Genomic DNA, 72,089 nt, shown 5'->3' with positions numbered 1-72,089 from the left:
CCTAATTCAGGCAGCACCCGGATGTTGAATCCGTCTCCTAAAGGGTACTTGAGCTTAAAATTGTCTAAACCCTTCTCCATGGCAGCTCTGTCTTTGGCTAACACATAGATCTCAGCCAAGTTATTCTTATCTCTCTAGTCTTTGCGTCCCTTTTCCTCTCTGTTCTCAAGCGGAGGAAGATCACCATAGTCACTACTGTCCTCAGAGCTAGACCTTAAGGAGGTGCTTCCCCCGTGTCTCTCCTAGGAAACCTCTTCACCGTGGCCCTGAGGCAGATGCGGTTCCCTCACCGTTTCCATCTTCGGGGCCAACTTCTTCACACCCAACATTAGAGGCCGCCTCCTCACCGTATCTATCCTCATTCTCATACAAGATCCAATCACTAGGGGTCCTAGGGATCTTAGACGGGGAGTATTCCCCTGAGTCAACTTGCATTTCTTCCCCTTGAACCGAGGTCACTTCATCAGACGGTACTTCTAATGTACCGTCTCCTCTTCACCGTCTAGTGGCTGTTTGTTTGGTTCTAGCCATTTTGTCCTGCACAGACATAGAGACGGTCGGTTTGGGAGATGTACAAAATTGCTCCATGCACCCAGAGCCGGCACCCCCAGTCCTAGACTCAGCCATACCAGGAGACCGGCTGAGTACTGACCTAAGCTGTGCCGTGCGTGTTGGTGATGAATCCATTTATTGAATGAAAGTATACAAATAGAAAAAGCAAGAATGAGCTGAAGGGGGTAGAGACGGTACCTTTAAATTTGACTTTAGAATGGGTCAAGCGTTGACCGGCTATAGCAGACGGGTTAAAGGTGATCTTGCTTGTAAATAGCACAAGCAGTTGCTAAACCGGCTGGGCAAGCGAGTGAAAAAGGAGTTGTTTGTGTTTAACACAGACGGTGGTCAAAGCTTCTCCCTCTAGAACTCTTTAACTTTCTCTCTCTAAAAACTTTTTGGAAACGTCCAAAATGAGAGGGGTAAAACCTGTATTTATAGAGGGGTAAATACAGGGGCATTCTTGTAATTACCCCTGAAAGTGAAAAGTTAAAACTCAACCAGTGGCAGAGTGACACGTGTCACATATGCCACATGGCGTGCCATGTCACATCTGTGATGGGCAAATGTTTTGGGTAAATTTTACCCAAGCCACGTGGGCCAATCAGATGGCAACACGTGTCAACCCCGAATTTGTCAAAACTGGACAATTCCCTATTTGACATGTGGCATTCCCATAATTCAGGAAAAAGGACGGCCTTTAGGGCCCAAATCCCGAGGAAGCCGAAATTCAGCGTAGCCCATCAGAATTAGGTCAGAGTGACCTAATTAGGGACACATTTACCAAGGACCCTATAAATAGGGAGATTCCCCCCATTTTAGGGACATCCACAATTCATTTTATTACAGCATACCCTACATTCTCTCACATCAGAGAAAACACCTGATCTCGAAATCCGAAAAGATCTTACTTTTACCTTTCCCCACTTTTTACTTTCACCAACGCGTTCTAACTTGATCGTCGGAGGCGGAGCTCCAACCAACCGGAGTCTCCGCGTTTCATAGGTATAGACCGCGCCAGACTAGTCTTAGTGAAGTAATTCTCCCGAGGGACAAAAACACACAAAACATCACCCATCCTAGAAACTACTCTCGTCGAAGCACGCTTAACTGGTATGATCGCACCTATTTACTAAGAGTGCTAATTTGTATTTATACCCTTTCCAACCCCTGATTTCCTACGAATGTCGTAACTTTGAGCCCCATCATACAAATTAAATATTGTTTTATCCAAAATGGTTATCTTTTCGACATCTACGCGTCTCAAACCATTTCCCATCTCAAAAAAAACAAAAAAAAAATTCCCAATTCGACAAAAAAGGGGTGCAACACGAGGACGTCCGAAGAGGTCACCTATCTTAGTACTACTCTCACCCAAGCACGCTTAACTGCGGAGTTCTGATGGGATCCGATGTATTAGTGCTAGTATGATCGCACCCATTTACTTATAGCGCTAATTTGTATTTATACCCTTTCTAGCCCCTGATTTCCTACGAAATGCCGTAACTTTGTGCCCGGTCGTCCGAATTAAACTTTTTATTTTCAAATAGGTTATTTTTTCGAGATCTATGCGCCTCAAACTATTTCGCATCCGAAAATAACCAAAAACAAAAAAAAAATCCGAATTCGGCAAAAAAGAGGTGCAACATGAGGACTTCGCAAGAGGTTACCCATCCTAGTACTACTCTCGTTCAAACTTACTTAACTGCAGAGTTCTGATGGGATCTAGTGCTTTAGTGCTGGTATTTTTGCACCCATCTAATTTGTATTTATACCCTTTTCTAGCCCTTGATTTCCTTCGAAATGCCGTAACTTTTGCCCGATCGTCCGAATTAAACATTTTATTTTTCAAATTGGTTATTTTTTTGAGATCTACGCGTCTCAAACCATTTCTCATCTCAAAATAACAAAAAACGAAAAAAAATCTCGAATTCGGCAAAATAGGGAAGCAAGACGAGGACTTCTCATAAGGTCACCCATCCTAGTACTACTCTCGCCCAAGCATGCTTAACTGGGAGGTTCTGATGGGATCCGTTGGATTAGTGCTGGTATGATCACACCCATTTACTTATAGCGCTAATTTGTATTTATACCCTTTTCCATCCCCTAATTTCCTTCGAAACGCCGTAATTTTGTGCTCGATCGTCCGAATTAAACATTTTATTTTAAATTGGTTTTTTTTTCGAAATCTATGCGTCTCAAACCATTTCCCATCTCAAAATACACAAAAACGAAAAAAAATCCGAATACGGCAAAAAAGGGGTGCAACATGAGGACTTCCCAAGAGGTCTCCCATCCTAGTACTACTCTCGCCCAAGCACGCTTAACTGCTACGTTCTGATGGGATCCGGTGCATTAATGCTGGTATGATCACACCTATTTACTTATAGCGCTAATTTGTATTTATACCCTTTTCAGCCCCTAATTTCCTTCAAATGTCGTAACTTTGTGCCCGATCGTCCGAATTGAACATTTTTTTTCATATTTGTTATTTTTTTGCGATCTACCCATCTCCAACCATTTCCTATCTCAAAATAACAAATACGAAAAAAAAAATTCCGAACTCGGCAAAAAAGGGTGCAACATGAGGACTTACCAAGAGGTCACCCATCCTAGTTCTACTCTCGCCCAAGCACGCTTAACTACAGAGTTCTGATGGGATCTAGTACATTAGTGCTGGTAGGATTGCAGCCATACACTTATAGCGCTAATTTTTATTTATACCCATTCTAGCCCCAGATTTCCTTCGAAATGTCGTAACATTGTGCTCGATCGTCTGAATTAAACATTTTTTTTAAAATTGGTTATTTTTTCGTCATCTACGCATCTCAAAACATTTCCCATCTCAAAATAACCAAAAACGAAAAAAAATTTCAAATTCGGCAAAAAGGGGTGCAACACGTGGACTTCACAAGAGGTCAACCGCCCTAGTATTACTCTCGCCCAAGCATGCTTAATTGCGGGGTTCTGATGGGATCTGTTGCATTACTGCTGGTATGATTGCACCCATTTACTTATAGTGCTAATTTGTATTTATACCTTTTTTCAACCCCTGATTTCCTTCAAAATGTCGTAACTTTGTGCCCAATCATCCGAATGGAACATGTTTTTTTAAAATTTGTTATTTTTTTGTCTTAAACCATTTCACATCTCAAAATAACCAATAACTAAAAAAAATTCTAAATTCGACAAAAAAGGGGTGCAACACGAGGACTTCCCAAGAGGTCACCCATCCTAGTACTACTCTCGCCAAAGCATGCTTAACTGCGGATTTCTGATGGGATCTGGTGCATTAGTGCTGGTTTGATCTCACCCATTTACTAGTATCGTTAATTTGTATTTATACCCTTTTTAGGCCCTAATTTCCTTCGAAATGTCGTAACTTTGTGCCTGATCTTTTGAATTTAACAGTTTTTTATTCAAATTGGTTATTTTTTTGAGATCTACGCGTGTCAAACCATTTCCTATCTCAAAATAACCAAAAATGAAAAAAAATTCCAAATTTGGCAAAAAAGCGGTGCAACACGAAAACTTCTCAGAAGGTCACCCATCATAGTACTACTCTCGCCCAAGCACACTTAACTGCATAATTCTGATGGGATCCGGTGCATTAGTGCTCGTTTGATCGCACCCATTTACTTATAGCGCTAATTTGTATCTGTAGACACCTAATTGTGTCTCTACAAAAACCAAACTCAGTGATGAGTACCTTTCACGTCATTTGATTATCGAACGAATCAAAAGTGTGAAAAGTCTTGTGATGCGGTTGTTTTAATAAAATATCTCTTCTTTCTGTTTTCGAAAATGTACTTTATTTATGAAAATGTCCATTCTAATTTAGTTTGGTTCATGATAAGGGTCCAATAATAGTGTAGTTGGATTGGGCTCGAAAAAAGCTTTCCAACGATATGTTATAAGTCCAATTCTGATGTATAATGAGGAAGTTATGGCCAAAATACTCAATTGGGCCTGAAATGGTTTTGATGGACCAATGATCTAGTGGAGGGCCCAATAATTAATATTCTTAAATTTATTAGGATTGATTTTAATCTTCTAGAATAATCTAGAAGGTTGTTTTGAGATTAGGATTAACAATTATATCTTTTATGGAAAATAAAGAATTCTATTTGGATTAAAACAAGTGTTTCAAAAGAAATTGAATCTGATTTTTAAAGATAAGTACGGGCGTTATTAATCGAATTTAATTAGATTAAGTATTCCGTAAAGGTTTTTAGAAAACGTGTGAATTAGCGCGAAACGACAAAACCAGCGCACAACAACAAGCCTGTCGCGCTGGACCCTGTCGTTCTGCGACAGGGCAGTTTTATTCCTAATGGGATTCGGTCTTTTTCTGATCATTTCCGGGCTATTTTCTTTATAAATAGGGTCGTCTTTCCCCGTTTTTATGGATTCAACAATCATCATCTAATTTTATTCTCTTCTCTCTCTCAAGCAAAGCTTTTCTTTCTCTCTCTTTCTAAGCCTAGCCCTTTTTCAAATAAAAATACCGTATTCAGGAGTCTTAGACACACCTAGCAAAGCTCGAAGTTGTCTTCGCCCTAGACGTGAAAGGTTGATAATTTCTTAGGGTTTGGTCCCAAATTTTATTTCAATTCTTTAATTAGATTTATTATTTAATATTTCCTTGAAGTTACTAACGTGTGTATTGTTTTGATAGAAAGAGATACGAGGCATCGAAGTAAGTAATTTTAATTGCTTAATTATTCTTTTGATATAAAATCATGCTTAGATTATATTAATTCCTTTTATCATGTTAGGATGCTTTTATTGCTTTCGAGTATCATACTTAGGTTGCTTCCTATTTCTTATATCATGTTAGGGTTAAAGATTTGATTTGATTTTGCTACTATTCTTCTACTACTCTCTCTTCCATCTCTCTCCTCTTTCTCTTCCGTCTCCTACCACCACTCCACCAGCCTATCCTCAACCTTCCGCCGTCACCTATTGCCAAGGGTTATCATCAACTACTGCTACCATCTCCCTTCTACCGCTGTCATTTCTTTCCACCATCATCTTCACTCCATTTTTGTATGAGCAAGGAAAGCTAAATTTAATTCATTAAAGCTCAAACTTGACTAATAATTTCAGATCGACAACATTTACGCTCAAATTTTACCATAAAAGAGTTGAATTATACCTTCATTGAGTATTTTTGATGAATTATTTCTTTCTTTCGCCTCTCTTTTTTAGAACTGCTGTATTATTTTTTATAAGCAGGGCATTAATGGTTGTTTGCATAAGGGATTGGGTTTATAAGGTGGTTGATGTGGTGGTCCGTTTAATGGTGTAGCTCTATTTCAAGCTAGGCTTGCCATGGAGGATGAAGATGAAGCGAATGAAAGTTTCGCTTTTACCCAGTAAAGATGCCAAACTCTTGAAAAAGTAAATATCACCCCCTAACAGATCCCTCTGTAATTGTTGCTCCATTGTTTTTTACTCCCTTAATTACTTCTTTGAATCCAGGCGGGCCCTTAGGTTTTATTAGTCATTCAGGGTTTTCCTAAAGTAAAACATTGAACTATAGTGTATAATTACTGAACTTTTGAAAGATTATACCGAGCAATTTTATCAATTTCTATGAGCAAGAAGAATTTCATGTGATTTAATGGTAATTACTTCTATGGCTACTGAACAAATGGATGATTCATATTTTCTCAAAAAAAAAAAAATAAATAAATAAATAAAAAATAAAAAAATGGAAGATTCACATACAACCACAGTTTATGTGGAATTGATCTTATTTTGACAATTTTAAGGTGCAAAGTTATAGGCCATTGTTAATATCTTGTATTCTTTTCTGTTGATATGAGTTAATTTATTTATTTTGGAATTTTTTTTCTTTTCTTGCTGACATGATTTTGGGGTTGATTAGGCTTTCTTTTGTTGTTGTTGGATAGCAAATTGAATTACTGGAATCGGGCATTATTTGAAATGGGTATCCATGGTGGAAAGTGGGGTGATAATCGTAGTATGCGGGTTTTGAAACTTGATTTAGATATACCCATCTATGTAATTTATTATATTATTATAGTTTTGTATTTTACTACTTTGTTACTTGAGTTCTTCTTTTCACCTATATACCCATGTGTGTAATTTATTATAGTGGAAGTTGGAGTTGGGATAGTAACTTATCCATACTTGTTGTTACATACTTACATGAGTGTGATTATAGAATTTCCTTGTTTGTTCTATTTTACACACATACATTGCTTGATGAATTTTTTAGTTGATGTAGGTGATGATTCGATAATCTTAACTGATTATTTACAATATACTTGTATGAAAATTGCCACATTTATAGCATTACCCTTAAATTATTCTAGTCTTGGGAAATATATGGAAGGTCTAGGACTCTAGGTCTGGTTTCATAGTGAAAAATATGATATGTACTAGGCGCCACCTATGTTACTTCCCGTTGTATTTTGAGTATGATCCCTATTTAACTTTCAACAATAATATACAATTATTTACAATATACTTTTCATGCTTGATTAGTCGCCCCCTTACCCCTTAAATTTATTCATTTAACTGTTATGAATGAAAGTAACACCGTCAAGAATTTTAATTTCTGTTTACATGCTTTTAAATTCAGTACTGTCTAAAGTGATATCCCTTTTATGTTTGATTTTTTGAAAGAATGTGGCTAATCAGGTTATTGGTTGTGCAACAGAGAAGCTTGTGGTGTGAATTTTGTAAGTTAGTGATTTAGTGTTGTGTAACAGAGAAGCTCTAACTTTATTTTCAGGTTGAATTTATTTGAGGTTGATATTATAGTGGCAATTGAATACGTATGAGCTGTTGAATATTCAGAGGGCCATTCTTAATTTCATCAGGACCCAAACCACATTTAGTTTACTATTGTAATACCCTTTTACTAAGAATATGTTAGAAATCATCAAAAGTCAGGTGCTCAGATGCACTTTCCGTGCTTAGGTATTTGAATTTGCAATCACTTAGGTGCTCAGATGCTCTTTCCGTGCTCAAGTATTTGAATTTGCAGTCCTTCAGGTGCTCTTTCTTTGTTCCGAACTCTCTCTCATTTTTTTCTTTTTCTGCTTAAATTTGTGGAAAAAAAATTAATGCCTTGGAATCATATGGTGGTTAGTCTGTATGTCATAGTTTTGAATCCTATGATTACTAAACTTAATACCTGTAATACCCTTTCTACTAAGATTATGGAAGAAATTAATAATCAAGACTTTGTTTTATGTGAAGTTAGGTGCTCGGGTGCTCTTTCTTTACTCAAGTGCTCAAGTACTTGAATCTACAGTCAGGTGGGATCATATGTGTCTGCCTAACAAAGGTATTAAGCTCTTAAACCCGTATCCTAATCAGTGAAAGTGGCCAGTAGAGGTCCTATGGCATACATAATTCTACACAACAAAGGTCTATGCATTTGGCAGATTGTGATGATAATGATATACCCTAGAAGAATTTGGCAAAGACAGTAGCTAAAAAACTGGTTCTGCTATAGATTGTGTTAATGACATAGCCTGATTTTTCTCTGATTCAAAGCCTGTTTTTCCCAGTCTATATCATTTTATCATGTTACTTAGGCATCCGTTTAATATGTATCCACGAAAACATGTTACTTGGGCATCCATATAATAAGTATTCATTTCATGAAAAGCACTGAACAAAATTGAATTCATTGTGACGCATATAAGGTTTCAAACTTTGGTCACTTGATTAATTTGTTTACAATATTGTATGTTTAATTTTATTCAGCTATTTTTAATGTTGGACTTACTAAAGAACTTGATATTTGTCAAATTCAAACTATCACTGCCTTTTGTTTGTACACCCACATATCTTTCTATTAGCTATTTATACAAGTCCCTAGCACATTTTCAAATAAGATTTTTTTTTTCTCTATGTGGTATAAAAATGGATCACTAGTTTATTCTCATAAACAATATTTGGATCCACCATTATCTTCTCTCATCAATATTAAACAACCAAAATTTAATAAAGTATGCATACATCATGGCCTGGGGCAAAAGGGTAGGGGGGAGTATTATTATTGAGTAAATGTTGTGTGTGATTATAGATTTAACAACTCTAAACAAAACAGAAGATGAAAAGGAATAGAGAATAAAGAATAGCTAATAGGAATATTAGTATTGAGGATTAATTCTTATTTTTTCTTGGGCCTATGTGGCGTTGTTTGAATTAATATCTGATGTATGTCATACTTGAGCCCTGCCTGAGCTTTAGTGGATACTTATTAAACGGATTCCCACGTGTTACTTGGGCATCATGATTGTGATTGTGATATAGACTTTGGCAGAGATAGTAGCTGAAATACATAGAAGAATTTGGTTGAGGTAGTAGCTAAAAAACTAGTTTGTGATGATTATTTGTGTCTTTTCTGGAGTTTGTGTGACCTATAGGTACAATCTACTGGATGAGTGCCATCAAAGAAAGTACTTTTGATTGTGTGAGATTACAAAGGCTTCCTTCGGTTGGAGCCTACTGGATGTCTGCTGCTTTTAGTGTTGCGCGCTGCTTTCGTTGCTGTCTGTTGCTACTGTTAGTTGTTGGTCTGGTCTGTTGATGCGCGTTGCTTTTATTACTGTCGGCTGCAATCTTTTGTTACTGCTAGCTACTGTAATCTTTTGTTACCGCTAGCGGGCTAGTCTAGAGACCGAGTTCATGACTTTTTTTTTTGTTTTGTTTATTAAATTAGTTAGCAAACAAAAAATTGGTGTTAATTGGATTTTTTTGTAAGAAACTATGAAATTTTATCAATTCAAATTACAGGTGCTTCTTGAATTGTTTTTGTTGTAGTTGTAATAATAATAATAATAATAGTAGTAGTAGTAGTAGTAGTAGTAGTAGTAGTAGTAGTAGTAGTAGTAGTAGTAGTAGTAATAGTAATAGTAATACTAATAATAATGGTAATGGTAATGGTAATGGTAATGGTAATGGTAGTAGTAGCAGTAACAGTAGCAGTAGTAGTAGTAGTAGCAGTATTAACAATAATAGTAATAAACAATAATAGTAATAACAATAACAATAACAATAACAATAATAATAATAATAATAATAATAATAATAATAATAATGTTACCTATTAATTAATAAGGGGTTACATTAGTTTTCAAAAAGTGATACATAATGTCGAGTGAAGTGTTACTATATGTCAAAAGATGATTGAAAAATGCTACCTAAAATCAACAAGGTGTTACATTAGTTTACAAAATTGATACATAATGTCGGATAAAGTGTTACTATATGATTGAAAAATGTTACTAAAGATAAGTAAGTGATACATAAGATATAAATAGTAACACTTTAAAAATGATACTAATAATATAAAAAAGTGTTACATAAGAGGGTTTAAAGTAACACTTTAAAAGTGTTACCATACATTACCCAATGTGATACATAAAAGCTTAGGTAACATGGGCGGATGTATCACCCACTAAAGTGTTACCTATTACCTAAAATAACACTTTTACCACTTTATATAACACTTTTTGGGTGTTACTTAAGGTCAATTACGTACTAGTGTGAATATCAATATAGGAAGTTAACAAATGAATATCAATATATATATGTAGTATATATACGCCGGTATATATATATAGCAAACGAAATATCGAACTCCGGAATAAATATTTACATAGTAGTAGTTGGTAAAATGTACTGAATTGCTTGAACATCATTATAATAATCGTAAGCAAAGTAAATAGTACAACTCCATAGAATGATAAATTTTTCCTAATTTTCACTACACACATCTTCTAACTTATTTGCATGCAAGCATTAATACAATAACCACAAGCAAAGTAAATATTACAACAAAATGCTATGGCTTGCTTGTTCTACATATGTGATTCCTCTAGTGCTTCATATGATTTAATAAAGTTGATCATTTCATGTTTTATCTCCCACTCATGATCATCATCAAACCCATTCCCAGAAGTCACAACCATTTCGGAGCATGAAATTCTTGCAAGTAATGAACCTTCTAAAGGGATTTTTAGTAGTTCTTGAAACTCTCTTAACAACAAATCGATTGCAAAAACATACTAGCATTCTTAAACATCTTGTATTTTGACAGTTGCTAATATTTGGAAACCAAAAAGTAAAGTTTATGACCGAGTGCATGCTCTAAGGTCTTCACATGTTTACTTGAAGGAATTATGTTTTTGAATTGAAGGAATTCAATTTTAATCCTACATTTATGCAATGTGTCTATTTATTTAGAGTTTAAAACTTGATGACTTTGGGGGTTATAGTGTAATGATGCATGTATGTAGGGAGGCAACACTTCATGAAGAAGCTTTGTACTCTCGCATTACCTTTATTGTATAAAAGATTCTCTTGTATAACAACAAAATGGGGTGGGAGTAGGGTAGGTGATGATATAATAAATGTGAGAAACTATTTTAATTAATAGTCCAACATATTTAGTAACGTGTCAAGTATTGTGGGACGGACTCAAGTGGGAACTGTGTGGAATATTATGGTAGTGAAGGAGTATGAGTATCACTTTTTTATTATCATTATGTGTATATATAAACAAATATATAGACGTTTGAAATCGTTTCTTCAAGACCGTGAACGGTCAATTGGAGCAAACAAATAGGGAGTGAGGGAGTATCATGATATACGTTAATCTTTGATAGGGTTTGTTCCCATTGAAATGTTATAGCTGAATTGAAGTAAATTAAACTGATTGAAGCTGAACTGAACTAAACTCAACTCAATACTAAACTTTATGAGGGAAGAAATGAAATTATAGACTGGAAGGTGATGCGTCTAGACACACATTGAAGTGGTAAAACTTGATGGTGACGTTGGGATATGGGGAAGGGGCACATCGTCACATCTAGGGTCATCATCACCATAGGGGCTTATTCTTTGAGGTTTGCTTTTGGTGGATATTGCCAATCTCTAATTTGCCACTTTAATGGTCTACCCCATCATCATTGATAATTTATTGCTAGTAGGGTCTATATGACAATTGTACAAGATATATTTACTATTTGCATGACATCATTGCTCTCTTTACCAATGAGGTATAATAATAATAATCTTATACACATTGTTGATTGATATACTTAATTGTACTAAATAAATAGTGAGTATGTGCGTTACATTATAGGTGTAATGTATTTCGTATTAATTAATGTAGAGGATACGTTTGTGTATTGTTTGTGTAGAACGGTTGTAACTAGTGAAATAAATTAGTTCACAACGTATGACCCGTTGATTAGGTACTAATATTGAAGTTGAAATTAATCATTACGTTGTATAGTACTTGATGACACGTGACATAAGACCAGCTCCATCGCTGGGCATTAACTTCGAGTATTACTCCGTAAAATACAAAATAAGTTGTTTTATTCAAGTAAAGGTGATACCCAATGGTGTGACCTTCTAAAATATACGTACTCAATAGAGTAAGTTTTATAAAAATATAAAATTAGCAATTAAATAAATTACAATATATATTATAATATTGATAAAAAGCCTACAAATTTTATCGAATGAGACTTGTAGTTGAGTGTCTAAAATTAGCAACTTGTTTTTGAGTTGTTAAAATACCTGAACTATGCATACTTGTTAAAATAAAACAAGAATATCTGAGGTTACTCATGTAAAAATGCCCTAACTAGACAAACATATATTATTGAAATGGACATATGGAAATGATAGTGTCACATTGTAAACTAGGGGATGATTCATGTAAAATACATTTTTTGAATAATTTTTATTATCCAATGCCATCATTGCTAATTTGCTTTAACTAGTAGGGTCATCATGTTCTGTTATCTAGCATTTCCGGAAAGATTATATGATACTCCATCCATTTTTAAATACTAATCCATTTCTCCATGTGCGGTGTTTTATGAGAAATTGGAAAAAGTAATAAAATATAGTGATAGTGGAATTTGTAGAAGGTAAATTGGAGGAGAGAGAATCTAACATTAATAAATTGGGTCCCACTATTTGAAAGAAATGAATTAAATTTCATAAAAACCTTCTAAACAAGGAAATGGTGCAAGTATTTAAAAACGGCCGAACAAGAAAAGTGGAGCGAGTATTTTAAAATGGAGGGAGTACAAAACAACCCTTAGATAGTGGGGTCATTATGAGTCATTAGAAATAACTTCATCTTAAAACCTAATAATAATTGGATTATTAGGACTCTGTTTTTTTTTAAAAAAAAAAAAACATGATCATTAGGAGTCATATGTACTAAAAATACAATCTAAAGTTTTTTTCTCTTCGATTATCTTATAAATATACATTTAATTTCAATTAAAGTCCAATCAGTTTAGTTCAATTTATCTCTAGCAAACCATACATAAAAGTCCCAAGCATTATCGATTGACAATGCTCGAAATCTACCATTAAACATGCTTTCAACAATGTATCTAGTTTGCTCATTCAAATCATGATAACAAATCTCGCAAGCCTCCCAAAGATCACAACCATGGTAACTAATGAAGTTCTCTAGTCTATTAAAGTACACCCAAAATGGCTCATTCTCAAATTGAGAAAACGAGGTACTTCCCATTTTTTTCTTTTTTCAAAACAAGCAAAAATCAAATAAAAGCAAAGTATATACAAAGACCTAGACTCAAGCAATCAAAAACACTCAAACATAGACACCATTCCCTGGCAACAGCACCATTTTGACGAGGGGAAAAACTAGGTCGTTGACTAATCCTCCCTAAACAAACCTAAATACAAGTATAGAGGCAAGTCAAGGGTCGTACCCAAAGGAACGGTAATGTTCAAGCGCTTTTCATTTGGACGCTTAAACTAGGTCGAAGCCAAAGATAAAGAGAGAACACTAACTACTAACAAACCAAATAACCAAACAAATAAAACACTAGGAATGGGGATCAACAAGTAATCATGACAATTGTAGCAACTCGGGAACAACAGGCAAATCAAAGGTTGCTAAGACTAATGGTAAGAGCAATCACAAGATCTCAACAAGCCATCTCCTAGAGGTCTAACAAGCGCCAACTATGAGAGACTCTAACTAGGAACGTCACTAACCGAACTTAATCGACAATTGTGAGCTACAAATCAATGGTCCATATCAATGTAGACTCACAATGCAATCTAGCATAATTCTCAAGGCCTAATCAAATTACACACATGCACAATTTCCATTAATCACTTTAATCTCAACAATTAATCAACATAATCCCCAAATTAAACACAATCAATCAATCATACAAGTTTCACCAAATCCCTAGCCAAACAACAACTCTAACATCATCATCTAATCAACTAACAACTAAGGAAATCAAGAATCAACAAAATATCAGGAACAACTACACTAATCAAGCATCAAACATCAAAATCAACCCAAACAAACTTGAATATTAAACAAAGCAATAAAATGAGATAGAGTTAGAAATGCTCATTGATAGAGAAGATATTCAACACAATTGTCACCATTGAATCTTCAATCTCTCAATAACCATTGAAATTCCACACTTTCTCTCTCTAAATCTACTCCTAAACTAACCCTAAAACTTGAGAGAGAAGCTCTCAACTAAGCTAATATTATGATCAAAGATTGTGTCTAATTGTTTCTAATTACTCTCTAAAAATCGGGTTACAAGGTATAAATAGGAGGCGCGAAACGAAGCCGGTCAAAACAGGGACCCGGGGAGGCGCGCCCGCGCAGCAGGGATAGGTGGCCGCGTGGAGGGGTTGCGCGCCCACGCCCGTGGGTTGCGCGCCCGCGCTCCTCGAGGCTTCGTGCGTTCGCTAAGGGACTTCGAGTGAGCGCGCAATATGATGATGATGAACACTAAGAGAGGCACTTTCAAAAGCACTTGACAATGGGTTTTACAGCACATCTTCATGAGAGTACGGCTTGAGAGCGTAAGAGCTAGAACTTGGAGAATCCACTTCCTTGCACCTTCTACCTATAAGCTTTCCCAACGCTATAAGCTTTCTTCAAATGCATCTTCTACCTTAGTAATCCATCCATATCAAGACCCGAACCTCGTACAATACCTACAACCATGAAAAGAGAACAAATAAAGAAGAAAAGACTAGAAAAACCATAGAAATGCACAAAACCACAAAATAAGAGAGAAAAGGTAGAACAAAGAGGAAAAGCATGAAACTAAGCATTTATTAAGAAAGAAAGCTATGAAAAGAAGGTAAAAACAACCTAAATACTCATCAAATGCATGCCATTTATGACACCCATCAAGCATGCTGCGTCTATGCGCACATCCTACTGCCTTGGCGCGGGCTGTGCGTATGTGCATTGCTTGGTGCAGCAGCGGGCAGTGCGTGTGGGGTGTGCTGCGTGCTTGCGGCACGATGCGCACAAACCCCACAATTGGCACTTAAGCCCCGGTTTTACGGCTATGTTCATTTGCATTTTGGCCGTTTATTTATCTTAATTATGATTATTAATTTTAATTAAAATTTAGGAGGCTAGGCCTCGGTTTTGAGCGGCACTTGCAAAATTTTATTTTGGCAAAGATTTTGGGTTTACCGGCTTAATTAATTGGATTAATTAAGATGTATGCGGAATTTAGTGGGAGCTTTAATTTTAATTGCGCTAAATTACATAATCGGTTAAACAACTTTGACTAGTTTTAATTAGGCGTGTTAATCGGATTAACCACCTAAATTAGATACTAGTTTACGCGTGTTTGTGCATTACTACTTCTTTATCGTTATAAAATGCATAGGCCATTCACAAATAGTGAATGGATGAATGAAAGTATATTCTCGCACAGGTTTTATAAAAATGACAACTAGTGGGGTCCAATTACGATAGAAAATACGGACTGCGTTCCGTCATGTATTTTTGTAAATCTAAACACGGTCAGCGAACCATTGAGTATTTTTGTACCTTAATATTTAGATTAGTCCTAATCGTAGATACTATTATTTTCATTATTTTGGTTATGTCTTGAAGACGGAGGTTCATAGAAGATGAAGCCATGAAGTTGCAAATGACGACCCTTGAAGACTCAAGGGTTCATGCTAGTTGCCAAATGCATCATTTATTTATGTTTTCAATATATATTTATGATTATATATGAATTATATGTTAGATGCATGTTTAGGATTTCGAATGTTGCGATGATTAATTAAGTTCACTTAAATCAACCAACATGGAAACCCTAGGTTCCTAAAATATTGAGTAAAATTTGCCATTCCAAAACAACACTTACCGACCTATTAAGAGTAGTGATAGGCTACGCCAAAGAGAGGCATCACTATTTCTCCCTAGGATACGTAAGGCATACTAGGTATGCATGTTGGTTTTGGTTATACTCAACGATATGAGTGATAGAGTCCTAACATGTCGTGGCAAAGTGGATAAGTTGTTGAGAGAGCATTAGATGCGACGATTTATCCAACCAAGAGTGGCTTGGAGCCTTTAGCAAAGAGTTGCTTACCTTAGAAGATTGAGTGTTAAGACAAGCCAAAGCATGCTTAACCACTCTTTGTTTCTTTGGATCATGGAATCGACTTATTCTCACGAAATGGGGACAATTTTAATGTGTGAATAAGATGTTTAAATAAGTTTGATTAAAATGCATGATTTTAATCTTATTTAATTATTATGAATGATTTTTCATTTCAAATTCTTTCAATTGTAGAATCATGTCTTCAAATAACTCAAACAACCAATTCTCGTTGCGCTCAATTCTCGACAAGGAGAAGTTGAGTGGGCAAAATTTTCTTGATTGGCAAAGGAACTTGCGTATAGTTCTCATGCAAGAGAAAAAGGAATATGTCCTTGATAAGGAAATGCCCAAGACTCCCAATGAGGAGGTGACTCAGGCTGCCCTAAACCGATGACAAAGTGCCAATCGGGATGTCAAATGCATCATGTTGGCCACAATGTCTCCCGACCTTCAAAAGACTTTCTTTGAGAAGGAGACAACTTTTGAGATTATTTCTGAGCTGCAGAACATGTTCCAAGAGCAGGCCCGAACTAAAAGGTTTGAAACCCACAGGCAAATCCTTGAGAGCAAGCTCAAGAAAGGAGAGTTGGTCAACCTACATGTACTCAAAATGATAGGATTATTTGAGAACATGGGAAGGCTTGACGCGGGGTATTCAACCGAGATGGCAAATGACATCATTCTCCACTCGCTGCACAAAGGCTATGATCAGTTCAAGATGAACTATAACATGCACAACATGGAGAAAACCCTCACAGGCAAGAAGAAGAAAGGCTTTAAAGGGAAGGGTAAGAAGATCTTTCCGCCTAAGTCAAAAGCTACCAAGGACAACAAGGAGAAGAAGGTAGCATCTTCTAAATCTGATTCTAAATGCTTCTATTGCAAAAAGAATGTACATTGGAAGAGAGATTGCCTCAAATTCAAGGAAGAAAAGAAGAGCAGAACCGTTGCTTTTGGATCAAGCATATTCGTTATAGACTTAAACTTCACTTGCTTAGCATCATGGGTATTAGATACCGAATGTGGATCACACCTTTGTTCCAATTCTTAGGGACTAAGGAACACTAGGAAGCTAGCGAAGGGAAAGGTTGAACTTTGGGTCGACAATGGAGCAAGAATTGCAGCCGTATCCGTAGGAACTCTCAGTTTGTCTTTGCCTTCGGGGCTAGTTTTGGAACTTAAAAATTGTTATTATGTTTTGGAACCAAAAACATTATTTCAATTTCGGCGTTGGACGCCAAAGGTTTTGAATTTCGAGTAAAGGACAATGAATGTTCATTTTATCTCGATAATGTTTTATATGGTATTGCACATTCTGAAAATGGTCTTTATGTGCTTTCATTAGACAAACAAGTTTATAATGTTAATAATACCACCAAGAAAGCTAAGACCATTGAGTCAAATCAGACGTACTTGTGGCATTGTCGTCTTGGCAACATTAACATCAAACGCATCAAGAAACTTGTACAGGAAGATGTTCTTGACTCATTCGATTTACAATCATTTGAGAATTGTGAAGGATGTTTATTAGGCCAGATGATAAAGCAGCCATTCTCCAAATTGGGAGAAAGGGAGGGTTACTTGTTGGGCCTAATACAGACCGATGTATGTAGACCAATGAGCTCCACCACAAGAAATGGACATCAATATTTTATCACCTTCACAGACGACTACAGTAGATATGGCTATATCTACCTTATGTCGTACAAATCTAAATCATTTGAAAAGTTTAAAGAATTTCAGAGTGAAGTTGAAAATCAACTTTGCAAGAAAATCAAAAGCCCTTTAATCGGATCGAGGTGGTGAATACTTGAGCCAAGAATTCGATGACCATCTAAAAGAAAAGGGTATACTTTCAGAATTGACACCTCCAGGAACTCCACAATGGAACGGAGTATCCGAAAAGAGAAATCGAACCTTGCTGGACATGGTACGATCAACAATGGGTCTTAGTGATCTTCCTATCTCTTTCTGGGGACACGCACTTCTAAATGCGGCACTAACACTGAATTGTGTTGTATCAAAAGCTGTAGAAAAGACTTCATACAAGCTATGGACGAAGAAACCTCTTAGGTTGTCTTTTCTAAAGATATGGGGATGCGAAGCATATGTCAAGAAATTAATTTTTGACAAACTTCACCCCAAATCTGACAAGGCTTTCATTGTGGGCTACCCAAAATAAACCAAAGGGTATTACTTCTACAATAAATCCGAGAACAAAGTGTTTGTTGCTCGAGATGGTGTCTTTTTGGAGAAGGAACTCCTTTCCAAAATGCCAAGTGGGAGGAAAATCGAACTCGATGAAGTTCGAGAGAACGAGCAACAAAATCAGATTGACAGTTTAAGTGATCAAACAGCATCTGTTGACGCTGGTCAAAATGTGCAAAGTCAAACCGACAATCCAAATGCTCAGTCCGTTACCCTACGTAGGTCACAAAGGCCGAGGTCTCAACCTGATAGGTATCTTGGTATTGTATTAACCGAGAATTAGGACATCCTAATAATGGATGGAGACGAACCGGCAACCTACAAGCAAGCGATGGCAAGCACCGATTATGCTAAATAGCAAAAGGCCATGAGATCTGAAATGGATTCCATATTTGAAAATCAAGTCTGGGACTTGGTTGACTTACCTGAGGGTTACACACCTATCGGATGTAAGTGGAATTTATAATTGAAAACTGACAAAGATGGAAATTTATTCATTTACAAAGCTAGATTGGTAGCAAAAGGTTACAGGCAAATTCATGGTATTGATTATGATGAAATCTTTTCTCCAGTCACATTGCTTAAATCCGTTCGGATCCTCCTAGCGATTGCTACATATTACAACTATGAAATATGGCAGATGGACGTCAAAACCGCCTTCCTTAATGGATTTTTGGAAGAAACTGTGTACATGACATAGCCTGAAGGTTTTGTCGGCCAAAACAATGCTCGGAAAGTGTGTAAGCTTAAAAGGTCCATTTATGGGCTAAAGCAAGCTAGCAGAAGTTGGAATCTGCAATTCGATAAAGCCATCAGTAAATTTGGTTTTATCAAGAATCCAGATGAATCTTGTGTTTACAAGAAGGTTAGTGGGAGTGACATCGACTTCCTAGTCTTATATGTCGATGACATATTCATCGTATAGCATGACTCGTAGAGTCGGCTCATAATGTTTGATGGTCAAGACGGCTTCAGCACCGTATACCATGAGAAACGGGGTTTCACCGGCTACACCTTTTTCAGTTGTTCGGATAGCTCATAGGAGATGAATTAATTCTTCAACCCATAAACCACCGACTCTTTCTAATTTCTTTTTAATGTCGTCTAAGATGAGTTTGTTGAAGGCTTCAACTTGGTTGTTTGCTTGAGGTCGGCCGACTGATGCAAAACAATGAGAGATCCCTAGATCTCCCAACAAAGTTTTGAGCTAAGGCGTTTCAAACTAAGGGCCATTGTCGAAAACCATAGACATAGGTACCCCAAACCGAGTGATGATGTTCTTCCAAATTAAAGAGATGATATCCTTTGTCTTGATATTCTTGACCGCCTCTGCCTCAACCCACTTGGTGAAATAATCCACAGCCACCAAAATTTACCGCTTTCCTCCTTGTGCAGGCGCATACGGACCCAAGATGTCCATGCCCCATTTAGCAAATGGGACTAAGCTATGAATTGTTGTCAGGTCAGTGGCCGATTGATGGATGAGCTTGCCAAACCTTTGACACTTGTCACATTTTTTTACCATCTCCATGGCGTCTGACTCAAGAGTGGGCCAAAAATAACCCTACTGTCGGCCTTGACAGCCAAAGCTTTGCCGCCTACGTGAGAGGCGCATTATCCCGCGTGCAATTCTTCGAGAACTTCCTGCCCTTTTTCTTGGGTAACACACTTCAACAGAGGTTTTAAGAAACCTGCTTTGAAGAGTTCTCCGTTTCTCATCTCAAAGTTTGCAGCCCGCTTTCTCATGACAGCCGCTTCATGTAGTGAATCAGGTAGTGTGTCGTCTTGCAGGTATGCCCGGATGCCATCAACCCAGGTAGAGCTTCGGTCAAGTAATCCAATGGGTTCTTCTCTAGTAATACTTTATTTTTCCATAACTTCCCAAAAGACTGACTGAGGTGTATCATAGGAGGCAGAGGATGCCAATTTTGACAGCGCATCCGCCTATTTATTTTCTAATCTGGGCACTTGACTCAGATGGAATTCTTCAGTGTCCCAGCTTCAGCCTTGACCACCTGAAGGTATTTAATCATAGCCGGATGGGTGGCCTCGTAGTCACCATGGTATTGGCTTACGACCAACTGTGAATCAGAGCAGGCGTCAATTCTTGTTGCCCCTGCCGCCTTACACATGCGGATACCGGCTAGCAAGGCTTCATACTCTGCCTCATTGTTTGAGGCCTGGAACTTGAACTGCAGTGCATACTCATATTTGTCCCCCTTAGAAGACTGACAGATTATGCCTTCACCACAGCCATTCATGGTAGAGCTCCCGTCTACATACACTTTCTAAACCTGGTCAGCATTGTCTGGTGCAACCAGCCTTGTCATTTCGACAATGAAGTCGGCAAACGCCTGACACTGCCTTTCTCGGTTCGAAAGTGATTTCAAGACTTTGCATTTCAATAGCCCATTTGAGCATCCTACTAGATGACTCCAAGGTTGTTATTGGCCGCTTTAGAGGTTGGTCTGCGTAGACCACAACCGTATGTGCCAGGAAGTAAGGTTTTAACTTCTTGACAGGCATGTAAAGAGCAAGGCCAAATTTTTCAACCATGGGGTACCGTAGTTCAGCATTTCTGAGTATATGGCTAATGAATAGACCGGGAGCTGAATGTCGTCTCTCTCGGAAAGGAGAATGGCACTGAGGGCATGATCTGAGACGGCTAAGTACATGTAAAGCGTCTCTTAGGGCAGAGGTCTAAAAATCCTTAGTAAAGAGTGTAAATGTTCTTTCAATTTCTAAAAGGCCGCCTTAGCATCATCCCCCCATTTCTTTCTGATCGCCTGGAAGAAATAGAGGCACTTGTCACCTGACCGGCTGAGGAATCTCCCCAAAGCCGCCTTGTAAGTTTCTAAACTTCCCTTACAGTACGGGGTGACTTCATATCTATCACCACCTGTATCTTCTCCGGGTTGGCCTCTATCCCCTTTCGATCAATTAAAAATCCAAGAAACTTCCTACACCAAAGACACACTTCTTAGGATTGAGCATGACCTTGTGCTGCCTGAGTATAGCAAAGGTTTCTCGGAGGTCAGCAAGATGATTCGTCTGTTACTTGGATTCGACTATCATGTCATCAATGTACGCCTCTACATTCCTCCTAATTTGATTAATGAAGACAGTATTAATCATCCGTTAGAAAGTAGCAGGCGCACTATTCAAGCCAAACGGCATCACAGTATAACAGAATAACCTCTGATCAGTGACGAAAATCGTCTTCTCTTGATCTTTTTACACAAATGTATCTGGTGGAAATCTGAGTAGGCATCCATAAAACTCATCAAGGCATGCCCGGCTGTAGAGTCGACCAAGCTATCGATCTTTGAAAGCGGGTAACTATCCTTTGGACATGCCTTGTTCAAGTTAGTGTAATCTACACACATGTGCCAGGTACCATTCGGCTTCTTTACAAGCACAACGTTTGCAACCCAATGAGAGAAGTTACATGGCCGAATGAACCCAGGGTCAACATCTTTTTAACCTCAGCAGCTGCCGCCTGACTTCTCTCCTCGCCGTGATTTCTTTTCTTTTACCGGATGGGCTTCTTTTTAGGATCAACGGCGAGTTTGTGGACAGCGAGATCCAGGCTGATGCCTGGCATCTCTTCCACTTCAAAGGCAAAAATGTGTTTGAATTCCTTTAGTAGAAGGTGCAAGTCTGCACCCAACTTTTCAAAAGCAGTCGTCCCACCTTAACAATTCACTCTGGACGGCTGTCATCTAGAGTAATATCAATGTGATCGCCAGCCGGCTGGGGACGGAGTTCATCTGACCGTTCCCCGGTCAATGATTGCTATTTCTTCTCTTTCTTCACCTCCACCATCTGATCAGCTTTTCTTTTCTTTCCGGCTATTGCTGGGGTTGGGTCAGAGTCCTTGACATCGTCAAGGTCTATTAGCTCCTTCCCATGACCGGTTGCTGTAGCTGTGGGTTTGACGTCTTAGAGATAGCATTCCCTTGCCGTCTTCTGATCCCCGTTCAGGGAGCCAACAGATTCATCATCCCTTTCATATTTTTGCAACATGAGAGCTGGGATGATGACGGCCTTGCACTCATTCAGATTGGGATGGCTAAGAATAATATTGTAAATGTTCAGCTCCTCAACCACCAAAAATCGAACGATCATATGTCACTCTTTTCCCTTCTCCCCTAGCCGCATGGGTAAGTCTATTTGCCCAACTGGGTGCACGACCCCTCCCCCGAAACCAACAAGAGGGTGGGAGACATCACACAGGTTGTCCAGCTTGTACTTCAGCTTGGATAGACACTTGTAGCTGATGAGGTCACAGGAGCTACCCATGTTTATAAGGATCCGACCAACTAGCTGGTTGGCGACCTTACATTCAATGACAACCTGGTCGTCATGCGGCTGGCGGACTTAACCCCGATCCCGCTCAGTAATGACGACCTCTGGAAAGTTGCTGTCGGCTGACGCCTGCCCTCATCAACTGAATTAACCATCTTTTTCAGATGATCTTTGGTGCCCCGAATGGTCGGGCCACCTCCAGCAAACCCGCCTGCTATGGTGTAGACCGGCTCTTTGTTAATGTCTAAGCTACTAGCAGGCTAGACAGTCTTGAACGACTTTCCAGGATTCCTCTTGACAGTCGCTTTGGACTTCAAGATGTAAGATTTCAGCACCCCCTTTTCAACCAAACGGTCCAACGTCCTCTTGAGGCTATAGCAGTCGTTGGTGTAATGGCCGAATTCCTCATGGAAATGGCAATATTTATTTTTGTTCCGTGATTAGACGGAACTCATCATCGAATTCAGCTTCTCAATGGTCAACCGGTCCTTTATCTCCATGAGAATAGAGTAACAATCTTTATTAAACTCGTACCTTAGGACGTACGGTTTGAATTCTTTGTTTTTCTTCTAGGTCAGCTGATCAGATTCATCAACCGCCTAGACTTCTTTTCTCTATTTGCTCTCTTCAGCATTCTGAGCTGGCTGAGCAAACCGGCTCTCTTTTTGCTTGTCAGACTTTTTGGAGTCTGACTGATGGCTGGACGAGTAGAGGTCGGTGGCTTGAATAAAGCTCTCTGCCTCCATCAACGCCTCTTGGAGGGTGAAGACCCTCTTCCTGAAGAGGTCAAACTTAAAGGTTGACCCGTCCTTCAGACCCTTGAAAAAGTCTGTGTAACCTACCTCGTCAGACAACCCTTAAATCTAGATCCTCACCAGATTGAACCGCTTGATGTAGGAGCGAAGTCCTTCTCTCTCCCCTTGCCGAATGGTGCTCAAGTCAAGACTTGTTTTCTTGGCAGGGATGTTCATTGAGAAGTTTGAAGCAAACAAAAAGCCAAGCCTCTTGAAGCTATCAATACATCCGACTGGCAAGTTGCCGAAGCATTGTTGGGCTATGCCCTTCAATGTAGCCGGGAAGAATATGCACCAATGGCATCCTCCAATCCTGACATAGGGAAAATGTAGGTCATTGACTAATCCTCCCTCGGTCAAACTAAATTTATAAACACTCAAAAAATTTAAATACAAGTATTGAGGCAAGTTAAGGATCGAACCCAAAGGAACGGTTATGTTCAAGTGCTCTCGATTATGCGCCTAAGCTAGGTCGAAGTCTAAGGATAAAAGGTAAACACTAACAAACTACCAAAACGAAGAACCAAACAAATAAAGCACTAGGGAATGGGGATCAACAAGTAATCATGACAATTGTAGCAACTCGGGAACAACATGCAAATCAAAGGTTGCCAAGACTAATGGTAAGAGCAATCAAAAGAGCTCGACAAGCTATCTCCTAGAGGTCTAACTAGTGCCAACTACGAGAGACTCTAACTAGGAACGTCACTAACCGAACTCAATCGACAATTGTGAGCTACAAATCGATAGTCTGTATCAATGTAGACTCACAATGCAATCTAGCATAATTCTCAAGGCCTAATCGAATTACACACATGCACGATTTCCATTAATCACTTTAATCTCAACAATTATTCAACATAATCCCCAAATTAAGCACAATCAATCAATCATACAAGTTTCACCAAATCCCTAGCCAAACAACTACTCTAACATCATCATCTAATCAACTAACAACTAAGGAAATCAAGAATCAACAAAATACCAAGAACAACTACACTAATCAAGCATCAAACATCAAAATCAACCCAAACAAACTTGAATATTAAACAAAGCAATAAAGTGAGATAGAATTAGAAATGCTCATTGATAATAGAGAAGATCTTCAACACAATTGTCACCATTGAATCTTCAATCTCTCAATCACCATTGAAATTCCACACTTTCTCTCTCTAAATCTACTCTGAAACTAACCCTAAAACTAGAGAGAGAAGCTCTCAACTAAGCTAATATTATGATCAAAGATTATCTCTAATTAATGCTTATAATTCGGGTCACATGTAGATATTTATAGGAGGCGCGAAACGAAACTGAGCAAAAACAGGGACCCAGAGCAGCGCACCCGCGAGGGCTGGTGGCGCGCCTGCGCAGCAAGGATGCTCGCCCGCGTAAGGGGGTTGCGCGCCCGTGCCCGTGGATTGCGCGCCCGCGCTCCTCTGGGTTCCTTCGATTCTTCTCGAGGCTTCGTGCGTTCGCTACCGGCTTTGAATGAGCACACCGAATGATGATGATGGACACCAAGCAGGCAGATCCAAAAGCACTTGACAGTGGGTTCAACACCCCTCCTTTATGAGAGCGCGGCTTGAGAGTGCAAGAGCTAGAATTTGGAGAATCCGCTTTCTTGCATCTTGAGCTTTCCTATTGCCATGAGCTTACTCCAAAAGCATCTTCCACCTTAGTAATCAATCCATATCAAGACCCGAACCTCGTACAATACCTACAACCACGAAAAGAGAGCAAATAAAGGAGAAAAGACTAGAAAAACCATAGAAATGCACAAAACCGCAAAATAAGGGAGAAAAGGTAAAACAAAGAGCTAAAGCATAAAACTAAGCATTTATTAGGAAGAAAAGCTATGAAAAGACGGTAAAAAAAACCTAAATACTCATCAAATGGGTGCCATTTATGACACCCATCGAATCCCTGCATGTGCATGAGGTTGGTATAAGCCATGAGGTGATCTTCAGGGTTGGTGGTACCATCATAGGCACCAACCAAGACATTGTTAACCTTGGCCAGCTGTGCCACCTCGGTGATCTCCCTGGTGAACGTAGAAGATTGTGTAGGGTTTCGATGAGTCTAACTCACAGTAGAAGAAAACCCGAGCCAAGACCACACTCACAATTAATATAATCACAAAGCATAATTAACTTAAACAATAAGAATTAAGGAAAGATTAATACCTTTGACGAGTGCTTCGCTATCAACAAGAGCTCTTACTTCGGACAGCTTTTCGCTTCGCTCACATGAAGACCTCCAGCGGAAGTCCCCCCACAACATGACCCCGACAAGGTCCAATGCTTGGAGGTTAGCTAAGCCCGACCTAAACTCGAGTAATTATATGTGTTTAAAGGTTTTCTCAATGGAGATGCCTTTACTAACACCTTACTCATGTGAACAATCCCAAGGTATGCCAAGGCTATTTATAAGGAGTGCTTCCTTGTGAATTCCACTCGTCTTTAAATGTGGGACTTTTTCACAAAAAGATCCCTCATAGAAAGAATGTTGAATTCAATCCTTAGTTAAATAAACCAAGGAATAACAAAGTAACAACTGTCACATGCTTAAATGAGGACCACTTCCTCACTTGCTCCCCATGGCAACTCACATACATTATGATCTAACCATGTGGCACCCAACCTTGAGCCCCAAGTTGGGTTCGATTGGGCCGCCACCTTTTGGCCCGCATCCATGACCGGCCACCCGGATCTGCGGCCCGTTGCCACATAGCAATGCCAACGTAGCACGCTGCCACGTGGTGCATTGCCACTTGGTGGCTGCCAACGTGGCACGCCACCACCTTGGCGCGCCGCCACCATGGTGGCTGCCACATGGCGCGCTGCCACTTTATGGCTGCCACATGTGCTGCCACGTGGCGCACTTCTATTTGGCGCGCTTCCCTAGCCTTTTACTTGGCGCACTCCTATTTGGCTGCCACATGCGCTACTTTCTTTACTTGTTACTTGAAGCATTTTTCCGTCTCGCCAATGAAAAGTGAACTAGTACTCAAACAAGAGAACTCACAATACTCATGGTCGAGGAAATAGGTTCCACTAGCCATAATAAGAAGTATACTTATGAGGATTTTTAATTCTCTTTAAGTATTCTCATAGGTCGATCCAGTATGGTTCCAAACCAATACCTGTGCAAATGATTTACAACAATCATGTGCTTGTAGCACAAGAAACGGTGTTATAAATCATACTACACACTAATTTCAAGTGGTCATTAATCGTCCATTGTTTAAATGACCTCGATTAGGGATAATTTTCGATTATAATATTTAATGTTCACTTAATAGGTGTTTCCTTATCAAGACTGGTCTTGATACCCTATTTTGAATATTCTTAGAATCGAATGGACTCATTATTTAATCCCAAACAAAAATTAAATAGCAAACAGAGCAATAAAATTGCATGGAATTTAAATTACTCTAAAACTTGAATGGTTTTTCTTAGTGTCTTACATTAAAAAGTTTAAAATTAACTAAAACATTAAACAGTGAAATCAAAGCCAGTCTCCAACGTGCTTGATTCCTATTGCCTTAACGTGCTTATTGTGCTTCTCTTGAGGCAAAGGTTTAGTAAGTGGATCGGCTACATTATCGTCCGTTCCAACTTTACAAATTCTGATTTCATCTTCTGATTTCCATTCTCGAATCATGTGAAATCGCTGCTTGACATGTTTAACCTTCTGATGTTCCCTTGGCTCTTTGGCCTGAGAAATAGCTCCATTGTTGTCACAATAGAGGGCTATTGGACCCTTGATAGAGGGTACAACATCAAGTTCACCAACGAACTTACGAATCCAAACATCCTCCTTAGCCGCTTCAGCAGCTGCCAAGTATTCGGCTTCAGTTGTAGAACATGCAGTTGTGCTCTGCTTGGCACTCTTCCAACTGAACGCTCCTCCATTTAGATAGAACATGTATCCAGATTGTGATTTGAAATCGTCTCTGTCTGTTTGGAAGCTTGCGTCGGTATAACCTTCAACAACTAATTCCTCTAAACCACCATACACTAGGAATTTATCCTTGTTCCCTTTCAAGTACTTTAGGATATTCTTGGCCGCAGTCGAATGGGCCTCTCTTAGGTTTGATTGGTAACGGCTCGTAGCACTCAAGGCATATGATACATCTAGCCTAGTACATATCATGGCATACATGATCGATCCAATTAGCGAAGCATATGGAATCTGATTCATCCTTTCCCGCTCATCAGGTGGATGTGGACACTGCTTCTAGCTTAGGGTTATGCCATGTGACATGGGTAGGTGATCTCTCTTGGCCTCCTCCATGCCGAATCGTGCCAGTACCTTATCAATATAAGTACTTTGGCTCAATCCAATCATCCTTTTTGATCTATCCCTATAGATCTTGATGCCCAATATATACTGAGCCTCTCCCAAGTCTTTCATTGAAAAACACATTTCAAGCCAGGCCTTTACAGACTCTAACAACGGAATGGTGTTTCCAATGAGCAATATGTCATCGACATATAAGACTAGGAAGGCGATGTCACTCCCACTGACCTTCTTGTAAACACAAGTTTCATCAAGATTCTTGATAAAACCAAACTTACTGATGGCTTCATCGAATCGTAGATTCCAACTCCTGCTATCTTGCTTTAGTCCATAAATGGACTTTTTAAGCTTACAAACTTTCCCATCATTATTTTGGTCGACAAAACCTTCAGGCTGTGTCATATACACAGTTTCTTCCAAAATACCATTGAGGAAGGCGGTTTTGACGTCCATCTGCCATATTTCATAATTATAAAATGCAGCAATCGCTAGGAGGATCCGAATGGATTTAAGCATTGTGACTGGAAAAAAGGTTTCATTGTAATCAATACCATGAACTTGCATGTAACCTTTTGCTACCAAACTAGCTTTGTAAATGAATACATTTCCATCTTTTTCGGTTTTCAATTTGAAAATCCACTTACATCCAATAGGTGTGTAACCCTCAGGTAAGTCAACCAAGTCCCAGACTTAATTTTCAAACATGGAATCCATTTCAGATCTCATGGCCTTTTGCCATTTAGCAGAGTCGGTGCTTGCCATCGCTTGCTTGTAGGTTGTCGGTTCATCTCCATCCATAATCAGGATGTCCTGATTCTCGGTTAATACTATACCAAGATATCTATCTGGTTGAGATCTTGGCCTCTAAGACCTACGTAGGGTAACGGACTGAGCATTTGCATTGTCAGTTTGACTTTACACATTTTGACCAGCGCCAACAGATGTTGTTTGAGCACTTTATTATCAATCTGATTTTGTTGCTCATCCTCTCGAACTTCATTGAGTTCGATTTTTCTCCCACTTGTCATTTTGGAAAGGTGCTCCTTCTTCAAAAAGACACCATCGCGAGCAACAAACACTTTGTTCTTAAATTTATTGTAGAAGTAATACCCTTTGGTTTCTGTCAGATTTGGGATGAAGTTTGTCAGAAATCAATTTCTTAACATATGCTTCGCATCCCCATATCTTTAGAAAAGACAACCTAGGAGGTTTCTTCGTCCATAACTCGTATGGAGTCTTTTCTACAGCTTTTGATGGAACACGGTTCAGTGTTAGTGCCGCAGTTAGAAGTGTGTGTCCCCAGAAAGAGATAGGAAGATCACTAAGACCCATTGTAGATCGTACCATGTCTAACAAGGTTCGATTTCTCCTTTCGGATACTCCTTTCGATGTCCGTTCCTTGTGGCAGAGCTCATTGGTCCACATACATCAGTGTGTATTAGACCCAACAAGTCACCTCCCCTTTCTCCCAACTTGGAGAATGGCTGCTTAATCATCCTTCGCAATTCTCAAACGATTGCAAATCGAAAGAGTCAAGAACACCTTCTAGTAGACGTTTCTTGATGCGTTTGATGATAATATGGCCAAGACGACAATGCCACAAGTACGTTTGATTTGACTCCATTGTCTAAGCCCTTTTGGCGGTTTTTTTCACATTATAAACTTGTTTGTCTAAAGAAAGCACATAAAGACCATTTTCAGAATGTTAAATACCATATAAAACATTATCGAGATAAAACGAACATTCATTGTCCTTTACTCGAAATTCAAAACCCTTGGCGTCTAATGCCGAAATTGAAATAATGTTTTTGGTAATGTTGGGAACATAAAAACAGTTTTCAAGTTCCAAAACAAGCCCAGAGGGAAAAGACAAACTGAGAGTTCTTACGGATACGGCTGCAATTATGGCTCCATTGTCGACCCGGAGTTCAACCACTCCCTTCCCTAGCATCCTAATGTTCCTTAGTCCCTGAGAATTGGAACAAAGGTGTGACCCACATTAGGTATCTAATACCCATGATGTTGATCTAGTGAAGTTTAAGTCTATAACGAATATACCTGATCCAGAAGCAACGGTTCTGTTCTTCCTATCTTCCTTGAACTTGAGGCAATCTCTCTTCCAATGTCCCTTCTTCTTGCAATAGAAGCATTCGGAATTAGATTTAGAAGATGCTACCTTCTTTTCTTTGTTATCCTTGGTAGCTTTAGGCTTAGGAGGAAAGGTCTTTTTCTTACCCGTCCCCTTAAAGCCTTTCTTCTTTTTGCCTGAGAATTTGAACGGCTTACCCTTTTTTATCATGAGCATATCATGCTTTCCCTCATCCTTGAGCGTTTTCTCGGCTTGCTTCAACATACCATGAAGCTCTGTTAGGGTTTTCTCCATGCTGTGCATATTATAGTTCATCTTGAACTGATCATAGCCTTTGTGCAACGAGTGGAAAATGATGTCAATTGCCATCTAGGTTGAATACCTCGCATCAAGCCTTTCCATGTTCTCAAACAATCCTATCATTTTGAGTACATGTGGACTGACTGGCTTTCCTTTCTTGAGGTTGCTCTCGAGGATCTGCTTGTGGGTTTCAAACCTTTCAGTTCGGGCTAGCTCTTGGAACATGATCTACAGCTCAAAAATGATCTCAAAATCTGTCTCCTTTTCAAAGAAAGTCTTTTGAAGCTCGGGAGACATTGTGGCCAACATGATGCATTTGACATCCTGATTGGCACTTTGTCATCGGTTTAGGGCAGCCTGAGTCACCTTCTCATTGGGAGTCTCGGGCATTTCCTTATCAAGGACATATTCCTTTTGCTCTTGCATGAGAACTATGCGCAAGTTTCTTTGCCAATCAAGAAAATTTTGCCCACTCAACTTCTCCTTGTCGAGAATTGAGCGCAATGAGAATTGGTTGTTTGAGTTATTTGAAGACATGATTCTACAATTGAAAGAAATTTAAAATGAAAAACCATTCATAATACTTAAATAAGATTGAAATCATGCATTTTAATCAAACATATTTAAACGTCTTATTCACACATTAAAATTGTCCCGATTTGGTGAGAATAAGTCGATTCCAAGATCCAAAGAAACAAAGGGTGAATAAGCATGCTTTGGATTGTCTTAACACTCAATCTTCTAAGGTAAGAAACTCTTTGCTAATGGCTCCAAGCCACTCTTGATTGGATAAATCGTCGCATCTAATGCTCTCTCAACAACTTATCCACTTTGTCACGACATGTTAGGACTCCATCACTCATATCGTTGAGTATAACCAAAACCAACATGTATGCGATGTCTTGCTTTGGCAAGCCCATCATCATACCTTACGTATCCTAGGGAGTAATAGTGATGCCTCGCTTTGGCGTAGCCCATCACTACTCTCAATAGGTCGATAAGTGTTGTTTTGGAATGGCAATTACACTCAATATTTCAGGGACCTGGGGTTTCCATGTTGGTTGATTTAAGTGAACTTAATATATCATCACAACATTCGAAATCCTAAACATGCATCTAATATATAATTCATATATAAATAATCATGAATATATATCAAAAACATAAATAAATATGCATTTGGCAACTAGCATGACCCCTTGAGTCTTCAAGTCTTTAAGGGACAGCTTTTGCAACTTCATGGCTTCGTCTTCCAAGAAACTCCGTCTTCAAGACAAGACCATAATTATGCAAACACTAGTATTTACGATTAGGACTAATCTAAATATTAAGGTACAAAAATACTCAACGCTTCGCAGACCGTATTTAGATTTACAAAAATACATCACGGATCGCAGTCCGTATTTTCTATCCTAATCAGGCCCCACTAGTTGCCATTCCATAAAACCTGTGAGAGAATATACATTCCATTCATCCATTCACTATTTGTGAATGGCCCATGCATTTTACAGCGATAAACAAGTAACAATGCATAAAACACGCGTAAACTAGTAACTAATTTAGGTCATAAATCCAATTAACATGCCTAATTAAAACTAGTCAAAGTTTGTTAAATCGATTATGTAATTTAGCGCAATTAATATTGAAGCTCCCTCTAAATTCCGCAACCATCTTAACTAATCCAATTAATTAAGTCGGTAAACCCAAAATTTTGTCAAAATTAAATTTTGCCAATGCCGCTCAAAACCGAGGCCTAGCCTCAAAATTTTAATTAAAATATTTAAAACCAAAATAATTAAATAAAATAATTAAAACGGAAAAATTGCAAATAAACATAGCCTTAAAAGGAGGCACAAGTGCTAAGTGAGGGGTTGTGCACACACCTAGCCACACCAAGCAACGCATGCACCACAAGGCTCAACCACACACAAGCAACCACGGGAAGCGGTGCTTGCTGGCTGAGGCAGCAGCCACACATGGGCTGCACTTATGTTGAGGCTGCCCTTGGCAGCCACATGCGGGCTGCTATGTAGCCCGCTCGCCAAGGGGCATTTTGCCCTTGATTTTTGTGCAACACCCCGGGTTTTTAACCTTAATTTTGCGTGACTAATTAATTAACTCCAAATTAATTTTAGAATTAATAAAATGAGCCAAAATGAAAAATTAATACAAGTCCAACTTAAATTAAAAATTCATCAAGGTGCACATCACCAAAATTATTTCCAAGAACTATTCTTTAATAAAATTGGTTTAACTTGGTGTAATAAAACGTACAAGGGTAATAACTCATTATTAATTTAATCAATTTAAATTAATCATGAGATTTTGACAAAATAAAGGGGACTTGGAATTATGAACACAAATATTCAAATAAAGATTCCAACTTTAACTTGTGAATCCTTGAAAAATTATATCTTCCAACATGAAGATAAATCAAATTTCTATCACAAGATTCAAACTTTATGTTTACAATCAACTTAATACATGATTAAATCAAAAGTTCAACCAAAAAATCATGGAATTTAGTAACTCAAAGTTTCAATCACTTAAAACAATTAAGGATTGAATCTTTAGTACTTAGAAGCCTCAATGAACAAATTTTTCACATTTAATGCAATGGATTTGCAATTATGTGAAAATATGAAGCACCAATTACTACAAAGTAACCATGCTTAAAGAGCTTTAAAAATGCAGAAAATTAAGGAAAGAACCAAATACATAACCACCATAAATATGCCATTAAGATTCAAGGTTAGAAAGACTTAAAATTTTTCGTCAATACGAAAAATCCCTCGAAAAAGACATTTCTGGTCGAATTTTGGCCAAAAACACAATTCTAAAAGGGTAAAATCATTCCCATAACACGTTTTCCACCCAAAATTCACTATTTTTGGTGAAAATATGGATTTTGCGCTGAAGACAGCTCTAATACGGGATTAAAATAATAAAATTGAGCTACTAATCAAATTAGCAACATAAAACCAGAAAAATTAAGCCATAAAAACACCTTGAAAAGTATGATTATAAAAATAAATGAGCAAGGCTCTGATACCGTGGAAGAAAACCGGAGCAAAGACCACACTCACAATTAATATAATTATAAAGCATAATTAACTTAAACAATAAAAGTTAAGGAAAGATTAATACCTTTGACGCGTGCTTCGCTCTCAACAAGAGCTCTTACTTCGGAAAGCTTTTAGCTTCGCTCGCACGAAGACCTCCAACGGAAGTCCACCCACAACACGACCCTGACAAGGTCCATTGCTTAAAGGTTAGCTAAACCCGACCTAAACTCGAGTAATTATATGTGTTTAAAGGTTTTCTCAATGGAGATGCCTTTACTAACACCTTACTCAAGGGAACAATCCAAAGGTATGCCTAGGCTATTTATAAGGAGTGCTTCCTTGTGAATTCCACTCGTCTTTAAATGTGGAACTTTTTCACAAAAAGATCCCTCATAGAAAGAATGTTGAATTCAATCCTTAGTTAAATAAACCAAGAAATAACAAAGTAACAAGTGTCACGTGGTTAAGTGAGGACCACTTCCTCACTTGCTCCCCAAGGCAACTCACATGCATTGTGATCTAACCATGTGACACCCAACCTTGAGCCCCAAGTTGGGTTCGGTTGGGCTGCCACCTTTTTGCCTGCATCCATGACCCGCCACCCGGGTCCGCGGCCCGTTGCCACGTGGCATTTCCAACGTGGCGCGCCGCCACGTGGCGCATTGCCACTTGGTGGCTGCTAACGTGGCACGCTGCCACGTGGCGCATTGCCACTTGGTGGATGCTAACGTGGCACGCCACCACCTTGGAGCGCCGCCACAATGGTGGCTGCCACATGGCGCGCTGCCACTTGGTGGCTGCCACGTGTGCTGCCATATGGCGCTGCCACGTGGCGCACTTCTATTTGGCGCGCTTCCCTAGCCTTTCGCGCGGCTAAGGTTTTTACTTGTTACTTGAAGCATTTTCCCGTCTCGCGAATTCCTAAATTTTGGCTCGACTTTCGACACTCGGATTCGACGCTCCAAGCTCGAATTTCAGACGTCAAAATATTAATTACTCGATTGACTCATTAATTCCTTCCAAATTAATTCGTCGTGTCGGTCCGTTTGTTGATTGGGTGTGACCCGAAGGGTTCAGTCAAGATTAAGCTGTAATATTAATTATGCTGATCGGAAGCGGCCTCCACCTAGGCATTCCGATCACTTGATCTCACTGAATAATTAGCTTTCTAATAATTCCGAACCGGAATAATACACTTGTTCAAAGGACATCATTTCTATCAGTTTGTTCACCAAGTCTGAGCAGACGGAGCTGCCAGTCCAGGGGTTGGACATTGTATGCCGCCTGACCTCCGAAGAGGGCCGGCTACATGAATGGTGGTACATATTACCCGTGTAGCATCTGAGGCCCAGTGTGGACGAAATTGTCGCCTGTATGACTCTCATGCAAGGATTGAGAATTCCTTGCGGATGTATTTTTGAAGCTGTCTGGAAAGCTCAATGTAAAGGCTGCCTTAGACAGCTGCTAGCTCCTGTTATGCTCGATGATGTGTCGAGCATCAGAGAACATTTTCTTGCTGCCATCCGGCTGAACAGTTCAGATGACCTTCCTTTTGCCCGTCTGAGGCAGAAGGATCTTGGACCAGTCAATGGCAAGCGTAGCCTTCTCCTTTAGATGTGGAGTAGGCTTCCTTTCTCTAACTGACTTTCTCCACTCGGCTTGAGGAGTCTTTTTGGCCAACTGACCCTTGCTAGAGCCAGCCGTCCTTTTGTTGATCAGGTCCTTGATTTCACCCTTGAAACTTGTCATGAATTTCATGAGTTCGTCTCAGGTGATTGGAGCCTAACCCCTTGCCATCTAGGTATTCCCAGGCGGTGGTCTAGTAGAATTGATGGGACCAGCTTCATTGTTGCCTCGTTCCAGTATATCCTTGGGACGGATACGCTTAAAAATGAGTGACCCATCAGGGGCCACATAAGTTTCGAATTCACAGTCGTTATCTGTTTTATGGTCCGTATGGAACTCCCCATCGACCGCAGGCCGGTTGGGATCAGGTGGCGGTACAGATGCTTTAACCATCTTAGAGGTACTCTCCCCACAGACGGCGCCAAATGTTTTGGGTGTTTTTTTGTCCCTCGGGAGAGTTACGTCACCAAGACTGGTCCGGCGCTGTCTGTACCTGCAAAACACAGAGACTCAGCTTCCTCCTTTTGAAGCTGCTTGGTCTGCCCCCAACCGACTGCGTTTTCTCGAGAAGCCTAAACATATTCGTCCGTGGCACTCTCGGTGAACGTTTGTGTCAACAAAAGGGGGTATTCCCGGCATCTTCGACTTTGATTGCCTTGCTCTAAGCTTTCTTCTAAGTGTCTTCTCCTCCTCTCCTGGGCTGCTGCCTAGAAGAAGAAGGCATCTTGCTCTCAAGCTCTCTTCGGAGCTTGCTCAAGGCAAGCTGGAGAGAACCAGCACTCACCGAAGGATCCTCGGCTTCATGGAATACGGCAGTCTGAGGATCACTAGAATTGATCACTTCGATTAAAGTCTCTAGATATCCGTCTGACCAGGACCCGTGTTAGGTGTCTGACCATCTAATGCCATAACGGACGAGTAACCCCACACACGGCGCCAAATATTTCGGGAATTTTTTAGATTCCTTTGGGATACTGGTCACGCTCTTCGAACAGATGCGCTCGGACACCTGCAAAATAACGAATATTCCGTTTTTACCGGAATATTCAACTCCGACGGTCAAGTTAGTAACCGGAAATGGAAAGGCTAGAGAAAGAAAGTATAGAGAAATTGGAGTTTTAATGCTCTTTCTAATGTCATGTCACAATCCATCCCTCCCATCTTAAATGATTGGGGTATTTATAGGAGTGGGGAATTGTGCCCTTTAGGTTACTACCCTAATTTTCTATGCTCTGATTGGCGACGCAATCAGGAGAGGACGCGTGTCATGGGGGCACCGTTTTGCGGCTTTCTCAGGGTTTGGGACTCTTGATGTAAGGAGGCCCTTTACTCTCTTTTTCAGGTGCTTAGTTTAAGGTTTACACGTGTCATCTTCCTAAGAGACACGTGTTGTCTTTTAATTTGGGCCACATATCTCTATAGGATTGGACCATGTATTTGGGGTATTTTTACCCTAAACAGTTAGGGTCATTTTAGGTATAAGGTAATTTTAGTTCAGGGCACTTTGAGTTTCGGATCTGTATGGGTCAATTAATTCAAGTTAAATTCAAGTCGAATCACTTCGAGTATTGGGTCATCTCCGAATCGGGTCACTTCAGGTTTCAGGTCAATATCACTTCGGGTCAGGTTATTTTCGAGTTTCAGGTCAATTTCAGATCATTGTTTTCGAGTCGATTTCAGGTCATATGTCGGATCATTCGGGTCGAATCTTCAAATCTGGATCAAGATTACCAGGTCTAATTTCCTCCTTATTTCAGAGGATTTTTAAATCAATTCTTTTCACTCGCACTTGCGGCTCTAAGTAACAAAAAAAAAAAAAAAAAAAATAAAGGAAAAAAAAAACTATAAATAATCCAAATTTTATTATATTATTACGAAGATCACAAATATTTTGTCCCATCATAAAATATCAAATATTATCATTTTTTACAAATATACAAACATACAACACAGCAAAACTTCCATTTTGCCTTATTTGGATACGGAAAGAGCTTTTACAGGTGGGAAAAAATAATGAACTATCATGAATCGGTAATATAGACATCTTCCAAACCACACTGACGAACAATCTTCAGGCAATAAGTAACAGAAATTACTTCAAGTACTGAAGATCAAATTCACAAAATTCCAGCTATATATTAAGCCAATCAAAACATGGACACAGGCCCCAGCAAAATTTGGCTGGGTAGCGATCTTTCAGATAAACCTCTCTGCTGAAACCAATAATATAGAAACTGAAGGTACGACTAGAATGAGACATGGTGATGCGCGTCACTGGCACAACAGATATGGTATGCCGTTCAGAAATGACCCTAGCATTAGGCTGAACAGGAGCCCTATCAGCAATAACTTCAGACGAAAATTTGTTTAGAAAGTAGGAATCCGCAAAAGAGGCCGGTGTACATTGATAAGCTTGCATATTGCATAGTTGCTCTCCTTTAGCTCTATGGAAGACATCATCAGGTACTGAGGCAGCTCCTTTTGTAGCGCTTACTTTTCGAGTTGAAAGTGTTTTCCTGAATATATACAAACGAATTACATTTTTAGGTCAAATTTAAGGTAAATTTGTCAAAAATCACACTATTTTCAAATTTTGTGAGAAACTACCTTCATTTTATGTTGACTACCAAGTGTGGTCTATTTCATCCCATCTCTCAACGTAATTATAATTTTCAATTGAAATTAACTCAAAATTTTGATTAACTGATTGGTAATATCTCATAAGGGCCAGAACTTCAACTGTCAGACATTAGCCAACACACCAAATTCTGTCAAGTGGTACCTTATCACACCAAAAAAAAGACCTAAGGTATTCATCAAAAGATTTTTTTCATTCTTGATTAACAGGTTAGTATTATCCCAGAACTTGCTTCAAATATAAGGAAAATTAGCCAACACACCAGATCCCTTCTAGTGATATCTTATTGCAACAAAAAAGACACAAGGTATTTTGATAAGGAGTACAAGATTTTTTTCATTACGTAGTTTTTAGCAAAAGTATATTTTTATAAGGTAATATTTCGAACATGTTTTCCTAAATTTATTACTTCCTGCGTTTTTTATTAGTTGACATGCTTTGACTTTAACACCATTCACTTACTTACCTTTGACTGTATTCTGTGATGTATACGAAATGAAAAATATAGGAATGTGAGATCGTGTTAGATTCGTCAAGATATGTAATTTCAAACTATCAACTTTTTATAATTTTTATTTATTAGTAATTAAAGAAATTAATCGTTGAATTTGTACATTGGCAAAATTAACTAAAGAAACGTGTAAACTAAAAAGAAACGGAGGTAGTATTTGTTTTCATGAGATGTAGGGAGAAAAAAAAAATACAAGAAACGATCTTCAAAAAGTGGCATAACACATTGGAAAGCATCACCACATATCACAGAGTATTACTTCAACATAATTTTCAAGTTTTGGATGCTACTTGCTATAATCATACATGGAAAAAAGAATTAGAATAACCATCAGATAAACAGACTAAATATATTTTATCTTTACAACAATCACTAGCAAGCAGCAAATTAAGGGAAACATTTGTGTAAGCGTTACCACTTTTGTGAGTTACTGCAAACATGTGCTAGTTTTTCTCTCTCCTCGGCCCAACCCACTAAAAAGGTAATCTTAAAATGATGAGACAGCCTCATTTAAAAAGTTGTAGCTAATTATTATTCAAAAGTCAACTATTTTAAGTTATATTACAGGAAATGACCAATCATCAGCGAAATTTAACATAAGCGTGGATAGGTATTTATACTGCTTCTCCAATCCTATAAGACGGGGTTTCACACTCAAACAGATAGTAAAGTAGCAAACATTAGATTAGTATGGGGATATAAGAGAGGAATTTATAAGTATTAAGTATTACTAGAGAAAGTTATGCAAGGAAAATATCTAAAAAGAAATAAGATGCTACTTACCATTTGATGATTGCAATACTTCGAGCAAAAAGAGAGCCACTACCTTGACATACAGTGCATTTTATCAATCCACGAGAGCTGCAAGTAGCACAAGGAATTTTGCCTTTGCCATTACACTGCAAGCAACTGTAAAATCGCATGCAATGTGTGAATGAAATCAGTATATAGATAACAAAGTTAATGAGATCATATTTTATTATCAAAAGATATCATAAAGAAACTATAAAATGCTTACATTGTGTCAGACCCATCTTTATGAGCAATTAAACCCCTTCCATAACAAGAATCGCACGGATTCATCTGATTTTCTTTGTAATAACCAGATTCTTGATCTGCATTGCATTTCGGACACGGAGTATCCCCTCGACCATCACAACCTGTAAAATAATTTATGCTATGATCTCATGGTGTTATTGCATTTCTATTCCAGAATTGATCTCAAAAACACTGGACATATACCAGGGCACTTCTCAATGGCTTCTGAATGTGGAACTTTGATTCTTGTTTCTTTTTCTGGTGTGAATAGAACAGGGAACTGAGACCTAAGGTCCAATTCCCAAATGCTGGGTTCAAGGCCACTATTTTTTCCATCAATATTGCCACCATGATAAGGGAGGCGTTCATTAATGACTTCCCTCTCCTCTATAAAAGTATCCAAAGTCCCTACATATACATTGCAGTCTTCTACCATCCGTATCTTCCATGTTTGAGCAGGACGACTTCCCCAGCAACAACGATGACCAACATGATCAGTGAGCAACTCTCTTATCTCCACTTCATCCAATACTTGTCTGTGCAGAAAACTCAGCCATGTAAAACACAACCAATATCACAATATTCATTTGAAAATACAACTAAATAAAAATCCAATAACCTCTTCTAGGATTGAATATAATACGTTCAATACATATCAATAACTTACTAATGCAATTACAACTCTGAACTTATGGATACATATCAATAACTTACTAATGCAATTACAACTCTACCTTATGGATCAATTATACACTTATCACTAAATTGACATCCTGTATAGCTTTGGCTAGTAGTAAAGCTAAACTATGGTAAAAATGCTTCCGTACCAATATGCTGACTAACTTATCTAGTTTCTCGTGAAGGATTTATAATTATCAATATAATATAGAATAGACATCTCTTCATCCATGGGTGTTGCTCCATAAATAAAAGGTACCCTGCACCTAAAAATAACAGAATAAAACGCTGATATTTTGCACATTAGATTCCGACCAAGGGAATTTTACATGGCATTAGATATGCAATGCGCTCATGATTACTGTATTTATTGTGATAGAAAATAGCATTTTAAAAGCTTGGGATAGATTATTCAAGATAACTGTGAGATTCATGAAGATAATGTTTACCGGTTGGCTTAAAAACGGAGTTTTTAATAATTTTTCTTGAATGCTCTTTCATTTGCTCACTTTACTCACCTTTTGCAAACCCTTCCAAATGATCATTTTGTTATGTTCCTTTCTTTATATCGTATGATTTCTTATGACGATTCATGTTAGCCGACCCCAAATTATTTTGGGACTAAGGCTTTTGTTTTGGGTGTTTTTTGGTCCCTCGGGAGAGTTACGTCACCAAGACTAATTCCACGCGGTCTGTACCTGCAAAACATGGAGACTTCGGCTGGTAGGAGCTCCGCATCCGACGATCAATTTAGTATTGGTCGTAAAAGATGAAAAGGTGCGGAAAAGGTAAAAGTGAGATATTCTCGGATTCCGAGATCAGGTATTTTCTCTGATGTGAGAGAATGTAAATATGTTGTAATAATTTAAGGTGTCCCCAAAATGGGGGAAATCTTCCTATTTATAGGGTCATTGGAATATGTGCTCATTAGGTCATTCTGACCTAATGGGCTGCGCCGTTTTTGCGGCTTTTCTCGGGAATCGAGCCTCGAAGGCCACCATTCCATTTGTCATTTGAGGCTGACACGTGTCAGCTAAGGAGTGGTCCATGTAAGACCTATCCAATTCCCCCTGTGATTGAGCCACGTGTCTAGGATTTTTACCCAAAACATTTTCCCTCACAGGGGTGATGTGGCAGGCCACGGGGCGCCTGTGACATGCGTTCCCCCGTAAGTGGTGAACAGTAACAAATGGTTCACCTTCGGTTAAAGTGACGGGGATGCCCCCATTTTAACCCTTCTATAAATAGGGTTTTACCCCCCCCCCCCCCCCCCGCCCCTCTTTTCCTCATTCTTGACCCATTTTACAAGTCTAGAGAGAGAAAGAGAGAGAATTTTCTAAAGAGAGATACTCTATTACCGCCTGTACCTGTTTCCAGAAATTTTTCCGTCTGCAATTTGCGTGGACACAACCGGTTACCACTTAAGACATTTTCCAGAGTTCTACAGAGGTAACTGTCTCTCCCCTCCTTAGCCCTTTCAAGCTTTTACCGTTTGTATTTTTATTCTTTTTTCAATAAAATGGATTCTCCATCGACACGCACAGCACCACCTAGGACTGTGAGCCGGTAGAAATGGGGGTGCCGCCTATGGATGTTTGGACCTGCTTTGCTCATCTCCGAACCCCACCGTCTCTGTGTCTATGCAGCACACAATGGCAAGAGTAAAGCAAACGGCTAGAAAGCCCAGGAGAAGAAGGCACGATATGGAAGTGCCAGCTGATGAAGTTATCCCAAACGGGGAATACGGGGAATCAGATTGGAACCTGCCTGGGGTGCCCCTTCCACTCTGAGTGATGGGATATTGGAGGTGTCGGACGGTGAGGGATCCGTCTCCCGAAGGCGGAGGCCGGCTATGAAGTTGAGCGGCGACTAAGTCGTCGTCTATAACCAACCCCATTAAAACACACATGACCGTGAAACAAGTTTTAAAGGGTTTCAAGATAAATATCCCATTGGGATAAATTGGGAAAAAAGTAGTTAAATCGAACTATTTTTCCACCGTCTGAGGTGTTTGCAATCTAATTATACTCTATGCCCGTTTGCCCCATTAGAAGGACTTGCATAATTGCAGAAAATAATCTAAGTTAAAACTGCGCTCGGTCATCGGCTGATGTCTTTAGACATCCGGTTCTCGTAGACTTGGTTGTTCATTTTGGATTACTTGGGTCAAACGGCTATGAGTTGGCCAATTAGGCCGTTCAATTTCGGTCGTCTGCATGCGTTTATAGAGCAATGTGTCACCCAAATAGGAGATGCTCTCTACGACGATTTCACCCAAATGGGCGCGCCAGACGCCATAATCACGTTGGAGTAGACGGATTTATAAATTTGAATATCATCCGGCCTAATCGGCTTCATGTCGTTGCAAGACGTTTGTGTAGCCACTTAGTTTTTAAACTTAGCTTATATTTAGTACGTAAAAGCGGGCCGCCTGTACATTGCACAGACGACATTTTAGACATTCCGCATGTGTATAAAGCAATAAATGATAGAATGGGAAATAAAAAAGCAACTTTTCATTGATAGGATTTTCATTTACAAAAATTTACAACTCTTAAGACTTTTTTAAGTTGTCTACATTACAAATTCTGGAGAGCTACCTACCGTCTAGAGTTTCCAGGTGGTAAATGTCGTCTCTTACTTCTTTATAGATCCGCGAGTGAGTCCAATGCTAGCCGCATGGCCTCCTAGTTTGCCTCTTCGTCGTATAGCATGACTCGTAGAGTCGGCTCATAATGCTCGATGGGCAAAACGGCTCAACACCGTACACCATAAGAAATGGGGTTTCACCGCTTGCCCCTTTTTCGGTTGTCCGGATGACCCATAGGTTACTATTGGATTTGAACCAATGACTCCCACCGTATGAAAGCAACACTCTAACCGCTGAGTTAAGTAGGCCTTCTATCATTACAAAGAGGACTAAATATAACTATTCCATAGATTGATTATAAACCGAATACTGCTTATAAGCAATAGAAATCAAACGGATCAAAGAGCGAATTAATTCTTCTGCCCATAAACCACCGGCCCTTTCTATTTTCTTTTTGATACCGTCTAAGATGAGTTTGTTGAAGGCTTCAACTTAGTCGTTTGCTTAGGGTTGGCCGACTGATGCAAAACAATGTGAGATCCCTTGATCTCTAAACCAATTCTTGAGCTGAGGTGTCTCAAACTGAGGGCCATTGTCAAAAACCATAGACATAGGTACCCCGAACCGGGTGATGATGTTCGTTCATATGAAAGAGATGACATCCTTTGTCTTGATGTTTTTGACCGCCTACGCCTCCACCCACTTGGTGAAATAATCCACAGCCACGAGAATGTAACGTTTTCTTAATGGTACAGGCATTTACGGACCCAGGATGTCTATGCCCCATTTAGCAAACGAGACTGGGCTATGGATTGCCGTCAGTGGCCGGTCGATGGATGAGCTTGCCAAACCTTTGCCACTTATCACATTTTTTAACCATCTCCATGGCGTCTTACTCAAGAGTTTGCCAGAAAGAAATAACCCTACCGCCTGGCTTAACAGCCAGGGATCTGCCGCCTATATGGGAGGCGTAGTATCCCGCGTGCAACTCTACTAGGACTTCTTGCCCCTTTTCTAGGGTAACACCCTTCAATAGCGGCTTCAAAAAACCGATTTTGAAGAGTTCTCTGTTTCTCATCTCGAAGTTTGTAGCTGGTTTTTTCATGACAGCCGCTACCTGTGGTGAATCAGGCAGCGTGCCGTCTTGCAAGTATGCGCAGATGTCATCCATACAGGTAGAGCTTCGGTCTAGTACTCCAATGGGCTCTTCTTCAACAATAATTCGTTTTTCCATAACTTCCCAGACTGACCGAGGAGTATCACAAGAGACGGATGATGCCAGTTTTGACAATGCATCCGCCCGATTGTTTTCAGACCTGGGCACTTGACTCAGATGAAACTCTTCTAGTGTCCCAGCTTCAGCTTTCACCACCTGAAGGTATTTAATCATAGTCGGATGAGTAGCCTCATAGTCACCGTGGTATTGCCTAACGACAAACTGTGAATCAGAGCAGGCGTCAATTTTGGTTGCCCCTGCCGCCTTATACATACGGATGCCGGCTAGTAGGGCTTCATACTCTGCCTCATTATTCGTGCATACTCTTACTTGTCCCCCTCATGACAGATAACGCCTACACCACATCCGTTCATGGTAGAGCTCCCGTCTACATATACTTTCCATCCATTGCAACCGACCTTATTATTTCGACAATGAAGTCGACAAACGCCTTGATCCTTCACTGCCTTTCTTGGTTCGAAAGTGATTTCAAGACTTTGCATTTCAATAGCCCATTTGAGCATCCTACCGGATGACTCCAAGGTTGTCATTGGCCGCTTGAGAGGTTGGTCTGTGTAGACCACAACCAGATGAACCAAGAAGTAAGTTTTCTTCTTGACGGCCATGTAAAGAGCAAGGCCAAATTTTTCAACCATGAGTTACCGTAGCTAGTACATGGCTAATGAAATAGACCGGGAGCAAGGAGAACGGCACTGAAGGCAAGATCTGAGACGGCTAAGTACATGTAAGGCGTCTCTTTGGCAGAGGGCTAACAAGCATTGGCAAACATTGTAGATGTTCTTTCAATTTCTGAAAGGTCGCCTCAGCATCATCCCCCCATTCAAACCTTGTCTTCAATCTGATCGCTTGGAAAAAATCAAGGCACTTATCGCCTGACCGGCTCCCCAATGCCACTAGACAACCGGTAAGCTTTCAAACTTCCTTTACAGTGCGGGGTGATTTCATGTCAATCATCGCCTGTATCTTTTCTCGGTTAGCCTCTATCCCCCTTTGATCAATTAAAAATCCGAGAAACTTCCAGACTCAACACCAAATACACACTTCTTGGGATTGAGCATAACCTTGTGCCGCCTGAGTGTGGTGAAGGTTTCTCGGAGGTCAGCAAGATGATCCGTCTGTTGCTTGGATTTGACTATCATATCATCAATGTACGCCTCTACATTCCTCCCAATCTAATTAATGAAGACAGTATTAATCATTCGTTGGAAAGTAGTAGGCACATTTTTCAAGCCAAACGGCTTCACAGTATAACAGAATAACCCCTGATCAGTGATGAAAGCCGTCTTCTCTTGATCTTTTTTCCATAGGGGAATCTGGTGGAAACCTGAGTAGGCATCCATAAAACTCATCAAGGCATGCCCGGCTGTAGTCGACTTTCCATAGGGGAATCTGGTGGAAACCTGAGTAGGCATCCATAAAACTCATCAAGGCATGCCCGGCTGTAGTCGACCAGGTTATCGATCTTTGGAAGCGAGTAATTGTCCTTTGGACATGCTTTGGTTCAAGTCAGTGTAATCTACACACATGCGCCAAGTACCATTTGGCTTCTTTACAAGCACAACATTTGCAACTCAATCAGGGAAGTTACATGGCCGAGTGAACCCTGCGTCTAGCAGCTTTTTTATCTCAGGAGCTGCCGCCTAACTTCGCTCCTCGTCGTGGTTTCTTTTCTTTTGCCGGATGGACTTCTTTTTAGGATCAACGGCAAGTTTGTGGACGGCAAGATCCGGGCTGATGCCACGCATCTCTTCCACTTTAAAGGCAAAAATGTCTATGAATTCCTTCAACACAAGGTCACCCAACCTTACAAAAGCAACCGTCCCCACCTTAACAGTTCGCTCTGAACGGCTGTTATCCAGAGGAATATCAATGTGATCACCAGCGGGCTGGGGACGTAGCTCATTTGACCGTCCCTCGGTCCGTGATTGTTATTTCTTCTCCTTCTTCACTTGGTTTTCTTTTCTTGGCGGCTGGTGGGGCTGGATCAGGATTCTTGAGATCGTCAAGGTCTATCGGTTCCTTCCCTGCCTGGCTGCTGCAGCCATGGGTTTAACGTCTGAGAGATAACACTCCCTAGCTGTCTTTTGATCCCCATTCAGGGAGCCAACAGAGCCATCATCCCTTTCATACTTGATGATGGCCTTACACCCGTTCAGAGTGGGATGGCCCGTTTCCCTTCTCCCCTAGCCTGATGGGTAAGTCAATTTGTCCGACTGGGTGCACGACTCCTCCCCCAAAACCAACAAGGGGGTAGGAGACGTCACGCAGGCTGTCCAGCTTGTACCTCAGCAAGGACAGACACTTGTAGCTGATGATGTCAGAGGAGCTACTTGTGTCAATAAGGATCCGACCTCTGGGAAGGTGTTGCTGGCAGGCGCCTGCCCCTCATCAACAACATTGACCATCTTTTTCAAATGATCCTTGGTGCCCCGAATGGTCGGCTACTACGGGCTGACAGTCTTGGACGACTGCTAGGATTCGTCTTAAGAGTCAATTTAGACTTCAAGATGTAAGATTTCAGCACCCCCTTGTTAGCAACACGGTTCAACATCCGCTTGAGGCTATTGCAGTCGGTGTCATGGCCAACATCCTTATGGAAGTGACAGTATTTATTTTTGTTCTTCATTGGATTTGGCTTCTCAATGGTCAGCCGATCCTTTATCTCCATGAGGATGGAGTAGCAATCTTTATTAAACTTATACCTTGGGACGTACGGTTTAAATTCCTTCTTTTTCTTCTGGGTACGCTGATCAGATTCATTAACCGCCCATACTTATTTTCTCTTTTTGCTCTCTTTAGCTTTCTGAGCCGGCTGAGCAGACTGGCTCTCCTTTTGATTGTTAAGCTTTTTAGAGCCTAACTGATTGTTTGACGAGCAAAGGTTGGTGGCTTTAAAGCTCTCCGCCTGCATTAGCGCCTCTTGGAGGGTGAAAACCCTCTTTCAGACGAGGTCAAACTTAAAGGTTGACCCGTCCTTCAAACCCTTAAAGAAGTCTGTTTAGGCTACCTCGTCAGACAGTCCTTAAATCTGGATTCTCACCAGATTGAACCGCCTGACATAGAAGCGAAGACCCTCTCTCTCCCTGCTCAAATCAAGACTGGTTTTCTTGACAGGGATGTTCATTGAGAAGTTCAAAGCAAACAAGAAGGCAAGTCTGTTGAAGCTATAAATACATCTGGCTAGTAAGTTCTCAGAACTTTGCCCTTCAAGGTGGCCGGGAAGCATTTGGGGCAGTAGAACTTTCGACCAGACAATTGCAGGCATTGCCTTCTCCTTTGGATGTGGAGTAGGCTGCCTGGCCCCTAACCAGGAGTCTTCTTGGCCGACTGACCCTTGCTGGAGCCAGTCGTCCTTTTGTTGATCAGGTCCTTGATTTCACCCTCGAAACTTGTCATGAATTTCACGAGTTCGTTTCGGGTGATTGGAGCCTAACCCTTTGCCGTCTGGGTTTCCCCAACCGGTGGTCCAGTAGATTTATTGGGACCAGCTTCATTATTGCCCCGTTCCAGTTTATCCCTGGGACGGATGCGCTTAGAGATGAGTGACCCATCAAGGGCCACATGGGTTTTGAATTCACAGTCGTTGTCTGTATCTTGGTCTGAATAGACCTCTCCATCGACTCTAGGCCGACTGGTTTAGGTGGCGGTATAGACTCTTGAATCATCTTAAAGGTACTCTTCCCACATACGACGCCAAATGTTTTGGGTATTTTTTGGTCCCTCGGGAAAGTTACGTCACCTAGACTGATTCTACGCGATGTGTACCTGCAAAACACGGAGACTCCGGTTGGTAGGAGCTCCGCCTCCGACAATCAAGTTAGTATTGGTCGTAGAAGATGAAAAGGTGCGGAAAAGGTAAAAGTGAGATCTTCTTGGATTCTGAGATCAGGTGTTTCTCTGATGTGAGAGAATGTAGATATGTTGTAATAATTGAAGGTGTCCCCCGAATGGGTGAAATCTCCCTATTTATAAGGTTATTGGAATACGTGCTCATTATTGCGGCTTTTCTGGGGAATCGGGCCTCGAAGGCCGCCATTCCATTTGTCATCTAAGCTGCTGACATGTGTCAGCTGGGGAGTGGTCCATGTTGGACCTATCCAAGAATGACAGGTGTCCCCCCTCTAATTGAGCCACGTGTCTAGGGTATTTTTACCCTAAACAGCTTTGTTGTTGTTGTTGTTGTAGAGACAATTGATATTGGAGATGGATTTAGGCCTGCCAGCTATACTCAATAGAACAGAATAAGCTGGAGGATGATATTAGTTAACTGAAGAGTTGAAAAGAGTTTATAGGGCATGATTGGCCTAACTGACACAGAACATGGCCCTTAATTACCGATGAAGGTGTAGACACCAGCTTGTGAATTTATGACTATTATGCATAAGAAACATTTTTTAAATCTCAAATAATAGAATTGCAAAGAACAAGCAGCTTAAGTTTCCTTCTGCATCGCTTTTAGTAGTGCTACACCAGCAATAGATCATTTTTCCTTACCCATGTACATTTACTTATTGGTTGACTAAGTACATCAATTATAATTATAACCACGATAAAGTGAAAAATAAAAGGATAATTCTCATTTTAAACTACTAGGACTTGGATCAGAACATGATATTTTAGAAAGGTACAGAAAAGAAAATTAGCTAAAGTAACCGATATTTGTATTGAAGATCAGTGTAATCAGCAATTCAATCTCCCTTCTTTCGAGAGGAAGGAAATCTCTCCAAGTTGTTTATCACAATATAATTTTGCATGCCCTCCTCACCAAGCTTTTTTCCTATTTAATACAAAATTCCTCATAACAAACTAACTAACTTAGGGAAATAACAAACTAGGAATGAATTACAAAATTGCCCCCAAAGGCTAACAAACTCCATAACTGATTATTCCAGCTCATCCATCAAAATGATGTTGAGGCTGATTTGCTTTCCTGCGAGCATAAGTAAATTGTATAACAGCTGACTAACTATTGGGCTGGTTCCTTGCAATACCCCCTTCCCAAACTTTCACCTTGTCCTCAAGGTGGAAAAGAGGAAACCTGCAGTCCAGCTGAGTGAAATTAAGACAATTACGCAGAGAGGGAGAATAAGAGAAGAGAAAAAGAGGAGCTTTGCAGGAGAAGAAAGGAAGGATGGATGAGGAACAAGGAAGTAGAGAGAAGATGGCTTCCCTAGATGTGTTCACATAATACTATCTACCTAAACATATTAAAACGAACGCTTAAATGCTCATTAGTCCTAAAAATAGTAAAATATAATCAAACAAGATTACCATAAACACTACCCATTTTGTTATTACTAAATCAAAAGTGATGTGTAAGGTTAACAATGAAAATTTCCTACAGTTCAATAGAAATTGCAAGATAAGTATAAATCTATACACTTTTGTAAGAATTGTAACACAAAGGTGCATTTTAAGGGCTATTTATAATTTATCAATTAATTCTACCTCCCCACCCCTCCTCTCTCGTTTTACTCTCCCCCCTTCCCTCTCCTTATGTAGTTCAACTATAATAAAGGAGAAAATGGAGCAAGATGAACCCATCGGAAAAGAGGTAGTGGTGACCATATATGAATTTTCAATGAAATGAGTTTTATAGTTCTTAATTAAAATGAAAACACCCTCAAAACATCCGAATCGAAGCATTAATAGTGAAAATTAATATAATATTAAAATTTTAAAGTCCAAATACCAGGAATGATAAATAGAAAGTGCAATTTTAGAATTAACAACCAACACTTAATATGTAACTCCAGCTACAAAAATACCTTTGAAACACATTGACATCTCCGCCACAATCTCTTCCATAACCAGTTGGTTGTTCAATAGCTTGTTCTACAACAAGAGGTAAACATTTGGATTAAATTATAAAAAAACAAAACAATAAACAAAATTAATTAATTAATTAATTAAAAAAAAAAGCACATTTACTTTAAGAGAGTAAAAAAAAAAAACCCAACCTATGTGTGTGTGTGTGGTGGTGGTGGTGAGGGGGAGGGGGGGTGTCCGGTGAAAACCATAGCATAAAAAAAATGAGAGATACTTTGCAAGCAAAATTTTAGCATGTTATAAATTAATGACATTATTTCTCTCCTCTCGTATCTTTGTGAGACATAATCTTCAACTAATTTTGTGTGCGATTGAAAATTCAAAAGCTTGAATTCTTTAAACGTTGTGATTGGTAAATAGTATTCATATGTTTCTTGCATATCAATTATTTTATCCCAAAACTCTGAGCATCTCAAAAAGTGAGCAATTATGAGTATTTGATTGATCAGATATAAAAAATAAAAAATAAATAAATAAATAAATAAATAAATAAAAACCAAGTAGTATCTAATGCTAGAATCCCTGGTTGGTGATGTTTGACATATGATCAATGGAGAATATGTGTAGTATTAAAAAGAAAGAGTCCCCTAAATCAAAACTTTGTACCACTTTAATATAAGGCTGAGTAGTACAATCACTACAATGTAAACATCAGGATCAAGCTATTTCTCAAATTTCATCAGCTGAGAATAAATAAATTCAGCAATGTCTTTACGGCATGAGATATTTAGCTTCTGGAAACATAAAAAGCCCTTAACATGTAGCTTAATTTCATGAATGTTTCCCTGATGTTATGGGTAGCAAGTCTCCATTAGTCAGTTTCATGTCCTGCATGCCTACACAAGTCTCTGTTATAGTGTATATAATTACTCATACTAGGTAGTGTTTTATGTATGTTGCCCCAACCCGTATCTCACCTCAGGGATTCAAGCGTCTCATAGTTGATTTGCACTTGTCCTGCGATAAAGCACTAATATACCACCTGCTCCACCAGTGCTAGCCCCAATATCCCAAACACTTTTAAAGTTTTAAAGAATTTATATGATCAGCAGACTAACCACTAAAATTTGTATCAAACTTTGAAGCACTGACTATATAAGCTTAGTAACTTTACTGGTTTATAAATTTAAAAACTTCCCAGGTGGCTTTATTCCTATGCAATGCTAGGGAAGAGCATAAAGTTAAAACTTGGTGCTATCCATTGGTTAGAAAGACATTCAATGGAAAAATGTACATATCATTAAAAAGGCAGAGCAGCCAAATGCACCCACCCCAATCAACACAGAAAAGATGGTAGCAAATGATAGGAAAGAGAGCAGCACATAAGAAAAAATCAGCAGCCAGTAGTAATCATCTTGAACGACGTGTTCCGGCTATATTTGAGAAAATTTGTGTTGACATTTTTTGACGACATCTTGGTTTACAGTGAGAATATGGAAGCTCATGTGGAGCATATGAAGTTGGTGATGAAGAAATTGGAAGAGCACAGGCTGTTTGCAAACAAGAAAAAAGTGTGAGTTTGTTAAAAACAGGGTGGCTTATTTGGGTCACGTGATCTCTCAGGATGGTGTAGCGGTGGATATAGAGAGGATTAAGGCTATGCTTGAGTGGCCAGTCCCTAGGACTTTGAGAGAGTTACGGGGATTCTTGGGTCTTACGGGTTACTATCGGATTTTTGTAGCTGGATACACACAAATTGCAAAACCATTGACTGAGCAGCTTAGAAAAGACAGTTATGGGTGGACAGAGCAAGCTACTCAGGCCTTTGAGAGGTTGAATGGGGCTATGGCAGCTGCTCCAGTGCTAGCCATGCCAAATTTCAGTCAGCCATTTGTTGTAAAGACGGATACCTCTGGGTATGGACTGGGAGCAGTGTTGATGCAAAATGGGCGACCCATAGCTTACTAGACCAAGTTGTTCGGGGTCAAAGCCCAAGATAAGTCCATCTATGAGAAAGAGCTTATGGCCATATGTCTGGCGATCGTGAGGTGGAAGCACTATTTAAGGGGCCGTCACTTCATAGTGCGTACGGATCAGCAGAACTTGCTGTATTTAACCCAACAAAGACATATAGGGGCTGATTACCATAAGTGGGTGCGCAAACTAATGGGGTACGACTTTGAGATTCAGTTCAAACCAGGGGCTGCCACAGAGTGGATGATGCCTCGTCTAGGAGGGGGACAGACGCGGTAGAGTTTGGAGCAATGATTACAAATCAGTGGGTGGATTGGGAAGAACTGCAGAAAGAGATTGCGAGGGATGACTGGGTGAGACAGATGACAGAAGATTTGCAAGAAGGGAAGGAGGTGTAAACCGGATTTTCCCTGGAAAATGGACAAGTCCTATTTAAGGTCAAATGGTGATTCCAAAAAATTCAGCCTGGATTGCGGTTCTATTGACGGAATATCACACGACACCCACGGGTGGGCACTCAGGGGAGGTAAAAACATATCTGAGGTTAGCTTCGGAATGGTTCTGGATAGGTAAGAGGAAGATGGTGGGAGAATATGTGAGGAGATGTGCGACTTGCCAGCAGAGCAAACTCAACAAAGCATCTCAACTAAGCCCTGCTGGGCTTTTGCAGCCACTACCAGTGCCTACAGCCATCTGGGAAGACTTATCACTAGATTTTATCGAGGGCTTACCGAGGGCGAAGGGTTTTGACACAGTGCTGGTAGTTGTGGATAGGCTCTCAAAATACACTCACTTTATTGGGCTGAAACATCCCTTTAATGCCATGATTGTAGTGGAGGTTTTCATGAAGGATGTGGTGCGTTTGCATGGGCTTCCCTCTTCTACTGTGTCGGACATAGATAAGGTTTTTGTGAGTCACTTCTGGAATGAGCTTTTCAAGTTGCAAGGGTCTGAGTTAAAGAAAAGTACAGCCTACCATCCACAAACGGATGGTCAGACTGAAAATGAGAACAAGGTCTTAAGAGACCTACTTGAGATGCTTTGTAGGATAGAAACCCAAGCAGTGGGCTTTCTAGTTAGCCTGGCAGAATTCTCTTATAACACTACCCCTCACATCTCTTCAGGGATGAATCATTTTAAGGTAGTCTATGGTCAGGATACGCCCAAATTGCTTAAGGTGGGAGCAGGACAGACGACAGTGGGGAGCTTGGATGAGTGGTTACAAGAGCAGGACTTCATGATTGATGAGTTTTGTGTAAATTTACTGAGAGCTCAGCAGAAAATGAAAAATTATGCTGACAAAAAGAGAAGGGAAGAAGAATTTCAGGTTAAAGAGGAGGTATACTTGAAAAGCAGACCGTATCGCCAGCACACCTTGGCTAAGAGACGCTATGAGAAACTTCTGCGAGGTACTATGGACCATTTGCAGTGGTACAGCGTGTAGGCAAGGTAGCACATAAGCTTGCTCTATCCCCCGACTATCAGTTACACCCGGTCTTTCATGTATCCCAATTGAAGAAGTATGTTGGCAAACACCCAACCACACCGAATATACCTCAGTAACTCACCCCGGAATCAATAGCTGAACCAGAAGAGGTCCTGGAAGTCAGGAAGAAGAAACAAGGAAGAGAGGCGGTGACTAAAGTTTTGATCAAGTGGAAAATTTTGCCCCTGTTTGAAGCAACTTGGGAAGAAGCAACAATGGTGCATGATCGTTTTCCCTTCACCTTGAGGACAAGGTGATACTTCTAGGCGGGGGAGATGCAATAGACCCTGTGAGACCACCAGTGGTCCTCACCTATTCCAGGAGGAAGGAACACACTAAGAGGATCACTAACAGACCTCTGACTACAGCAGAGCAACCAAATGCACCCACCCCAATCAACACAGAACAGATGGCAGAAAATGATGGGAAAGAGAGCAGCACATAAGACAAAATCAGCAGCCAGTAGTAATCATCTAGGGAATTGCTTGTACATACAAAAAGGGGAGAGAGAGATTGATGAGGCAGGTAATTTGTGAGTGAGTTTTGTGGAGATTAATAACCTTAAGTTACCATAGAAGAGTGGCGGGCTAAAACCACCGTTTAAAAGAAAATTTTGACTTGAACATTTAATTAAAGATTCTATTTTTCTCCCTCAAATATTGTGATTTGTGTCTTTAGTTTGTGAACTGATCTGAATCCATTCCAGTCAAGTTCTCAAACAAGGAAAAAAAAGAAGGATGTCCATGGAGGTGAATATTCAAGTCCCTACTCAGGGCTTACTTTAGGTGAGCAGCAGGGTTGACAGAAGAATGTGAACTTAATGAATAAGGCTTAACTAGAGGAAACAAAAGAAACAAGGAGATTAAAAGAAAAAATAAATATTACTGCTTCAGACAGTCTTTAGGAGCCAATAATTCTTTCGCTTTTAATTGAGCATGCAAATTATGTTTTTAATTAAAGTTTTACTAGTAACAGCAGTTAAATTTTTTTAAAGTGTAACAAATTTCATTGCCTTGGTTTATCTTATCAGATTTCTAACAGTAAAAACCTGGTTTGATTCAATATAGGTATAGTAACATAGAAGCTTCTAATTTTGTTATTTAGTTATATTGTCATGTACTCATGTTTGAAGGAATATATATTCTGAGATCATTGTTCTTATCTCGAAGCTTTTGTTGAACCTGAATTTAGCACCCTAACCCCTTTAAGCATTCAAGGTTAGTTTCTTTGTTTGTAGGTGACATATGCTTTAACAAATCAGGCTAACCTTATAAATACAAGACCTATGCTCCTCACATAGTGTCAACTACTTTGTTCTTTAAATAGCAAATTACAGGTGCTGGCATGATGATGTATACACGTGACAAAATAATAACTTAATAACAGATTTTATCTCATACAAAACATGAATACACCAAGAAATTCAAGCAACATTGAAATCCTTTAGCGTCAATAATAATCAACTTTTAAATTGACTAAATGACAGCTGGGTATATGATCACATCTCATCCTAAAGCAAGAAAATACTTAAGTATAGAAAGGCCATGAGCTGAAATCAGTGCAAAGCTTCCCCCACCAAGGGTACCAATAGCAGAGTCTTAAGATAGCCAAAAGAAAAAGCTTAATCATATATTATAGGATACATTGGAAAGAAGAAAGGAAATTCTACTAAAATGTAGATGAAACAAAACAGTTTGTTGGTTCAGGTTAGCCATAAGGAAGGGGGCAACATATTGGAAGACTGAAAACTAGCTAGTTTTATCCCACCGGTAGGTTTAATTTTCTAACCCACCGACAGGGGAGAAATTTTTGTGAACGGTCCCAAAATTTAACCTGATACCATGACAAATCAGGAGGAAAGAGAGAATAATTGAATGGCTTGTCATTATTATTGACCATCAATAGGCTATTTATATAATAGCAACATATCATTCGTAAATACTCTAAACCCTAAACTTCCTTATAAGATAATATTTCAATATCAATACTTAACCTAATTCTATCTTAAAATATCACAAAAGATATATTATTTTCTCCTAAATAAAATCATAAGATCTGTGGAAAATATATCACAGTAATATATTATCCTATATTCCTAACAGACGAAGATTTCCAGTTCTACCAACACTAATCAAAAAGGTTCTCATATTTAACTAGAGATAGAATAAGAAAGAGGCTTGTATTTTTATACTAATGTACATTACACCTCTCTATGTATATAATTTACTTATAATACAAATTTAAAGAAATAAACAATGATAAAAGGCTGAATTATAATTCCCTCACTATCTGGTTCTCACCGTGTGATGCCAATATATGTACTCATACCTCTCACAGGTTCAAGAGAAGGCAAGATAGGCTACTGTACAACTGCAAAAGGGCAGTCCTTAAAGGCTAAAAAACCAAGAAAAGGGTGAAAATCAATGCCAGAATGCCATATGTAAAATTGTAATTAATGCAACCCTCTCTTTTGTTTACATTATGAATTGAAAAATTGTCATCTTGGTATTCTCAATTACATATTTCAAGCTATAATTCATATTATATGAGGTATCATTTAAAATTTCAACTTTCAATATGTATTTTAATTCTAGAAAACAAAGGAAGGCTTGTGAACTTATCACATTAAAATCAAGCATAAAATCATTTCAGTACCAGTGTAAGTATAACAACCTTGAAAACTTCAAGTACTCAAACCTAACAAAAATAAACTTATATTCTTTGTACCCAAAACAGTGTTACGGTGTGTTTAATAGAGTATACAAACCAGTATGAAGTTTTAACCATTAGATTAAGTTTTTGGTTGAGTACGTACTTTAACGAGTCATTTTAAGCCCAAATGACTCTCATGTGAAGGGGCATGATATATATAAACAAATCATGAGCCTTCAATCATTAGCTTATTTTTTATTGAGTTGGACCTTTAACATTACTCATCATAGATTTTAGGTGTCATTATTTTAGTTTAACAAAGAAATTTTTTACTTTACCCTTTATAATCCAACCACTCCATAAAATTTTAAAATTATATATGTCTCCAAGCAACAATCTCTTTTCTACCCAAAAAGTGTAAGAACCTACAACTCCCTCTTTCTAAGCACCTAACTACTTATTTTGAAATTTGATCAGAGTCCATACCAGATAATTAATGATCTTCTACAAAATAAAAACACACTATTCTTACAAGGTTAAGACAACAATGTCACAATGTGACAACTAATATAGACGAAACAATATAATGAAACAAATAGACAACAAACAGCCAAACAATTACTAAGCAAATACTCTCTCCGTCCCACAATATAGTTTCTAGTTTTCCTATTTTGGAGATCCAAAATATTATTCCTCTTTCTATTCATAGATAGTATGTAAAAACCATTATACCCTATGCTTCTTTTTTTCACTTTTTCTGTCTAACTTTTGTCTATAATTGTACATTTCACTTTTATTAATGTACTTCATCCGTTTTCTCTTCTTATTTCTTAAATAACGTGAAAAAAACGCAAACAGGAACTATATAATGGAACGGATAGGTATAATTAAATAGAAAACCAATTAAAGTCAAATATTAGAAATTAAGGCAATTGAGAAGATGATGAGAATAAACATACCATCAGAATACGAGTACGAATCAGGAGAAGAGATTAATGGAGCATGGAGAGAAGGTGGGTAATGCGAGTCCGCGTACGAAGCCGCGCTCCGAATTTCCTCAACGCTGAGTTCAGCACCAGCCACTGATGCCGTAGAAATTGCTGCACTTGTACTTCCTAAGTATTGATAAGAGCTCCATCTTTGACTCTCACCTTCCCCTGCTTCACTTTTTACGCTCTCTAATTAAACAACAACAATAGCAATAATTAGATGAACTTTTCTAGCCCAATTGAACAAACAAATTTTGAAATTCCTCGAAAATTTGAATTCAAAATTCGAAACAAAGAAAAGGGTTATAGAGATTTACCTTGAAGCAATGGCTGCTGAATGATTTGCTGATCCATTTGGACAGGAAGCTAATGGGTAATTGATGGAATTTTGGTTTATACAGGAAATAACTGGTGAGTATTAATCAGAAGAAAATTTGTATTTTATGTAATCGTTGGAAATGTGTTTCTTAAGAAGGAAGGAAGGAGAGTCAAATGATGACAAGAAGTGAATAGACAGATGTACGTGGGTTATGCGCCTCTTGTGGGAACGGAAGTTAAATAAATGGAAAAATGTCAAAAATAATACGTAGTACTTCTCCGTTTCATAATGTTAATCCCATATATTATTTTGGGCGTTTTAAAAAGATCTACCCATATTGAATATATTTCATTTACTCCCTCCGTCCCATAATTACAGGCAAATTTATTATTTTGGGTGTCCCAAAATATTGCTCCTATTACTAAAAATAACACCTAATCATTACTTACTTTTTAGTTTTTCCATACAAATTACACATATACCTAAAAAATCATTATTTACTTTTTCTCTTTTTCATACAAAATACATACATACCTAAAAAATGTTTATAACTTGATACCTGAGGTTGATGCTCCATTCTTCTTGAGGAAGTCAAGATATTTGTGGCAATTACGCTTCTAATGCCCCTTCTTCTTGCAGTAAAAGCATTCACTTTCATCTGCAGCCTTGACCTTTGGAGTCGCCTTAGGATTTTTAGGAGCCTTGGCAATTTTCTTGCCCTCGCCCTTAGCCTTTTGCCCCTTTTTCTTGAACCCCTTTCCCTTTTGAATCATAAGAACCTCTTTCTTAGCTTCCTTAGGGATTTTTTTTCAGCACTAACCAGCATAGCATGCAACTCATTCATAGTCTTTGCAGCGTCAGACATATTAAAGCTCATGATAAACTAGTTGAAAGTTTCTGGAAGTGAGTGGAGAATGATGTCTGTTGCCATCTCATCACTATATAGGTGCCCCAGTTTTTCCATATTTTGAATAAGGCCGATCATTTTGAAAACATGATCATGAACTGTGGTACCCTTCTCCATCTTACAATCCAGAATCTCTCTATGGAGCTTGTACCTCTCAACTCTAGCCTGTTTCTTAAACAAAGCTTTGAGTTCTTGCATGATATTATATGCATCCTGGTCCTCAAAATGTTTTTGAAGACTAGGCTCTATAGTAGCAATCATCAAGCAAGTAATAGGCACAGCCTTGTCAAGTGCTTCCTTGTGCTTACGGATCTCTACCGCTGTAGCATCTTTTGGCAAAGGTCCTGACAGTGTGGTGTCAATGACATCCTCTCTACCTTCAGATTTCAGAGCAAGCCTTAGCATTCTTTCCCAATTGGAAAAGTTATCTTCTGTCAACCTATCCTTCTCAAGGAATGGTCGAAGATTGTAAATGTTGTTGTCATTGTTACGGCTACCCATCTATGTCAAAATAAGACAAAGTTTAATAATTATGTTTAATTAAAATTAAAGTACCATAAACGAATCATGTAGGTAAATTTAAAACACTTTATTCAATATTTAAATGATCCCAATTGAATTTTAAGTTATTCCAAGACCCTTTATTTGTGCAATAGTTGACCGGATTGAGGCCCTACCATCAAGCATTATATTTCCAAGGTAAGTAAACATTTTACTGATTACAACTCTTGTAACTCTTGGTTGAATAATTAACTATCACATGTTTAATTATTACCCTTTGCTTCAAGGTTCTAAACTCTTTAGGTAATCTTGTTGAGCATAACCAATTAAATGTGTAGAACGTGATCTACCCCAAATTACCCAAGATAACAAGTGACACTCTGCTAAGGCCGACCCATCACTCACGATCAAAGGATTGTTGAGTATCTAATTAGAAAAGCAGTCTCAATATTACGGTAGCCATTGCGCAACCTGCAGTAGCAGCGCAGCCCACATAGGGCTATCGAGGCTGCTAGGCGCCTCGAGTCATGTGCTTATGCAGTGCACGCAAGGCAGTAGCACGGCGCAGCAGCAGATGCGTGTTGTGTGTGCAGCGCATGTGTGCAAGCAAGTGTTGTGGTGCGCTGGCTTGGTGTGGCTATGGGTGCACTGTGTGTGCGGTGTGATGCTGGGAGATAGCATGGGGCGTGCTCAGCAGCAAGCCCGAGTGGCCTTCATGGACATGATGTCGCGAGCACGCCCCGTAGGCGGCATAACGTGCTTTGCGATGCTATAGGCTATGGGTGTGACGCTTGGCACGGGCCATGGTTGTGCACGTGAGCCCTCACTAGGCACCCATGCCCCAGATGTCTAGCACACCAAGCCGAAAGGCTTGATGTTAGGCACTTTGGGGTTCAGGGCTATGTAATTTTGCGTTTTGGCCAATTTAATTATTTTATTTATTTATGTTTATTCAATTTAATTAAATATTGCAGGCTAGGCCTCAGTTTTGAGCGTCACTTGCAAATTTTAAATTTGGAAAAATATTGGGTTTACCGGCTTAATTAAGTTGGATGCGGAATTTGGTGGGATCTTCAATTTTAATTACGCTAAATCACATAATTGGTTAAAAACTTTGACTAGTTTTTAATTAGGCGCTTCAATCGGATTAACCACCCAATTAAATTAGTTACTAGTTTACGCGTTTTACGCATTGTTACTTGTTTTGTTGTAAAATGCATGGGCCATTCGCATATAGTGAATGCATGAATGGAATGTATATTCTCTCACAAGTTTTATAAAATGGCAACTAGTGGGGCCCGATTAGGATAGAAAATACGGACTGCGTTCCGGCTTGTATTTTTGTAAATCTAAATACGGTATGCGAACCGTTGATTATTTTTGTACCTTAATATTTAGATTAGTCCTAATCGTAGATACTAGTATTTGCATTATTTTGGTTGTCTTGAAGACGGAGTTTGATAAAGCCATGAAGTTGCAAATCAAGACCCTTGAAGACTTGAAGACTCAAGGGTTCATGCTAGTTGCCAAATGCATCTTTATTTATGTTTTCGATATGTATTCATGATTATTTATATATAAATTATATGTTAGATGCATGTTTAGGATTTTGAATGTTGTGATGATTAATTAACTTCACTTAAATCAACCAACATAGAAACCCCAGGTCCCTAAAATATTGAGTAAAACTTGCCATTCCAAAACAAGACTTACCGAACTATTGAGAATAGTGATGGGCTACGCCAAAGCGAGGCATTTCTACTCTAGGAACGTAAGGTATGTTGATGGGTTTTCCAAAGCAGGACATCACATACATGTTGGTTTTGGTTATACTCAACGATATAAGAGTGATGGAGTCCTAACATGTCGTGGCAAAGGAGATAAATTGGTGAGAGAGCATTAGATGCGACAATTTATTTAAGTAAGAGTGGCTTGGAGCCATTAGCAAAGAGTTGGTTACCTTGGCATAATAAGTGTTAAGACAATCCAAAGCATGCTTAACTACTCATTGATTCTTTGGATCTTGGAATCGACTTATTCTCACCAAATGGGGACAAATTTAATGTGTGAATAAGACGTTTAAATAAGCTTGACATATTTGCATGAATTCAATCATATTTAAGTATTATTAATGGTTTTTCATTTCAAATTCTTTCAATTGTAGAATCATGTCTTCAACTAATATCGACAACAACCTAATGTGCTCTGATCTTCCCGAAAAGTTACCATTTTCTTTGAACTTGGTGAACTTTACGGAGTGGGAAGAGGAACTCCAAAAGACCCTCCGAAATTGCTACTTGGAGCACATTCTTGACACTCCCATGTCGAGTTTTTACTCAAAGGGGGTTATGAGTGATAAGGCTCATGAGGAATGGAGTTGGGATTGCAAAAGAGTCTCGCGACTTATGGCAAACTCCATCTCGGAACAATGGAAGGGGAAGTTCTCCAACTATTTTTCGGACATGCTCCTCAAAGCTCTAGAGGATATAGTCAATTTGAGGGTTACCAAGAGCATCAAAGGCAACTATGATGGTCTCGTGGAGGAAGTGACTAGGTCACTCTCCAACATGAAGATCAAGCCACTGCAAGAGGGATGCCTTGTCAAGGAGAGGCAAGAGGTATGGGCACAAGTCTACAATGCTAGACTAAGACCCGGAATGCCACTTCGAGCCCACTTGCTACAAATGACAAGGCTATTCACTCACTTAGAGCTCATTGGCAAGCCGTTGGAGGATGAGCAAACGGCTCACATGATATTAAGTTCACTCCACCCGGGCCATGTTGCATTGAAAATGCGGCTAACCGCCAATTGGAACAAACTCTCTTTGATGGAGGCTATCCATATGCTTCAAAGAGCCGATTCTTGCAAAAGTACTAAGCTCAAACTTGCTCTAAGGGCAAAGAAGAGGGAGTTCAAGAACAAGGCAAAGATGCAATGCTTCTACTGTAGTAAGCAGGGCCACTACAAGAGAGAATGCAGCATGTACCTAGAAGATGAGGAAAAGGGAAGAGAAGCCTCTACCTTAGGTATCTTCTTTATAAACTTACACTTGAATACAAGTAATTCATAAGAGGTATTTGATACCATTAATGACTCACTATATGCTCCTATTTCAGGAACCGAGAGAGAAAAGCTTACCAAGTGGATGTGGATATATAAGCGGAAGAATAAGACAATCTTTACGGAAAGGCTTGTAATCACATATTTTGTCTTAACATAGAACTTGTTTAAGTTTTATAAACAACCATACATTGATCTTCCGACGTTGGACGTCGTTTTTGTTTCGATCACAAGATTATTGTTTCAAAAGTCTTCCTTATATGTTTATGGCATGACACATTTATCTAAAATGTGTGTTTTTGTTAGACAAACAAGTTTATAATGTTGAAAATACCACTAAGAAAGCTAAGAACATTGAGTCAAATGAGACATACTTGTGGCATTGTCGTCTTGGCCACATTAACATCAAACACATCAAGAAACTTCTACAAGAAGGTGTTCTTGACTCATTTGAATTACAATCGTTTGAAAATTGCGAAGAATGTCTATTAGGAAAGATGATAAAGCATCCATTCTCCAAGTTGGGTGAAAGGGCAAGTGACTTGTTGGGCCTAATACACACCAATGTATGTGGACCAATGAGCACAACCACAAGGAACGACCATTGATATTTTGTCACCTTCACAGACGATTATAGTAGATATGGATATGTCTACCTTATGTCACACAAATATGAATCGTTTGAGAAATTTAAAGAATTTCAGAGTGCTGTTGAAAATCAGCTTGGCAAGAAAATCAAAGCCCTTCGATCAGATCGAGGTGGTGAATACTTGAGCCAAGAATTCGATGACCATCTGAACGAAAAGGGTTGACTTTTAGAATTTACACCTCCTGGAACTTCACAATGGAATGGAGTATCCGAAAGGAGAAATAGAACCTTGCTAGACATGATACGATCAACAATGGGTCTAAGTGATCTTCCTATATCTTTCTGGGGACACGCACTTCTAACCGCGGCACTAACACTGAACCGTGCTCCATCAAAAGCTGTAGAAAAGACTCCATACGAATTATGGATGAAGAAACCTCCAAGGTTGTCTTTTATCAAGATATGGGGATGTGAAGCATATGACAAGAAATTAATTTCCGACAAACTTCACCCCAAATCTGACAAGGTTTTCTTCATGGGCTACCCAAAAGAAACCAAAGGGTATTACTTCTACAACAAATTCGAGAACAAAGTGTTTGTTGCTCGCGATGGTGTCTTCTTGGAGAAGGAACACCTTTCCAAAATGAGAAGTGGGAGAAAAATTGAACTCGATGAAGTTTGAGAGGACGAGCAACAAAAACAAATTGACAGTCAAAATGCACAAACAGCATATGTTGACGTTGGTCAAAATGTGCAAAGTCAAACCGACAATGCAAATGCTCAGTCCATTACCCTATGTAGGTCGTAGAGGCCAAGGTCTCAACCTGATAGGTATCTTGGTGTCGTATTAATCGAGAATCAGGACATCCTAGTAGTGGATGGAGACAAACCGACAACCTACAAGGAAGCGATGACGAGCTCCGACTCTGCTTAATGGAAAAAGGCCATGAGATCTGAAATGGATTCCATGTTTGAAAATCAAGTATGGGACTTGGTTGACTTACCCGAAGGTTAAACACTTATCGGATGTAAGTGGATTTTCAAATTGAAAACTAACAAAGATGGAAATGTATTCATTTACAAAGCTAGAGTGGTAGCAAAAGGTTACAGGAAAATTCATGGTATTGATTATGATGAAACCTTTTCTCCTGTTCCAATGCTTAAATCCGTTTGGATCATCTTAGAGATTGCTGCATATTACTATTATGAAATATGGCAGATGGACGTCAAAACCGCCTTCCTTAATGGAATTTTAGAAGAAACTGTTTATATGACACAGCTCGAAGGTTTTGTTGACCAAAACAATGCTGGGAAGGTATGCAAGCTTAAAAAGTCCATTTTTGGGCTAATGCAAGCTAGCATAAGTTGGAATCTGCGATTCGATGAAGCCATCAGTAAGTTTGGCTTTATCAAGAATCCAGATGAGTCTTGTGTTTACAAGAAGGTCAGTGGGAGTGACATCGCCTTCCTAGTCTTATATGTCGATGACGTATTGCTCATTGGAAACAATATTCCGATGCTAGAGTCTATATAGGCTTGGCCTGGATAATGTTTTTCAATGAAAGACTTGGGAGAGGCTTAGTACATATTGGACATCAAGATCTATAGGGATAAATCTAAGGGGATGATTGGATTAAGCAAAGTACTTACATGGATAAGGTACTAGCTCAATTCAACATGGAGGAAGCCAAGAGAGGTCACCTGCCCATGTCACATGGCATAGCCTTAAGCAAGAAGTAGTGTCCAAAGACACCTGATGAGCGGGAAATGATGAATCAGATTCCATATGCTTCATTTATTGGATCGATCATGTATGCCATGATATATACTAGGCCAGATGTATCGTATGCCTTGAGTTCTACAAGCCGATACCAATCATACCCAGGAGAGGTGCATTGGACTGCGGCCAAGAATATCCTAAAGTACCTGAAAAGGAACAAGGATAAATTCCTAGTATATGGTGGCTCAGATGAATTAGTTGTTGAAGGTTACACCGACGCAAGCTTGCAAACAGACAGAGACGATTTCAAATCACAGTTTGCATACGTGTTCTGTCTAAATGGAGGAGCGTTTAGGTGGAAGAGTGCCAAGCAGAGCATAATTGCAGATTTTATAACTAAAGCCAAATACTTGGCAGCTACTGAAGCGGCTAAGGAGGCAGTTTGGATTCGTATGTTCGTTGGTGAACTGGATGTTGTACCCTCCATCAAGGGTCCAATAGCCCTCTATTGTGACAACAATGGAGCTATTGCTTAGGCCAGAGAGCCAAGGGAACGTCAGAAGGTCAAACATGTCAAGCGGCGATTTCACATGATAAGAGAATGGAAGTCAGAGGGTGAAATCAGAATTTGTAAAGTTGGAATGGACGACAATGTAGCCGATCCACTTACTAAACCTCTGCCTCAAGTGAAGCACAACAAGCATGTTGAGGCAATGGGAATCAGGAACGTTGGTGGTTGGCTTTTATTTGCTTGTTTAGTGTTTTAATTAATTTTGAACATTTTAATATAAGACACTACGATGAACCATTCAAGTTTTAGAGTAATTTAATTTCATTCAATTTTATCACTCCGTTTCTATTTTATTATGGTTTAGGATTAAATATTGAGTTCATTCGATTTTGAGAATATTCAAAATAGGGTATCAAGACCAGTCTTGGATAAAGAAACAACTATTAAGTGAACATTGAATATTACAATCAAAATTATCACTAATCGAGGTCATTTAAATGATGGACGATTAATGACCACTTGAGATTAGTGTGTAGTTTGATTTATAGCACCGTTTCTTGTGCGACAAGGACATGATTGTCATAAATCATTTGCACAGGTATTGGTTTAGAACCATACTAGATCGACCTATGAGAATACTTTAAGAATATTTAAAAATCGTCATAAGCATATTTCTCATTATAGCTATCGGAACCTCTTTCCTCGACCATGAATATTGTAAGTTCTCTTGTTTGAGTACTAGTCCACTTTGATATTCGTCAAACATCTGCTATACGTGGGGATTATAACGGTAACACTCGGGCATCTAAGTCCTCTTCGTAAGAGAAGCTGACAGTACAAGACTGGGAATGTCCCCCTACTAATAATAGGGAACATGTCTTTGTTGTTTACAAGGCCTCTCGAAGAGCGAGACTATAAAATGCATGCCCGTGCTCAGATGGATTTTAAGAAATCATTTTTTTATTGACAGTCGAAATTGGATTTTGAGAAACAACTCTGGGCATAATAAGGATAACAAATAATCTTACCTTATAGTTCACGAAGAGACAGTAAGTGACATAGGAAATAGGCTGTACACAAAAGGTGCACTTGTCCGGAAGGACAATTACGAGATTGAAAGGAATGGTGTCCTTCAAACAAGTGTATTATTCCGATAGAAGGGTTCGGAAATATTAGAAAGCTAATTATTTAGTGAGGTCAAGTGATCGGAATGCCTAGTTGGAGGCCACTTCTGATCAGTAATATTAATGTATAATTGATATTACAGCTTAATCTTAACTGAACCCTTCGGGTCACACCCAAGCAACTAAACGATCCGACACGACGGATTAATTCGGAAGCAATTAATGAGTCGCTTGAGTTTTATGAACATTGACGTCGGAAATCGAGCTAGGAGCATCGAGACCGAGCGTCGCAAGTCGAGTCGAATTAATAAAAGACGAGATGACAAAAATCAATTAATTAATAAACAATTACTAAAATAACCTTAGCATTGGAATGCCTGAGCAAACCGAGTGCTAGGGGCAAATGGTGCTAGCACGCAAATGCTAGCAATGCTAGCAAGCATGCTAGCACGCACACGGCTAGCAGCACTAGAGCGCTAGGAGCTAGGAGCTAGCATTGCGCTAGCGTGCTAGCAAGGCCAGCAGCAGGCTTCGCCTAGCAGCCCACGTATGTGTGTGGCTTGCTGGGCCGAGGCTTTGACCAAGCCCGCACGCACGCAGCGCTCGAAGCAGGCATAGCCGCGGACTAGGCCGCCAGCTGGGCGTGCCTTGGTACGCAAGGCTGGCGCCACGTGGCGTGGTGTGGCATGGGTATGGCGGCTAAGGGAAGCTTGGGGAGGAAGGTAATGGTCCCCTCCCCTTGTGGTCCTCACCTACCCTGTCCCTCCTTGTTGCTTTTGATATTTTCTTTTATTTTTGATTTAAAAATGAAATGGAAATTGATTTTTACCAACTCTCCCACATTAATTGGAGAGTGGAATGTGTTCTTGGAATTCTCTATAAATACCCATGTATTGGGATTTGAGAATTCCACTTGAGTTGGAACTCAAAAAGGCATCTCCAATTGTGAGAAAACCTTTAAGTTCACATAAAACTCGAGTAGTTGTTTTTGGTCCGAACTCGGCTAAACTTCGAGTTAGGGACCGTTCGGGTCGAGGTTAAGGGTGGACTATCGTTGGAGGTCTATGTGCTTGCGAGACTCGGTTTTCGAAGTAAGAGCTCGTCGAACGAGCGAAGCACGCGTCAGGGGTAAGATGGTCTTTTCACTCTATCTTGTTATTTATATCTTTTAGTTATATTAATTGTGAGCGGGTCATGGGGTCGGATTATGTTCCGCAAAAAGTTGGACTTTCCGAAACCCAACACCATGTCTACTAATTGTGCCGCTCCACCGGATAAGATAGCTTTGACAATGTATGGACCTTACCAGTTTAGTCTAAATTTTCCTCTTTGATCTAGCACATTTTTGCGAAGTGCTTTAAGTACCAGATCGCATTCTTTAATGTTCCTAGTCTTGACTTTTTTATTGAAGTGTCATGCCATACGCTGTTGGAGGTTTGGACATGACGCAAAGCTGCCAAGCGTTTTTCGTCAAGTAAGACTAGTTCATCATATCTTGCACTAATCCAATCGGTTTCATCTAGTTGGCTTTCTAACGCAATTCGTAGAGAAGGGATCTCTAACTCGATTGGTTGTACGGATTCAACTCCATAGACTAAAGAGAAGAGGGTGGCCCCGGTTGATGTACGAACATAAGTTCGATAACCCCAAAGAGCAAACTATAGCTTGCTTGGCCAATCTTTATAGTTTTCCGTCATCTTTTCAATGATGGTCTTTACATTCTTGTTGGCTGATTCCACCGCACCATTGGTTTGTGGCCTGTAAGGTGATGATATGTGATGTTTGAAGTGATATTTCTGTAATAATTCCGCACACTCGGCTTTAAAATGCGTCTCGTTATCACTGATCATTTCATGAGGCAGACCATAGCGGCATATACATGTTTTGCTGTGAGTTTAGCATATAAAGTAGCTTCGACCCATTTGGTAAAGTAGTCGATTGCTACAAGGATGAACTCATGTCTCCCTTGTTCTAGTGGCGTTATCTTCCCAATGATGTCGATTCCCTAAGTAGAGAAAGGCCATGGAGAAGTGTAAGTGTAGAGAAGCGAAGGTGGAACATGCTACAAATTTGCGTAAACTTGACACTTCATACATTTCTTGACATATTTATTGCAATCTCTCTCCATAATAGTCCAATAATAACCTTGTCGTTGAATCTTTTGGACTAACATCTCAGCATTCATATGCATTCCACATATCCCGGCATGAAGTTTTTCATGCTTCTATATGCTTATTTCTTAGCTATGCACAACAGGTTTCTCCCTTGTGCGGTCCTTTTATGGAGTTCTCCCCTAATGAGCACATATTGTGAAGCCAGGAGTCTCAAAGCACGGTGTGTCCTTTTGTCAGTATTAGGAGGGTATTCTCCCTTCGTCACGTAGTTAAGGATCTCTGTGTACCATGGCTCTTCGTCTTCTTCATGTGAATCTTGTTCATCATCAAGTGCGTGAACATAAGCTGGCTCATATCGTGTTTCTATAGTCAATGGCATTTTGATTGTGTCTCTTAAGATTCGAACCATTGACGCCAACTTAGCTAGTGTGTCGGCAAACTGATTTTCTTCTATAGGCAAGTACGTGTATTCCACTTCATCTAGTATCTCCGTGAGAGTTTCCAGATGAGCTTGATGCTTAGTGAGACTTTCACTTCTCACCTTCCATCTCTTCGAAATCTAGTTGATGATTAATGACGAGTCGCCGTAGATTCTCAGCTTCTTAATTCCCAAGGCAACAGTTGTTTCTAATCCCAAGATGCAAGCTTCATATTCTGTGGCGTTCTTGGTGTCATCGAAATCAAGCTTCATGGAGAATGGAATGTGCTCTTTGTTGGGTGATATGAGAAAAACTCCTACACCACAACCCTTTTGGTTTGAAGGTCCATCAAAATAGAGCTTCCAACTATCATCTTCTGTCATGAGTAGATCTTCGTCAGGGAAATCATACTCCTCTGATTCCTTCTTAACTTCTTCTAGTGGGAAATCTGCTAAGAAGTCAGAAACTGCAGATCCTTTAATGGCCTTTTGTGGTATGAATTTTAAGTCAAACTGGGCAAGTTTGATTATCCACCTTGATAATCTGCCATTGAGAGTTGCCTTCTCGAACAAGTACTTGAGAGGATCCATTTTTGACACAACATGCATTATTATGTGACTGGAACGTTCTTCTTGAGCTTTTTAAATATAGGTTCACATATTGTAGTGAGTTTGGATATGAACCTACTTATATATTGCAATCTTCCGATGAAACCTCGAATCTCCTTCTAAGTCTTGGGTGGTGGCTGATGAGTATTTAGGTTGTTTTTCCCTTCTTTCATAGCTTTTTTTTTCTTAATAAATGCTTAGTTTTATGCATTTTCTCTTTATTTTACCTTTTCTCTCTTCTTTTGTGTTTTTATGGTTTTTCTAGTGTTTTCTCCTTTATTTGCTCTCTTTTTGTGGTTGTAGGTATTGTACGAGGTTTGGGTCTTGATATTGGTGGCCTACTAATTAGGAAGATGCATTTGGAGCAAGCTTATAGCATAGGGAAAGCTCAAGATGCAAGGAAATAGATGCTCCAAGTACTAGCTCCTGCGATCTCAAGCCGCGCTATCATGAAAAATGGTGTTGAACCCACCGTGGAGGCCCTTGGAAACTGCCACCCCCAATGTTCATGAAGTGGAGCTCATGAAGACCGTTTTGCGATGCACAAAGCGGTGAAGAAGTCGAAGAAACCCAGAAGAGCGCGCCCATGCCCCTTGCACGGCACGCATGCCCTGTACGCAGGCGCACACTCCTTCCTGCACGGGCGGTCCTCCCTGTTTCCGATTTCGCTCGATTCCTTTTCCGCGCCTATTATGAATACCTATTTTGAACTCGATTTTTAAAAGAGTTTTTTTAGACATAATTTTGATCATAATTTTAGCTTAGTTGAGAGTTTTCTCTCTAATTTTAGGGTTATTTTAGGAGTAGATTTAGAGAGAGAAAGTGAGAGATTTCATTGGGGATTTGAGAGATTGAAGATTAAGGTGACAATTGTATTGAAGATCTCCATAATAAATCAATGAGGATTTCTAACCTTATCTCATTTTATTGCTTTGTTTAATTTCATGTTTGTTTGATTTGATTTTGATGTTTGATCTTGATTAGTGTAATTGTTCTTCATATTTTGTTGATTATTGATTTCTTTAGTTGTTTGTCGATTAGATGATGATTCTTGAGTAGTTGTTTTGCTAGGGGTTGGGTGAAACTTGTATGATTAATTGATTGTGATTAATTTGGGAATTATGTTGATTGATTGTTGAGATCGATTAAAGTGATTAATGTAAGTTTGCATGTGTGTAATTTGATTAGGCCTTGAGAATTATGCTAGATTGCGTTGTGATTTCTATTGATACGACCCATTGATTTAGAAATTGCAATTATCGATTGGTTTGGATTGTGATTCTCTTAGTTTGTTATTCGTAGAGACCACTAGCTTAATGATTAGGATAGCTCTTTGATTCCAATTGATAGCTCTTATCATTAGTTTTCACAATCATTGATTGGCATGTTTTTCCCAAGTTGTTGCAATTGTGATGATTACTTGTTGATCCCTATTCCTAGTGTTTCATTTGTTTGCTTCTTTGTTTTAGTAGTTGTTAGTGTTACCTTTTTCACCCTTCGACTTCGACCTAGCTTAGGCGCACATTGAAAGCACTTGAACATAACTGTTCCTTTGGGTTCGACCCTTGAATTACCTCTATACTTGTATTTAGGTTTGTTAAGTGTTTATAAATTTTGTTTGGCTTAGGGAGGATTAGTCAATGACCTAGTTTACCCTTCTTCAAAATGGCGCCGTTGCTTGGGAACGGTATCTATGTTTGAGTGTTTTTGATTGCTTGAGTCTAGGTCTTTGTATATACTTTTCTTTTATTTGATTTTTGCTTGTTTTGAAAAAAAAAAATGGCATGTCTTTCATTTCCTCAATATGACAATGAGCCTTTTTGTGAATATTTCAATAGACTTGAGGGATTTTTTTTTTTATTATAATTGTTGTAATCTTTGAGAAGCTTGTGAGATTTGTTATTTTGGTTTGAATGAGAAAACTAGGGACGAAGTTGAATGCATGCATAATGGTGAATTTAGAGCATTGTCAATTGATGATGCTTGGGATTTTTATGTTTAGTTTTCTTGGGATGTTTATAATAGGGGTAATCATGTTTTAATATTGATGTGCAATGTCTTGATTTTTCTAATATTAGCATGAATTCCCATGAATTATCATATAATCCCATGATTGAACCTAGATCGAATGTTTTCAACTCTATTTCTCCTATTATTCATGATAATGAGGTACATGCTCAAGTTGATGCTAATGGTGTGTTTCAATATTCTTCATTATTTACCATGTCTTCTTGTGATGTGCTTCGTTCCCTTTATAACAAATCTCATGTGTTTGATTGTGCCCCTACTCCTTAATTTGTTGAAAATGCTCATGTTTATAATGTCGATGATCCTGCCCTTGGTTGTGACTTTTCTTTTACTCTTGATCCTCAAACCTCTTCGCCTTTTCATTCTCCAAACTCTTGTGATGAGTCTCTAATTCCATATAGCCAAATTGATGAGTCTTTGAGGGAGTTGGAGATGAATCCTAATCTTAGGCCCTTGGAGAGACAAATGGTGGAAATTTTAAGTAGCCAATTGAAGATGATTAGAGAGCATGGTGATCTTTTTAATGAAGAATTGAAAAGAAAAGAAGAGTAGGAAAGCCAATTATCATCTTTGTTCCTTGTTTGTGAAAAATTCCAATCTAATGTGTGTTTTGAGGATGATGATGATAATTTTGAGCAACCAAGAGAGTGTGAGGATCCCATTAAAGAGCATTTGAGTGATGGTGAAGGAGTTGAGAATGAAGAGAGTGTTGAATTTGAAAATCCCAACCCCATCTCCCATCTTGACGAGTCTCAAGTGCATGATTGTGATTCTTCTATCGATGAGTATTTAGAATCGTTTGAGGTTATGTCCAATGTGTTCTTTGAGAGTCAAATGAAAACCCATAGCCTTATGAATGAGTTCATTGAGGATGCTTCATGGGAGAGAGATGAGTTTGAAATGAATTTGCATCCATTCATGCATGGTTTTAAGATTTTGGGATTTAAGGATGTTGAGGGAGTTGTTATTCATTATTGTGATGGAGGGGATTATGTAGTTCCTCTTGGAAGTTGGATTTTTGAGGGAGATTAAGATCATGAGTGTTCTTCTTTTGAGGATTCTATGATTAATTTTCATGCTCTTATTGGTGATGTGAGGCATGGTGGTGAGGAAGAGTTCATTTGTTAGACCGTAACCCCTATTCCCTCTTCTCATATCCCTTTTTCAAGGAAATTTAACCATATCCCTTACACTCCTATATCCCTCCCTTCTTTTGTCAATAAGCCTATTAGGAACCCCCTTGTCTATGATAATTTACAAGTTCCCCATTCGTCTTGTATTGAGGAAAAGGGTGATTTTGCCAACCAAAAATATTTTGAGGAGAGTTTGCCTTATTTTTCGTTTTCTTCTTCTTCTTCTTCTTCTTCTTCTTCTTATTTTGTTGAATTTGTTTTTGATTTTTCTTCCTTTTCTTAGCATCTCTCTCCTCATTTACGTGCACTATCCTTGTTGCACGTCCTCTTTCTCTCATTTGCCTACTTGATATCTTATGAAATGTGTAGTAGTGCATTTGACAAGCTCTTGCGTTCGTTGCAATATTATTTACTAGAGGGTGGTCAAGCTTGGACCTTAAGCAAGCCATTTTCGGGAAGTAACCCGTGTTTTATTGCTTTCACTTTCTTTTCTTTTTAGAATAGATTTTCTATCATGGAAATGTTTGTGTGCCTTTTGCTAGGTACATGACTTAATATGCTTTGGTGCATTGGTTTGGATTAAGAATCAAGGAAGTTTGGTACCATAATTGCTAGCATATAGAAGGCGAGATTTAATTCTAGAGGAAATTGGCTTTGAAAGGTTGAATTGGGTCATTTGTGGGTATTTACACCCACCTAAATCCGGTAATATTTTTCCTTGCCCTTTCTCTTATGGTTGGAGACTTGTTGGACATGTGTTGGTATTGTTGGTATGATTTCTTTCTCTTCCCCTCCCATGGATTATT

General features: G+C 39.2%; 1 protein-coding gene, 3 non-coding genes and 5 pseudogenes across 4 annotated transcripts; all 9 read right to left on the bottom strand.

Moving 5' to 3' along the window:
• Window positions 1-1,872: 1,872 nt before the first annotated feature.
• LOC145569806 (5S ribosomal RNA) lies at window positions 1,873-1,991 on the bottom strand. Its single transcript, XR_014096335.1, has one exon. It is a non-coding gene; the product is annotated as a 5S ribosomal RNA (ribosomal RNA).
• Window positions 1,992-2,189: 198 nt separating this feature from the next.
• Window positions 2,190-2,308, bottom strand: LOC145569659 (5S ribosomal RNA; annotated as a pseudogene).
• Window positions 2,309-2,495: 187 nt separating this feature from the next.
• LOC145569636 (5S ribosomal RNA) lies at window positions 2,496-2,614 on the bottom strand (annotated as a pseudogene).
• A 197-nt stretch (window positions 2,615-2,811) lies between these two features.
• On the bottom strand, window positions 2,812-2,930 carry LOC145569530 (5S ribosomal RNA). Its single transcript, XR_014096127.1, has one exon. It is a non-coding gene; the product is annotated as a 5S ribosomal RNA (ribosomal RNA).
• A 196-nt stretch (window positions 2,931-3,126) lies between these two features.
• LOC145569577 (5S ribosomal RNA) lies at window positions 3,127-3,245 on the bottom strand (annotated as a pseudogene).
• A 196-nt stretch (window positions 3,246-3,441) lies between these two features.
• On the bottom strand, window positions 3,442-3,560 carry LOC145569613 (5S ribosomal RNA; annotated as a pseudogene).
• A 188-nt stretch (window positions 3,561-3,748) lies between these two features.
• LOC145569817 (5S ribosomal RNA) lies at window positions 3,749-3,867 on the bottom strand. The gene has a single exon (XR_014096346.1). It is a non-coding gene; the product is annotated as a 5S ribosomal RNA (ribosomal RNA).
• A 199-nt stretch (window positions 3,868-4,066) lies between these two features.
• Window positions 4,067-4,185, bottom strand: LOC145569554 (5S ribosomal RNA; annotated as a pseudogene).
• A 32,330-nt stretch (window positions 4,186-36,515) lies between these two features.
• Window positions 36,516-56,723, bottom strand: LOC145567502 (uncharacterized). The gene is made up of 7 exons (XM_081626795.1): window positions 56,567-56,723; window positions 56,220-56,438; window positions 49,148-49,214; window positions 39,079-39,410; window positions 38,855-38,996; window positions 38,620-38,745; window positions 36,516-37,203 (listed from the first exon to the last, which is right to left on the bottom strand). The coding sequence occupies exons 1-7, from the start codon at window positions 56,601-56,603 to the stop codon at window positions 36,819-36,821; spliced, it is 1,308 nt and encodes a 435-aa protein (XP_081482921.1). The 5' UTR covers window positions 56,604-56,723; the 3' UTR covers window positions 36,516-36,818.
• Between the last annotated feature and the right edge of the window lie 15,366 nt (window positions 56,724-72,089).

This window comes from Chenopodium album, chromosome 11 (assembly GCF_948465745.1).
Source record: "Chenopodium album chromosome 11, dcCheAlbu1.1, whole genome shotgun sequence".
NCBI classification, from domain to species: Eukaryota; Viridiplantae; Streptophyta; class Magnoliopsida; order Caryophyllales; family Amaranthaceae; genus Chenopodium; species Chenopodium album.
Note: the sequence above shows the minus strand (reverse complement) of the source record. Positions and strands in the feature narration are given on the sequence as shown.

What these genes read in the sequence shown, in the direction of transcription:
- LOC145567502 (XM_081626795.1), bottom strand. Translation starts at nt 56,603, where the DNA reads ATGGATCAGCAAATCATTCAGCAGCCATTGCTTCAAG. An exon ending in AGCCATTGAGAAGTGCCCTG is followed by an intron (nt 38,997 to 39,078) that starts GTATATGTCCAG and finishes ATTATTTTACAG; the next exon opens with GTTGTGATGGTCGAGGGGAT. An exon ending in AAAGATGGGTCTGACACAAT is followed by an intron (nt 38,746 to 38,854) that starts GTAAGCATTTTA and finishes GCGATTTTACAG; the next exon opens with TTGCTTGCAGTGTAATGGCA.